At 37.8% G+C, this 72,089-nt stretch overlaps 1 long non-coding RNA gene and 1 pseudogene across 1 annotated transcript; one reads left to right on the top strand and one right to left on the bottom strand.

The window, feature by feature from the left end:
* Positions 1 to 28,958: 28,958 nt before the first annotated feature.
* LOC138849172 (uncharacterized) lies at positions 28,959 to 44,483 on the bottom strand. The gene is made up of 2 exons (XR_011387593.1): positions 43,922 to 44,483; positions 28,959 to 29,093 (listed from the first exon to the last, which is right to left on the bottom strand). It is a non-coding gene; the product is annotated as an uncharacterized lncRNA (long non-coding RNA).
* On the top strand, positions 37,512 to 38,109 carry LOC127491613 (PRELI domain-containing protein 1, mitochondrial pseudogene; annotated as a pseudogene).
* Positions 44,484 to 72,089: the final 27,606 nt, after the last annotated feature.

Below are 72,089 nucleotides of genomic sequence, written 5' to 3'. Positions count from 1 at the left end.
AATTTCTGCTGGGAAGATTGTAGAACAGATTACAAGATCTATGTACCTATCATTATACTAGTTATCTGGTTCTTACAGTTTGTGCAGAAAAGAAATGCAGCATCTAGAATGCAGAATTTTCTGCTACTGGTCATTTACACTTAGGCATGTTTGACTATTTTTACACAATGTTGCTGTGGTTCCTTGCTAGCATTTGATACTATCAGTGATTTTAAAAAAATTCATCAGTCATTGTAACAAGTATGTTGTATGCATTGTGGTTTTAATTTGCATTTTCCTAATGGCTCATAATTCTGAACATATTTTTTGTGTTTCTCATTTGTGTATCCTTTTTGCTAAATGCTTGCCTATCTTGTCAAATTTATGTGTTTTTTTTTTTCTCAGTTAGATTTTAGTGTTACAGCTAAAAATCCTGTGGAGGATATTTGACTTTTAAATATTTTCTCCTGGTCAGCAATTATTATTTCATTAAATTAACAATGTCCTTTATAGGGCAAAGTTTTAATATAGATGGAGACATTTATCAATATCTTCTTTAGTAGATCATGATTTTGGAACCTTGGAACCTTTAGGAACCTTGGAATGAAGCATTGTTATGACTTTGCTTGTGTGCCAACAACATTCTAAGTTCAAGTCTTCCAGCCCCACAGAATGTGTTGTTATTTGGAAATGGGGCCATTTAAATGAGGTCATACTGTAGCAGGGTGAAGCTTTAATAGAATATGAGCAGTGTCTTTATAAATAAGGGGAGTGTGGACATAGACACAGACCACACACACGCAAACATTGAGAGCATGCCATATGAAGTTAAGGGCAGATATTGGAATGATACAGCAGAGGGTAAGGAATGCCATAAAAATTAAACACCTGAAGCTAAGAAAGATGAATTAGCCTTTTTCACAGCCAAGAGAAGAAGCAACACCTGCTAACACCTTGCTCTCAAATGTCTAGCCTCTTAGAACTGTGAACAATAAATTACCATAATAAACTACTTAGTTTGTGACACTTAATAAGGCAATACTAGGAAACTGATACAAATGTTAACATCTCTAAATATGATTGAATATTTTTGTATCTCAAATTTAATAAATTCATATATTTAAAATCTCTTGTTACCTATTAATCTTCCTCTCTCTGGAAATGTTGCTATTTTGAAAATTTCATGAATATGGAAATTCATAGAAATTTCATAGAAATGTGTTTTTTTGTGTGTTGTTTTTAACTTACCTACTCTTTTTAAGACTCTCTCATGTTATAACATAGATCAGTACTTCCATCATTTTTATGACTGAATAATGTTGAATTGTGTGTCATATTCTTCCAATTCAATTTCTATTTCTTTTTTGAAGTATAGATTTTCTGGATATAGAATTCTTTGTTGAAAATCTTTTCTTTTTCGGGTCCTTTAATAGGTTATCCTACTGCCTCTGATCTACATGGTTTGATGAAAAATTAATTAGCTTATTGATTAAATCCACTTTGATCATCTGAGCTTTCAATTTGTTTGCTTAGACCATTTACATTTATTATTGTTGAATTTTATATTCATCACAAGTTCAATATGGAAAACTTAGCATAATGTAAATTTCTTTCCTGTTCCTGTCACCGTGTTTATTTTTTAACCCAAAAACCTTTAATTTAAGGTAGACAAACTTCATCAATTCAATAAATACAGTTTCAGGAACATAGTGATTCTTCCCACCCAACTAACCCATCCACCCATACTCTCACCCTTTTTCCTTCTTCCTTTCCTATTCCCATTCTTATTGTTTATTAACATCTATTTTTAATTAAATTAATACACATAAGATTAATGCTATACTAAGTAAAGTATTCAACAAATAGTATGAAAACAAAAACTGTTCCTCAACAGTTGAGATAAGGGCTGTTCAAAGTCATTGCATCCCAAAGTGTCCATTTTACTTATATAAATTACCTTTTAGGTACCCTATTAGTTACAATAGATCAGGGAGAACATATGGTATTTGTCCTTTTGGGAATGGCTTATTTCACTAAGTATGATGTTTTTTCAGATTCATTCATTTTGTTGCAAACAATTGATTTTTTTAACCACTGTGTAGTATTCCAGGGTGTATATATTCCATAATTTCTTTATCCAGTCTTCAGTTGAAGGATGGTTGGTTAGATTCCATATTTTAGCTATTGTGAATTGAGCTGCAACAAACATTGGGGTACATATAACTCTTTCATATGCTTATTTCATTTCCCTTGGGTAAATTCCCAGGAATGGGATAGCTAGGATATATTGTAGGCCCATATTCAGATTTCTGGGATATTTCCATACTATATCTTCTGTGACCACAATGGAATGAAGCTGGAAAACAACAATTCAAGAATCTCTAGAACATAAGCAAACACTTAGAGACTGAACAACTTGCTCATAAATGAACAGCAGGTCATAGAATAAATCAAAAGAGAAATAAAAACATTTCTGGAAATGGAAGATGACAATACACATATCAAAACTTATAGGATACAGCAAAAGCAATGTTAAGAGGAAAGTTTATAGCAATCAGTGCCCACATCAAGAAACTGGAAAGGTCCCAAATAAAGAGCTATCAAGGCAGCTTAAAGACCTAGAAAAACAACAGCAAACCAAACCCAAACTGAGTAGGAGAAAATCAATATTTAAAATTAGAGAATAAATAAATAAAATTGAAACAAAAATACAAAATTCAGCAAATTTAATAGCTGTAATCAGCGCGGTGCACCAGCCGCAGCACGCCGGCCGCGGCGGCCATTGGAGGGTGAACCAACGACAAAGGAAGACCTTTCTCTCTGTCTCTCTCACTGTCCACTCTGCCTGTCAAAAAATAAAAAAAAAAATTTTTAAAAATTAAAGAAAATTGACACATTGTTGGCCCAACCAACCAAAAAAAAAAAAAAAAAAAAAAAGAGAGAGAGAGAAAGAGAAGACCCAAATCAATAAAATTAGAGATAAAACAGAAAGTATAACAACAGACACCAAAGAAATAAAAAGAATCATCAGAGGGGCCTGTGCTTTGGTGCAGTGAATAAAACCATCACCTGTAGTGCCAGCATCCCACGTGAGGGTCACTTCGAGTCCTGGCTGTTTCACTTCCCCTGCAGTTCTCTGCAATGGTGTTTGCTAGAGAATGTTCCATGCACTGGTAAGAAGAATGTGTATTCTGCAGCTGTATGCTGAAAAGTTCTATAGATACCAGTTAGAACCATTTGGTCTAGAGTGACAATTAACTCTGTTGTTTATATGTGTACACGTTATTAATGTTTATCTATGTATAGTACCCCCACTTACATTGAAATGTCACCAGAAAACCTTATGTTTCGCTTACTTTTGAGAGTAATAATCAAATATTTTATTTAAGAGAATAATAGTGTATTATATTACCCAAAATCCTGTCATTTGCATGGATCCTCTTACTCACTTAGTGTTCCATGTTTCCTTTCAGTACAATTTCATCAAGAATGTCTGTCACTACTGCTTAAGAGTAAGCTCACTGTCAAATATTTCTCTTCATTTTCTTTTACCTAAGAATGTTTTTTACCTTCACTAATATACCATGTTTCTTTCTGGCTATAGTTGATATTTTATTTTCAGCTCCTTAAAATAGTGAAACATTTGTTTTTAGTATTCATGATTTTGGGGGGAGAAACTCACACCTACTTGTATTGTCCTTTCTGTGCAGAGAATAAACAATTTTTCTTTGACTATTTTAAGCATTTTCTCCTTGTCTTTAGTTTTGCAGATGTATTATAGTTTTCTGAATATATAAAAACTACTTCAAAAAGCTCTTGTAAATATGAAATTAAAAGAAAAATTTATTATGGTGTAAAAATATTGAAATCCAACCATAGTTTATCATAATGTGCATTTCTTCATAAACTTTTTAAATCATGCTCATCTTTCCTTGGCCTTACATGTTTTCATATGTTTCTAGTATCTGTATGTTTACTCCTTGCACTAAGTTTTTGACTTTTTTTTAAGATTATTTATTCATTTTTATAGTCAGAGTTAAAAAGAGAGAAGAAGAGAGAGAGGGAGAGAGAGATCTTCCATCTGCTGGCTCAATCTCTGAATGGCTGTAATAGCCAAGACTGGGCCAGGCCAAACCAGGAGCTAGGAGTTCCTTCCACATCTCCCACTTGATGCAAGGGCCCAAACATTTCAGCCATCTTCAATTATTTCCCTCAGGTGATTAGCAGCAGCTAGATCGGAAGTGGAACACTTGGGACATGAACCAGCACCCATGTGTGATGCTTGCATCACAGGAAGCAGCTTTTCCAGCTACAGCACAACACCGGCCCCTTGACTATTTCTTTTTTTTTTTTTTATTATTTGACAGGCAGAGTTAGACAGTGAGAGAGAGATAGAGAGAAAGTTCTTCCTTCTGCTGGTTCACCCCCAAATGGTGCCATGGCTGGTACTGTGCCGATCCAAAGCCAGAAGCCAGGCACCCTGTGCTGGTCTGCCATGCGGGTGCAGGGCCCAAGCACCTGGGCCATCTTCCACTGCCTTTCCGGGCCACAGCAGAAAGCTGGACTGGAAGAGGAGCAACCGGGACCAGAACCTGGCACCCATATGGGATGCCGGCACTGCTGGAGGATTAACTAAGTGAGCCACGTCGCTGGCCCTTTGACTATTTCTTTAAACAAATTTTAACATTACATTTCTTCTCCTCTGGAACACTAACGAGATGAATATTGAATATTTTTAGTCTTTGCTCAAAATTCTTCCAGTTCTCTCAATTATTCACACTGGATAATTTCTATCTATATAACCCCTCTTTTACTGATGGTTATCAGTCCTCCATTCTGATGCTTATTTGCTGCTTAGGTTTACTATTCTTCTATTTACTTCAACATGTTTACTATTTTTTTTTTTTTTTGACAGGCAGAGTGGACAGTGAGAGAGAGAGACAGAGAGAAAGGTCTTCCTTTGCCGTTGGTTCACCCTCCAATGGCCACCGCGGCCAGTGCGCTGCGGCTGGCGCACCACGCTGATCCGATGGCAGGAGCCAGGTATTTATCCTGGTCTCCCATGGGGTGCAGGGCCCAAGCACTTGGGCCATCCTTCACTGCACTCCCGGGCCACAGCAGAGAGCTGGCCTGGAAGAGGGGCAACCGGGACAGAATCCGGCGCCCCGACCAGGACTAGAATCCGGTGTGCCGGCGCCGCAAGATGGAGGATTAGCCTAGTGAGCCGCGGTGCCGGCCTACTATTGTTTTTTAACAGTATTTTTATAGTACCTCTTTTAAAGCATTGGCATATATTGATTGTCTTTTTCCATAATAATTAAAATTGTTCTAATTTCCCACATAAAAAAATGATTTAGAATTCTACCATGGACAGGAGAGAGACAGAGAGAAAGGTCTTCCTTTTCCGTTGGTTCACCCCCCAAACAGCCGCTACGGCCGGCTCACTGCGTCGATTCGAAGCCAGGAGTCAGGTCCTTCCTCCTAGTCCTCCATGTGAGTGCAGGGCCCAAGGACCTGGGCCATCCTCCACTGCCTTCCCGGGCCACAGCAGAGAGCTGGACTGGAAGAGGAGCAACTAGGACAGACAGAATCCATTGCCCCGACCAGGACTAGAACCTGGGGTGCAGGCACTGCAGGCAGAGGATTAGCCTAGTGAGCCGCAACGCTGGCCTACCATGGACATTTAAAATATAATGTTACAAATCTTTGAGTCTTGTGTAAATCCTGCTGAGACACTTTTTAAGAAAAGTGACATGATTAGTTTAAAGCTCTAAGTTCCAATTTGTCTTCCATGGGCAGTAGGTTCAAAGGTCAAGGTGCTTTTTAAAATCTTTTTAGGTTGAATCTGTTCCAAGTATCAACTACTTGTTGGTCAGTATATAATCTGGGCTATTGGTTAACCTCTTACATGTTTTTATATGTCGACATCAGTAAAATAATCTGTGCATAACTTGGAGGTGAGCCCAGGAATTTATCAACAAAATTTTAGAGTTGATTTTCTGAGTTCCTGTCTCATCATGATCTACCTAGCTATCTCTAGGTTTCTAGGATCATTCCCTCCCCCCTTTTTTTTCTGAGTAGTAAGATGGAAATTTGATTTTACTTCTCTGCTGTGTTTTTCTGTGATTACATCCACATCTGGGCCCAAAAGGCAGGAGAAGAGGTAGAGGAAGAGAAAGCTTGAAAGCAGCAGTGGTTTGCCCCACTTCCCTGAGATCACAGCTCTCTTGATCAGAGATAAATATTCCTTCTTTTCTGAGTTGTAGTCCTACTGGCCTTCATTGCTGCTACTGTCAGCCATCGCTGGAGTGCTTGAAGGATAGCATCCAATAGAGGAAAGAAACAGAAAAATGAGAGGGGAAATGTGAATTAAAAAAAGAAGAGACAGAGAAAGAAACACAATAAAAAAAGAGAAATAATAAAATGAAAGAAACAAGGAGCAAGAAATAAATTATTCTGAGGTCAGAGTTCTGTTTAGGGTGTTTGTCATTCTATGAGTCTGCTGTGTGGACTGCTTCCCATGTTAGAACTTTCTCTCCTTTGTAATTCTATCTGTTGTTATTACCAGGCACTTGGTTTTATTTATGTGTCCCCTTTGACTTATGGTCCTTTCTATATGATCAATTCCATACTTAACATGATCAGTTTATAACATAAGATAGGATTAGTGCCACCCAGCTAAATGGGATTTGGAGTCCCATGGCAAATTTTAGCTTCACCCTTAGGGTTAAGTTTATTGGGGAATGTGTGCTGATCTGTACAGCTCCTCCCTCTCTCATTCCCACTCTTGTTTTTAACTGGAATCTATTTGCAATTGACTTAATACATCTATGATTAATTCTATGTTAAGTAAGGAGTTCAGCCAATGGTATAAAGTAGAGAAGAAAAAAAGAATAAAAAAAAAAAAAAACGAAATAATAAACTGACTAAAAACACCATGAGAGCATTTCAGGCGTGGAAAGCCAAGGCATAGTGGCAAAAACGGTTCTGCATGAAGGATCTCTGTGAGTGAGACCCCAGTGGAAAGAAGGGGCCTTCATAGAATGATGTACTTTTCTCTGAAGGGAGGAGAGAACTTCCACTTTGCATCTGGTCCTGTCTAAAAACCAACGGAGTTTGTGAACTCAAAAGGCTTCCATAGCCTTTGCAGCTCATGTCAAGAGCCTTGGGTGATCACTGACATCATAAATAAGAATGTCAGTTGTTAAATCAACAACAGGAGTCACTGTGCACTTGCTAGCCATGTTGGACTTCTGTCTTTAATGACTTGTACTATGGGAATTAATGGTAAAAGTTGTCTTCAAACTATACTTTATACTTTGTGTGTCTGTGTGGGTACAAATAGTTGAAATCTCTATTTAGTATAGAGTTGGTCTTCTGTATATAAGGTCAATTAAAGACGAATCTTAATGGAAAATGGAATGGGAGAAAGAGAAGCAGGTGGGATGGGAGTGGGGATAGGAGAGTGGGAATGGGGAGAAGCACTATATCCCTAAATGCTGTACATATGAAAACTTGTACTCATTAAATAAAAACCTTCAAAAGGAAATAAATGAGAGAAAGAAATAAGAATTAATGAAAAGAAAGAAGAGGGAGGGAAAAAGAACAAAAATAGGGAATACTCACATTGTTCAGAATGTCAGGAATTCCCTTTTCTTCTCTTTGAACCAACACAAAAAAAGCTTCTCTTGAGGTTTACTTTGTCTACAGCATGGTAACTATTTCTGACTTCGGGGTTTCATTGAGATCATATAAGAATATTCTTGGGAAGATAAATTGGTCAACTCACTGACATTCTACTGGTATTTCAATCTCCCCTAATCCCAGTCTCCCTGGTACTAGTTACTTAACAGTATCATCAAGTAGCTGTTCCAAGTAAAGGACCAAAATACTTGGGTCCCTGCCACCCACGTGAGAGATCAAGATGGAGTTCCTGGCTCCTGGCTTTGGCTGGGCCCAGTCACATCCCTTGTGGTCATTTAGAGATTGAAACAGCAGTTGGTAAAATCTCTCTCTCCTCCCTCTCTCTCTCTCTCTCTCTCTCTCTCTCCTCTTTCTTTCTCTTTCTCTCTCTGCCTTTCAAATATATAAGTAACATAATAAATACTTAAGAAATATAGAACTGTTCCTTGTTCTGTGCAAGTATTACAGTTGCATTGCATGTGATAGACAGACCGAGAGTGCTTATATCATTTACCTGGAACATAGACTGCTATAGATTGTTCTTTAATGCAACTCTTTAGCTGTACAATCCTTAAATATTTCCTGAAAGGCAGCAGAGTTGTTTATGTGCATTGGCTCCTGTGCCAAGCTGCCTTGGTCCAAATGTTAACCCCATCACTTTCTAGTTGCAAAGAACATTCAGGTTTTCTGAACTCTAATTTCTCTTTGTACAGAAAACAATCTTCCTTCCAAGAAATTCTTGAATTAATTAACTTATTTTTTTTTATTTTTTTTTAAACTTTTATTTAATGCATATAAATTTCCAAAGTACGACTTATGGATTACAATGGCTTTCCCCCCATACCGTCCCTCCCACCCACAACCCTCCCCTTTCCCACTCCCTCTCCCCTTCCATTCACATCAAGATTCATTTTCGATTATCTTAATATACAGAAGATCAGCTTAGTATACATTAAGTATGGATTTCAACAGTTTGCTCCCACACAGAAACGTAAAGTGAAAAATAATAGATGATTTTTTAAAATGATGATGAAATCAGAGCAGACCTATTGTCATGTTTAATCCCAGTGAGAGTCAAGTTGGGAATTGATAATTTCTTTCTTTTTTTTTTTTTTTTTTACAGAGGATCCGTTTAGTATGCATTAAGTAAGGATTTCAACAGTTTGCACCCCCATAGAAACACAAAGTGAAATATATTGTTTGAGTACTCGTTATAGCATTAAATCTCAATGTACAGCACATTAAGGATAGAGATCCTACATGAGGAGTAAGTGCACAGTGACTCCTGTTGTTGACTTTATTAATTAACTTATTTTAAACACAGAATGATAGAGAAAGGAACACACACACACAAACATACACACACACACAAAGAGAGAGAGAGAGAGAGAGAGAGAGAGAGAGAGAGAGAGAAGCATCTTCCATTTACTATTTCAGGCCCCCAGTGACTGCAACAGTTAGGTATGAGTTAAGGCGGAACCCAGGAACTCCATCTAGGCCTTCCATATAGGTAGTAGGGGTTCAAATACTTGGGCCATTATCTGCTGCATTTACAGCTACATTCTGAGGGAGCTGGATCAGAAGCAGAGTACCTGGGACTAGAACTGGCACTTCCATATGGGATGCCAACATTATAAGTAGGGACTTTACCTGCTGCACCAAAATGGTAGCCCTTCAAGAAGTTACTTAGCCTATATAAGTGCTTCATGTAGTTGGCATACAGCAAGTACCATAAGTTTTGCAGTTATTATAATTTGAAGTAAAGAATAATTACTTACCCTCCAGAGTTTATAATTATGAAAAATACTATCAGTGAAATATGAGGAGATACCTGCAATCACTGTGTTCACATAATACTTGGTAAAAATGCAAGTTCCTAATGTTGGAACTTTTCTTGCTTTTATACTCACATTTTCCTTCTGTATATTATATAAGATTTTCCCATGAAGATGCAGTGCTAATGACCTGGTCTCACCACTGTAGCAATTAAATCATATAACCAGAAAGCTAATTTCATAGCACTTTGAGAAGGTCATTAATTGTTGATGTATATATTTCAGAGGGAGCCAAACACTGGGCAAAGGGCATGTGCTGATAGTCATGCAACAGGCAGGACTCAAAGTGAAAGTTAAAACCAAGCTTCCTCAGGATGAAGATAACAATCAGAAAACTGACCCTCTAATGTGGAGAGAAGAAAAGACCATGTCTCTCTTATCCTCTTCTACTAAGGATAGAGCAGTAACAATCTATGTTGGAGGTTGTAGGGCACCATGACAGCAATTAATTTTCTAATAATATCAAAAAGTTTAGGTAGAAAATGAAACACTCTTTTATCCTTGCAGCCCAGCCAAAAAAAGAACATGCATAGTTCAGTTTGGAAGATAATATTAATCAAATCTACCCTGAGGAAAACTATATAGGAAGCTTAGAAGTTTATTTAAATGTCAGGACCATATGGGAATGTATATGTGTATATACAAGGTTATTTATAAGTGTGTAAGTATATGTTTGCATATGTATATATATGCATGTGTATATACACATATATATGAAGGACAGTCTTAGTTAAATACATTATTTATTTGTTTTGGATAATATTGTTATTTAGTGAAATTGACAAGGTTAAAAATACTTTTTATTCATTATTTTTAGGCTAAAAGGATCTTAAACATTAGTATTTAAGATAATAGTTGAGTAAGACAATCAAAAGGAAAATCCTCAAAATGTGTTCTGTCCTCAGAATGCCATGTTCCCAAAACTCTAAAATGTGAATATAAGTGTTTGATAACCATTTAATGTACAATGTTTTAATAAACTTGACACTTGAAGGTTTTGATTTAAAATAAGAAAAAAGCAAATGCCAATTTGTTGATTCAGGTTTTATAAAACTTAACCCAGCGCCTTAAGCAGAAAGGAAATTTGGGTTTTTATGTGACAGAACAACCAGAGGTAGGCTAGTCTTTGCTATGGGCAGACTCAAATATGTGTGGTATCATCAAAATGAAGTTTTTTCTTAGCCTTTGTGTAGAAGTCTGAGATTCTATGTGGAAGTGTGGAACCAAAAACTGAGGGGTGGAGTAGTGGAGTTGTCTATCCTCTATAACAACAGGAAGATTATTTTATCACTGACTTGTTTTAGAACTGCTGGTGAATTGTGATCATGAAAACCATTCTCTGAGTAGGTTATTTTTAATATTAATGTTTCAAATGTCTCTATTTGCAATGTGTACCTTATTGCCTACACCAAGGTTGGACAAACACTGTTCTCACCATTCCTGCACTGTTTGGAGAGACAATGATGACAAAAGTTTCATCCCTTATGTTTTCATGAGAAATGCACCTGTCTTCCTCCAACATAGTCTAGTTAACTTTCCATAATGCTTTGTCTCCTCATGACTGTGACTAGGGGAAGGCTTTTACCAATTTTCTTTAGCCAATCAGAGTACTCGTTAACTCCACTCATAGCAGAGGAGCTAACAGTGGACAAGGAGTGTCTTGGCAAAGGAAATAAATCGCATTTTTACCAAAACATGACTAGACTGATGCTGAGAAATTTAGCCAATTTGCCTTAAAAATTCTTTGTATATTTTCAAGTGACTATTTTAAAAATGAAAGAATTGCTTATTACATGCAATCTATATTAAGAAATATTTAGAGTGAATATTCTGGGTCCAGGGAGTTATACAGTGGAATTTCGAACTGTCTTTCCTTTTTCCTTTTATTTTTTTAATATTTATTTATTTATTTATATATTTGACAGGCAGAGAAGACAGTGAGAGAGAGAGAGAAAGGTCTTCCTTTACCATTGGTTCACCCTCCAATGGCCGGCCAGGGCCGGCATGCTGTGGCCAGCTCACCACACTGATCTGAAGCCAGGGGCCAGGTGCTTCTCCTGGTCTCCCATGTGGGTGCAGGGCCCAAGCACTTGGGCCATCCTCCACTGCACTCCCTGGCCATAGCAGAGAGCTGGCCTGGAAGAGGGGCAACTGGGACAGAATCAGGTGCCCCGAAAGGGACTAGTATCCAGTGTGCCGGTGCCACCGGCGGAGGATTAGCCTAATGAGCCACGGCGCCGGCCCCTTTTTCCTTTTATACCACTGTATATTAGAGGACCACTTGTTTGAACCATACCACTGTCAACAGAAATGGAGACAAAACAAAATAGTCCTCAGGGAACATGTGCCACTTATTACGTCTATCTACTAACTCTGTGACCAAGAACATGCATGGAATTTTCAAGGAGGTTCATGTTTGCATCTGTATTTGGTTAAATATATAAACTTGTGTTCATTGTTTATTTGTCTTGACAGGTTGAATCAGGCACCATAAGACATCATTAAATGTATCCTGGAGAAGTAATGACGTAACTGATTCCGGCCCTTTAATATGCATCATGTTAAGGCATCTACCTTTTAGAAAAAACAAATGAATTACACAGTGTTCACCATTTCCCATTTGGTTATTATATCAAACCTGATTTAGCAATCACAGACTATAAAAGAAGTCAACAAACTATTTTCTATAGACCATACTACTATTTGTTTTTGTAAATAAGATTTTGCTAAAATTCAGTCCTACTCATTTATTTACACATAGTCGTGACCACTTTCACCCTACAGTGGGTCTGAAATCTAAAATATCTACAATCTGGCTTTCATGGTGAAAATTTTCTAATACCTGAACTAATAGCTTACATATATGGGGCACGTTGAATTTGTCAGATACTGTGGTAAATTCTCTGAATGCATAATATGGTTTTACTCTTACAACAAGCTTAGTATTATCACCCTGCAAATGAAAATTAAAAAGAGAGATAAAATTAGTCCAACATCACCTGATCAAAATGGGTAGAGATCCAATTAGAAATTAGATTTTTTAAAAATTTCAAGGGAAATCACTTTATCAAAACTTTATCACATTCTGTAAGTTTTCTAACTTCTACTAGGCAGTGTAGTAATAGTGATTTTAAATTGAGAAAAGAAGTGAAAGCTCTAGATCTGATTTTGCAGCTAGTAACCTATATAGATAAATCAATCACTTAAAATTTCCTGGTGCCATGTCCTCTTTCTGTGAAAAGTGGCAGGGCTCTGAAATGACCACTGAGAGCATTTCCAGTTCTAAATATTTCAGATGCTAAACTGTGTAATAAAGAAAAATTGTTTTTATTTTTAAAGAATAAAGTGGGTTTAACATAATTTTAATAAAATTATCTATAGCAAATCTTTATGACAGAAGAAGTTATATGGCAAAAAAGAATATTAACTAAAATCAAAGTAGTTCTGATGGGGATGTTGCTTATTTGGCAAGTTGGAATTTTAAAAAACTGGTCTTGGGGTAGGCATGTCGGTGCAGTGGGTTAAGCCACCTCCTGCAATACTGGCATTCCATATTGGAGCACTGGTTCCAGTCCAGGTTTCTCTGTTTACAATCCAGATCCTACAAATGCAGCTGGGAGAGCAGGAGATAGTCCATATATCAGGGTTCCTGCCTCCTGTTTTGGAGACCAAGATGAAGTTCCTGGTTCCGCTTTGTCCCGGCCCAGTCCTAGCCATTGTGGGCATTTGCGGGGTGAATGAGCAAATGTAAGCTCTCTTTTTCTCTCTGTCCATGTCATTCTGCTTTTCAAATAAAAACACTAAATCTTTATTTGAAAAACTGGATTGAAAAATTGATTTGGAAGAAAATCTGGAGTCAATGTTAGGATTATATACTAAAAATTATTTAATAACTAAGATTTATTATCCCCACTCATAATCCTGTAACCTCACTGGAATGTGTATACTCTAAAACAAATTTGCTTAAAATCATGTAACAAGAAAAACACAGTTTTTTGTCCACAGGATTCAATTACAGAAGTATATTCCTCCTGATGGAAACAGCTTGTGCTATTGACATCATTAAAAGTGAAGAACTCTCGGACTTGGCTTCCTCAATTTTGGGAATCCTGTGTACCTACAGAGTAGTGCCATTTTTCTGGTCTTTTCTTTTGAGGAACATCAAGAAGCTTGCCCTCACAATATTCATAACGTGTTTTCTCAGTATTTCTCGCACCCTAGATGCTTTCAATGAAGGTTAATGAGATTCCCATATTAGAGAGCAATTGACTGAGGCTGAGGACTACAAACTGCAACAGATTTACAAATTTATTTGTCTCTATTTGTCAAAGGCTATATACATAGCCAAGAGAAACATGGAAACATGAATCTCTCTGCGGCATAAAGAAATCCATCAGCTAGTCAGGCTGATAGAAACAGTCTATTGCCAATCATGCAGTGCAGAGATATTCCATGACAATTTCAAAGACACTGACAGGATTAGATTAGAAAATCAGCCCTCCTATTGCTCCCATGTCAAATGAGTGCTGTGAAACCACAAAGCACTCCTTCAGTGGAACTTTGGTGGAGATGCATATGTACAAGGAGTTTTCTCAGATAAGCACCTATGTTTGCATGCATGTGTACTTATGAATGTAGATGCGCTGTAATCTATTTTTCTAAAATATAAGAGTTTAGAGATAAAAGTAGCCTAAACCAAAAAAATGGTAAAACTTTAACGTGTTTCCACAATTTAGCTTTTCTCCTGCCCCCTATCTAATTTTACCACACATAAATTATCACAGAAATACTATGCAAAAAAAAAAAAATACCCTGGGGCTAAATTCTTTGCCAAAAGCAGGCTCCTAATCTCTGATTAGTGTGCAAATTATAAATAAACATTTTATTTATTTATTATATGCTATCCTTGTTGTCATTGTGGTTGTGGTGGTGATGGTTGTATGTATTTGAGCAGAGTGTGTTTTCCCAAGGGTCAGATAGAACCATAGAGCAATGAATGAGATCAGATCAATCTATTTGGTAGAGATCTAATGATTTATTTGGGGGTAAGTTAAAGCACCCATAATAATTAATGTGTTAGTCTTCTACTCAAAATGTGTGCATCAACTTTCTTAGTTTATATTATTTTATCAATGTGCTATCAATTCTATTTTAATAATACTATCTCCTCAGAAGAGTTTGTTTTTCTACAACTTCAAATGAGCATTATTCTTAGAAAGGATTTTATTTTAAACTTTTAAAACATTTATACAATAAATCATCAGTGGATGTAAAATTACATCATCTGGCTGTATTTATGTCCGTGACTATAATGTGACTTTTTTCACTTCACGTAGGTCTGTGCTGCTGTCAACCTCAACCTTTCCAGGCGACATTTTCATTAAGAATCTTATCATTTTATAATTATTACTACTCAGAACTCCCAGGGAGCGGGCAAAAGCTTCCTCTTTGTATTTCCATTGTTATGTTTCTTTGAAGAACAAATTAAATTTCAACTGCAGCCAAAATAAACTTTTGAATGGCAAAAATAAATCTGGAATTATGTGAAAAAGAAACCATCTAGGGAAAGATTGACTCTGGATATCATAAGTTCAGGTGTATTTAAGATAATTTACTGCCATGTTTTCTTTTCTTTGTGTGAGGTAGTGGCGCCATATGCTCCCTTTGTAGTAGAGAAGGGAGGAAAGAGCTAAGGTCTGAAAAACATTACTGCAAAATGAGCTGAGGAAGCTAGTTAGTATATCATTCTTTTCTGTACCGAGAACAAAGACATGAAGACGCATTTTCTTCCCCAACTTACCTCCTTTCTATCTCTTCTTTGAACTCTTTTCCTACTAACATCAATGATGTGACCCTGTATAGGAGTCTATAGTCTCAATCTAGATCATTAAATGCATTGGCTCAAAAAATTAACAGTCTCTTGGTGTATGAGACTATTTACCTAATCTTCCCCCACTATCTTGGTCCATTGTGTATATGTGGTGGGGAGGAGTGAGGGAAGAGACACTTCCATTTAGCACACACAGCAAAAATGCCACATGGATTTCAGTGCTCCAAATTTATTAAAGTTTTGATTTGACGTCCATGTAAAATGACTTAATAAGTCAACTTGGACTTGTCCCTGCAAGTTTCCCTCATATAGAATAATTTTCTCCCCTTCATCCATCATATTACTAAAGCAAATAGCCTTGTTTTTTTCCATGTTTTTGCTTTCCTGGTGTTTTCCTTTGATTTTTCTGGTCATTTCCTCTATCCTCATTCTTGCTTCTGGATTTTTACCCTTCATCCTGATGAGTGTAGCCATACCTTAAGGCTATACTGCTGATCAATTCAAGAAAAAATAAAAGCTGAGTTATTTAACTAAAGAAGATTTGCATCTCTAAGAATAATGGAAATGTGGTATCATGAACAAATACTTTCACATTCATGTACAATATGCTGACCAAAGTCAAAAATCACATTGCAAACTGCTTTTTGGAACATTCAACAAATTAACTGGAACTTCACGTCTTCTAAGTCGCTAAGATTTCTCTTTCCCCAACTCTAATACAAAGTTTAACATAGCATTATTTTTGTTTTCAAATTAGAATTGGCTTTTGACTACTAACATTTGTTTTAGATGTTTCATTTTTTCAAGGTTTTGTTTTCACATTTTTATTTATTTGTGTTTTCTTGAAATTTAGAAAGAGAGAGAAACAACGAGAGATCTTCCATCTGCTGGTTCACTCCTCAAGTGCTTGTAACAGACAGGGCTGGGCCAAGCTGAAGCCAGGAACCCGGAACTCAGCCTGGGTTTCCCTCATGAGTGGCAGGGACTCCATGCTTTCTCTCAAGGTATGTGATAGCAGGGAGCTGGAACTGATAGCAGAGCCCAGACTCTAACGCTGGCACTCTGGTACAGCATTTACCCTGTGTTATCTAACTCTTAAATTACTTTACACATTTCTTTCTTTTTTTTTTTTTACCTATTTCCTTTTCATAACTTTTGAGATCCTCAATTTTTAACATGTTAAACAAATATACATATATATATATGTACAAAAAGAATCTCATAAGTTAAAGAAAATATGCAGCTATCCACAAACTGTTATGTTGAGAAAATGTTCTGGGATTCCTTGAGCTGATATCAATAAAAGAAAAGGGATTGTGTTGACATGAATGCTATAACTTAAGGTCTCTTGATAGAAGAGTTATTTTAATGTCCAATATCCCAGGACCTTTTGTGGTCAGTGGTATGGAGCCCAGGATATGCATTCTCATCTTTAAAATAACAAAATTAAATGATGCTATATTTTTCACATATTAATATATATTTTATCTATGTCAGGATTTTTGGCAGCTGTTTTATCTATTTACAGAAAAATAATCTGGAGCTAAATAAGGAAAGTGAGTTTTTAAGGGCATGCAGTTGGTAGCTTTTAAAACTGGACTTAAACTTCAGGAGTCTTGACATCAAATCTCTGACTTTTCCCACCCTTCTCTGTTATCTCTTGGCCTTGTAAGTCACTGAATTGCAAAGCACCAGGTCTCTAAGGTCAGATAGATTTGAATTAATATATTATGTCTCCCTATAACATTGACTATGAAAGTTACCCAATATCTTTCACATCTCATTTTTCTTTTCTGTAAAATGGGGGAAAAATATAGCATAATAGTATGCACTTACGTAAATCATTGTTTTCCAATAAATCACTGGAGATACCTGGTCAACAGTAAGAGCTTATCAAATGTGATCCACAAGTATCTCCATTATTGTCAAATACTTCCAGGATATAATTACATCATTCAAGTATTCCTTTGTTATCATTATGCACGTTGATAGCACAAATTATGATAAAAACGTTCAATGAGCTTCGGTTCTTAGGCTACTATGAACTTTGTATAAAGAACAATGCTGACATTCCACTGAGGCAGCAGCATTCACCTGGTACAAATTATCCAAATCAGGAGTATCGGGATTTTCCAGGTAAAATAATTCTGAGATAAACTCTTTGAAGTTTTTATGATACATATTGTTACATAAAATAACTCTTCCTTTTCTCTGTCTTTATACAGATGTAGGAGAAGCAGATTTACTTGAAGAAATTGGCTAACACGATTGTGTGGCTGGCAAGACCAAAATCCATAGAGCAAGCTGGCCATTTTTTTTTTTTTTTTTTTTTTTTTTTTTTTTTTTTTTTTGACAGGCAGAGTGGACAGTGAGAGAGAGACAGAGAGAGAAAGGTCTTCCTTTTGCCGTTGGTTCACCCTCCAATGGCCGCCGCTGCAGCCGGCGCACCGCGCTGATCCTGGCAGGAGCCAGGAGCCAGGTGCTTTTCCCGGTCTCCCATGGGGTGCAGGGCCCAAGCACCTGGGCCATCCTCCGCTGCACTCCCTGGCCACAGCAGAGAGCTGGCCTGGAAGAGGGGCAACCGGGACAGAATCCGGCGCAAGCTGGCCATTTTGACAGGATGTCTATTATAGCCTCAAGATGGAATTCCTTCTCATCTGGGAAAATTCAGACTTGGCTCAAAAGACTTCCAACTGATAGGATAAGGTCCACACAGCTTATAGAGGGTCATCTCCTTTAAAAAACCAGCTGACTGTAAATGTTAATCATGCCTACAGTTACATCCTAGGCAGTGTGAATCCAAACAAGTGGGGCCCATAGTCTTAGCCAAGTGCATACATATAGTCAGTCATCACATGTTTTTATGTAGATCATAAGCAAATGTGGGAGGGAGGATTTGTTGCACTTTTAAGGAGTGGAAACTGGATATGATTCTCTCTATTCAAGCCCAGGTTGTCTAGATACACTGATGTTAGACTTTGGGAAAGAGCTGTAGAGGATAAAGGCCTCTGCTTTTCAACTGCTCTGCTCAGCAACATAAACCATGTGGGCTTTGCAACTTTCTAATACCTAGCGGGCCCAGATTCCATACCAAAGAGGATGCCAACTATTCCTTGAGTGTGATGAGATTTGCTAGGAGTGAACAATACTTTAAATTCCATAAGACAAAGCCTGGCATATGCTAGTTAGTACTTGATACAAATTAGCTAGTCTTATTATTTCACCTTTCAATTTACATGTGATTGGGTTATGACTAGAATAACAATATAATTTTGTCAAAATTGAGCAATATTTGAGAATGAGAGAATGATTTGTGAATATTTATTCAAGTGTCCAGGACAAATCAGTCCCTAAACTTTTATTTAAGTTTGATGTGAGTTTCCTGTCAGAGTTGTAAGCACTTAATATAATATGTTCCTTAATTCTTTGAAGTTTTCATTTTTCTTCACAAGAAGCTAGTCATCACATACAGTTTTGTTCTGGCACTTAGGATGGACAAGAATGCCTTAGGCAGAATCTATTCATTTCTTGTGGGTAGGTGGTGGTAGATAAAATTTAATTTGTCCTCAGGTTCCTACAGATGCAATTTATCTAGTTTTGTGATATTAAATTCAATTTCTTCCCAGTATTAATCAATGTATAGGTATACTCACATGGAGGCTAAGTTTGTCAACAGGGTAATCAGGTTTAAATCACTAAATAAATGACATAATTATATCTGTTTTCCAACAACCAAGAAAATTCTGTCTCAGAATTTCTGTGTTGGTTGAATGAAACAATGGCCTACATGAGTCATATAACATGATCACAAAGTACAAGAGAAGTAAAACTTATTGTAAGTTTCATGTAATAAAAGGAGTATCCCAAAACTTCATGGGATATGTGTATTATGCAAAGAGTATATACAGGCCGGCGCCGCGGCTCACTAGGCTAATCCTCCGCCTAGCGGCGCCGGCACACCGGGTTCTAGTCCCGGTCAGGGCACCGGATTCTGTCCTGGTTGCCCCTCTTCCAGGCCAGCCCTCTGCTGTGGCCAGGGAGTGCGGTGGAGGATGGCCCAAGTGCTTGGGCCCTGCACCCCATGGGAGACCAGGAAAAGCACCTGGCTCCTGGCTCCTGCCATCGGATCAGCGCGGTGCGCCGGCCGCAGCGCGCCGGCCGTGGCGGCCATTGGAGGGTGAACCAACGGCAAAGGAAGACCTTTCTCTCTCTCTCTCTCTCTCTCTCTCTCACTGTCCACTCTGCCTGTCAAAAAAAAAAAAAAAAAAAAAAAAAAAAAGAGTATATACAAATGTCAAAAAATTTTGGAACCAAATTAAACTTATCTTTTAATTCAACTTTCCCACAAACTTTTTAAAGTACTTTTGTATAATTTACAGAATTGTTCATGTATTGCATGACCTTTCCTCTGGCTGTCCTTTCAGTTACTGGCTCCAATTTTAAGAAAATCATGCACTTTTTTCCTCACTTTAGCCTTTCCTGCCATGCTAAACTATCACTGAGAGCAGTTGTAGCCCCCAAATTCCTAATGTTTGCTAGTAACAATGTATGAGACATCAATGGTGCACTAGTCAAAGCTCAATTAGAGGAGCACAGTACTATGTATTTTGTGCTTGTAGAATAAGAACTGTAGTACAGTGATTAGACTTTATACAACTCTTGTTAAGGGATCTATGTAAGCCTATCATACCTGCACTGTGGGATGATTCTAAACTAAGCAAGAAAAGCAGATAGACCAAAAACAGGGAAGCCAATGAATATGAAATCTCACAAGAAAATGGAACCATGACCATGTATCACTGCCTCCCATTTAAATGTTGGATCTGAGCTTCAGGATGAACAGGCATCTTCTTCACTCATTTCCTGCACAGGACTCTGCAGTGGAAGTGCAAGACCAGTAAGCCAGGAAACTGCCCCAACAAACAAGATGAATGAGAACATCAGAAATTATGTACAGGTTATCTGCTGTGGGGCAAGTTACATAATCTCTCTTTTTTCAGTTTTATCACTCATAAAACTAGGATAATAATCATAATTGCCTCATATGTAGTACTTAGATCACTTGTATGCTCAATAACGTAAGTTACTGGCAGAAGATTCTTCCCCATAGAGATTTGGACCATAAAAATGTTTGCTCTTTCACTTGTGCCTTAGCACTCTTGTACAGTTTTCTCTTGTGACCTACTTTCACTCAGACGACGGTAGGGAAAGGAATTCTGGGAAATGTAGTTCTTGCTACGTTGATAAAATCCAGAGCCATTTCAACTGGCTTAGATAAGTTTTGCCAGAGTAAATGTAAATGAAAAAGTTCTTAACTATGTGCATTTCTGTAAAAGTTCTTTTTCTCCAGGCTGCAGAAGCTGTACTACAAGTCTGTGTTTTGTGGCTAACCTCAGTGACCTACTTATTGTTTGAGACCTACATTCTGCCAACATTTAGAAGTGTCAGGGCACAACTACCATACAATTTAAATACGTCATCTCTCTTTCTCTAAAATTATCAGTGCTGTGTAAACTAAAGTGGTAAAGAAATTATTTGGATTACTTTCATGTTCAGAAAGCAGAGTGTGGTCAATGATTAAGATTGCTGACTCAGAGTAGTCTAGCTTTAAACCATTTCTGTTTTCTACAAGTTATATGCTATGGGGCAAGTTACATAATCTCTCTTTTTCAGCTTTATTACATGTAAAACTAGGATAATAATCATAATTGCCTCATCAGGTATGAGCATTAAGTATTTCAAACATATGTAGTCCTTAGATCACTTGTATGCTTGATAAATCTTGGTTAAAATAATTACATCAGAAATCCTCTTGAAAAATGTTTAGTTTTACAATATTTCATCAAAGTCCTCAAGATTAGTAAAACTAATCTATCTTATCTTTATAAGATAGTCTGATCTTTAAAAGGAAATGCTTTGTTGGATGTAGATCTCTGTTTCTGTATCATTTCCTTATCATTTCTTTCCCTGTGGGAGAATTCTTTCTTGAATCTTATTAAAGAACCTGGCCTTGCTCATTTGCTTTAACTGGCATGCCCATGACCGAAATTAAGATTTTTCAGGATCTTCCTCTATTTCTTTATTGCATCAATTTTGAAAAGTAGGTTTGGCTTTAGGAAACATGGAAGGAGTCAATGCATATATCACCAGCCTTTTAAAGCTTTTAAAGACCACATCTTTCCTTTTTTTTTCTTTTTTGTTATATTGAACACAAATATAACTACACATGGAATATTTCCATTGAGTCTAGGAAATAGCTTCTAAGTGCTGACTTCTTGATTTGTGAGGAGAGCCTGCTTGAAACCCATTCTAGGGAGCAGTATTCTACCCCTGCCATTTATCGATACGTGTTAACAAGACATGGCTAGAAAACTAGGCAGCTGTCTTTTTGAGCTTTCAAAGGAACGGATTGAAAGTTGGAGCCAAGTTTGTCTGTATTTGACCATTTTCACCTTGTGAAGTTGCGATGGAATTTATCACCACGCATTAGGTGGAAAATATGAGTAATTGCATTTGCTTCAGTGAGTGAAATATACATTTTATTATCATTCTTAGAGTTGGGAAAATTATGTTTTCTAGCTTTGTTGTATATAGATCAAAGAAGAGACTTTCATTTAGGCCAGATTTCACTATATATTAAATGAGCTATTTTTGGCGAGATTATGAGGTAACCACAACTCCTTTTAGTTTAATTTTACGTTTAACTGGATTCAGATTGCTTTAACTGAGGAGTCAAAGGGCCTGACCTCTAATTCATTAACATAATCAGAAGCACATGTAAGCTACTGGCTGCCAATCTGTCTGCAGCTCAGTGACTACAGGGTACACAGCATCTTAGGGGTTGTTCTCAGTGACATTCTAGTGTGCATGCTTCAATGTACAAGCAGAGAAAAAAATAGAGAAAAGTACCAAGAGAAGGAAAGGTTATGAAGTTTGCATATGAACCGGAGTCTAACTTTTCCATTGTTTCTGTATCTGAGGATTCACAATAGAAATGATCCTGCTTTGCCTTCACAAATCATCCTGCCTCCTTTGATTTGTTCCTCTGTTCCTGAAAATTGAAGTAGCAGGTGAGTGCAACGGCTCTCATAAGATAAGTTTTCTTGTAGAGTCTTAGTTCTCCAAGCAAATTAACTTTTGTTAAGAACTTAAATGGGAGAGGAGGAGAATACTGGGCCTCAATTATGACTCCTGACACACACAGAGGTTAGGAGAGAAGAAAGAAAATCTTTTGCTGAGATGAAACAAGATCACATTAAAGTGAGAGACTCTTCCTTAGGGCCTCTACCCTGAGAGAATTTTCACAAATGCTTTCCTTTCCAGGCTCACTTTTTGAGTTTGTAAAACAAGTCTCATTCTTGTAAAGAAGAAAAAAAAATATCAACCCAAATCTTGGAGAAATAAATTAGGTACAGTACAATTCAGATTTTCGTTTTCTTTTTCTGCCATCTGGCAAAAGGAAGCAAAGTATATGGGATAGCATTCATGCTGCAAATAAAGAAATGCAGAGACTGAGGAAGTTGGCAGTTAGAGCCCCAGATAGGAGCTGCAAGCACTACCTTCTGGTAACATTCCTTATTCAGCAATTTTGCTTAATATTTAGGAAATGCCATGCTGAACAGTTCACTTTGTTTCTGTTTGGTGTCACAATCCCACCCTCATTTTATGGTGGCATCCTCATTATGGTTTGCTGTGATAACTGTAGTGTCCTATTTCCTTCCTTATATCTGCAAGTAAACAAAGAAAATGTTGTTCCTGGAGATAAATTTCATGCAGCATATTTTGGTCACTCATTTTTAATTTTTAGAAAATATTTAGGGACCAGCGTTCTGGCGTAGCAGATCAGCCCACTGACTGTGATGCCGGCCAGCATTCCACATGGGTGTGGGTTCATGTCCCAGCTGCTCTGCTTCTGATACAGCTCCCTGCTAATGGCCTAGGAAAGCACCAGAAGATGGTCCAAGTGCTTGGGCCCCTGCCACCCATCTGGAGACCTGAATGAAACTCCTGGCTCAGTCCTAGCCACTGTGGCTATTTGGGGAGTGAATCCGTGGATGGATCTCTCTCCCCTTCTCCCTCTCCCTCTTCCTGTCTTTTTGTAACTCTGACTTTCAAATAAATAAATAAATAAATAAATCTTTTAGAAAAAGAAAATGTTTAACACAAATGTCAATATTGTATGTATTTCTGGGGTACTATGTTATGCTTTGGTATATGTATACATTGTATACCCAATAAAGGTTAATATATTTATTTCTTCAAGTATTTAACATTTTTATAGTGAAAACATCCAAAATCCTGTCTTCTATTTTTTTTAAATAGAGGAATATGCAGTACACTTACATTATCTATAGCCACCCTACTTTGCAGTAGACTCCAAAAACTTCTTACTCCTATCTGGCTATATTTACAACGATATCTCTTCACTGTAATTCTCCAAATTATATTGCTCATATTGCACATAAAAGGGAAATTTGCTGAATTTGTGACCAAGAAATGCTATTTGTCCTTAACGTAATCTGAGAATGATCCAATCAATTCACCTTTAAACAATCTTTGTGAAGCTATTTTAACATCATCAAGAGTCTCTTTGCCAACCTTTCATTTTCTCCAGCATCTATTTAGATGAGCAATACAGTTTTTTTTTAATTAGTACCTGATACAGTAACTGACAGATCATAATTGCTCAACTATTTGAATGGACTTGTCTGATATTTTATATGAAGCATCTGAGGTTGAATGGGAGCATACCTAGTGGCCCAAACCTGAAAAGCCAATATTCATCCTTAGTAACCAGTATGTCACAAGCTTTGCAAAACATTGGTCATCCTATGCCCATCTTCCATAGCTCATCATTGACTTTATGCTCACCCTCTCTTTCCTACTACACTTCTCAAGTGGATTTCTACTTTGGCCAAACTCTTGTTTTCTTGATCTCTCACTTATCCTTGGAATACAGTTGCTACCAGTTCCTCCTTTAACTCCTATATTCTTTCATCTGTCTGATGTTTGAGAATCAGAACTATGATTGACAGAGGGAGGACTTTATCATCAGAAAGAACTGGATTCAGAGCTCTGCCAGTTATTACCTGTGGTATCATAAATAAGCTGATTAATAGTCTGTGAGGCCCTGTCTTAATAAAATTGACGTCATTTCTACCACATGAAATTCTCATTTGCAGAATAAATTTTTAGTAAATATCTTTCTTTATACTTTCCCTATTTCTGTTGGTTTCCTAGTTCATAACTTTGTTGTTTGCTTGCTCTCTTCTTTTGTTCATGAAAATTGTATCCTTTCATTTAACCCTATCCTTACTGCTCAGATGTGGAAAGCACTCCCCATTCAGATAGGACTCCCCACCTGTAATCACATGGATGATGATATTGAAAGATGTAAAGTGATTTTGACAGTCATGCCCTATTGGAATTAATACTCCCAACGTCTTTTTGGATGACTTGGCATTAAATGTCCAGAAATGTATATCTGTAATCTTTAGTTCTGTGCTCTACATAGTAGAACTTTGGACTGACTCTTTAAACTTGGTTTTCTGTCACTGCTGTTTCTCATGATCAGAAATGAACAGTTTTCTGTATTCTCAAGTAGCTAGGAAAGAAAACAATTAGGCTTTAGAGGTTTATATTCTTGAGCTCCTTTTGATTCAAGGTGTGATCCTTGCATCCTTAGTATCAGTACTCACAGCGGAGCCTGCTAGTTATACAGAATCTCAGGCCCCAGCCACATCCTGTGAAGCTGCATTTTTACATATTTCTGGGTCATTGTTATGCATACGAGATTTGAGAACCACTTTAGAGCCCACTGATGAAAAAAAGTGTAAGCGATTTTTGAACTGGAATAATTGACACAACATCTAAATATCATTCATAAAACAGCAAATGGTGGGAGGAAGTGGGGGCACAGGAGAAGGTCTTAGCTTTGAAATTTTTCATAATACAGACTAATCGCCAGTAGAAGGGACAATTGACATCTACCACAGCAAAGGAGAGAGTAGAGTAGATTTTTCTGCTTAGTGCTGAACTGAAGCCACAGAGAATGTTGTTAGTAACCACCCTGATGCTATAAAGAAAAAATTACCAAGTGACATATTTCTAGATTAAAAGGAAATATTAAAGCTGGCTTTCAATATTTAAAGCTTACTTAACTAGTAACACTTCGCCTGACACTGACTCCTGTCAGTTTATTTCATTCTTCTTTTGATCCATGCAAATAGTTACATGGTTTAAAATATATTATCGTGTCACCTTTTGGGATAGATTAGATTAAAGACTTTTTTTTACAACTGGGTTTTGAACCCTATGGCTGAGACTACATGAGACAATGTTCACAATAAAGCAATTACTCCAGGCAAGAAGAAAGCCTTATTTTTCTTTTTAAAAATAACAAAAATGAATGATTTATGCCTACTATCTCAATTTGTGCTCACTGATAATTAATGAGAAGTCTTGTGGCCACTTACGTGAGGTATTTCCCTGCATAAAGGAGTTGTCCATCTCAATTTTATTCACGGGATCAAAAAGTGACAAAACATCAGTATCCTTTCACCTTTGATTATAAAGATGCAAAGGGAATCATAAGAAGTATTAACATGAAAAGAAATTTAGCTCTGTTCTGCTTTCTTTTAAATGTTACTCGGGTTATTGTTATTGTTATTTTTATTTTTTGCTCTGCTTCACATTGAAAGCACTAGTTCCTTTCCCATACTTGGTATGTAGTACATCTTTTTTCTCTGAGTTAATTCTCCAAGTCTGGTCTGTCAGCCAGTATAAACAACACTTGATGAATGAGACTCAAGGTGTTTAGTCACCTGAAGCAGCTGTTTGAAGTAACTCTACACACAGCCTGAGGCCTGTGTTTTCACAGCTGTGAGAACTCTTCAAAAGCTTTCCCTCTTGGCCTAGCTCTTTGCTGTGGCTTTAAACTCTTAACGCAAAATCTGGACTATTTCAAAAGAGCAGAATGAAACTAGAGACAGTAATTTTGCATGATTTTGAGCCAAAAATGGCCTAAAATAAATAAATGAAGTACATTTGAAAGTGCTTTACCTAGGTGGGCTATATATCTGAGAATTGTTCTCCTTCTCTACATACCCTTACACTTTCTTAGAAGAGAGATGTGTGGCTAAAACACTATGCTCTGTTTATATGGCAGTATTTTCATTTTTGTTCCGATTCTATGACACCAAGACTAAAGTCTTATGAGCTTGGAAGTATATGTACCTGAATGAAGCTCAGGGAATTGCTAGATGCTTGATAGAGTTCCAGGCTCATAAATTGGCTACAGTGATTGAAAATGGCCTCCTTTGCCAACCTACCTAGGTGATTCAGGTTTTTGAAGTCCTTCTGATGCCTTCTATTGGCCTGGCAGGCTTAATTTATTTAAGCAAACTTAAATGTGAGCACTATGTTGTACAGTTTCAAGCTTGCTTAAGCTTATTTCAGCAACAGCTGTTTTTCTTCTATATAGATGATGAAACAGACATAGTTGCTTCTCATATACTTTCTTATTAGAAATACAAGCATTCTTTAAGAAGCTGGTGGCAAATGGGATTAAAAGATAAGCTTATTTTGGCACAAACATTTTTGAAGTCCATGCATATGAGGGACCATCAAAAAGTTCAGGGAGGGGCCAGCGTTTGTGACACAGCAGGTTTAACCACCACTTGTGATACCAGCATCCTATATGGGCACTGACCTGAGTTCTGCCTGCTCTACTTCTAATCCTGTTCGCTGCTAATTCACCTAGGAAAGCAGTGAAGGATGGCCTTACTACTTGGGCCCCTGCTACCCATGTAATGGACCCAGATGCAGTTCCTGGCCCCTAATTTCAGCCTGGCCCAGCCCTGGCTGTTGCAGCCGTTTTCAAGTGGACCAGTGGATAGAAGACATATTTATCTCTGTCTCCTCCTCTTTCACTGCAACTCTGCCTTTCAAATATATTAAAATAATATTTAGGAAAGACATTCATGGGAAGTTCTCATTATTCAAATGTCATGCATGGATTTCAAAAATTTTTGCACCAACATAAACAGATTTTAATTTCATTTCCCATAAAGTTTTTGACATGCATTCCAACAAAGGAGCCATTTTTTGTTCAGAATAACAATAATTGTTTTTGTTCGTTTTAATTTAGGATTTTTATTTATGAATTTTGAAAATAGCTGTTTTCTTTTTGGAGTTACTTGGCACTATGCCATGTAAAAGTACTGTTGACTTAATATAAAAATTTCATGAGTTTCATAATGATTATTTTTCAACTAGTTTTCTCTATTTAATTAAGCAGAATCGGATTTATAGTTTATCCATTCACTTCACAAATGTGCTTTGAGTGTGTGACAGATGCAAATAACAGGGTTAACTGCTGAAAATATTGATGGAAAATAGACATGGACTATGCCACCACACAGTTTAATACCTAATAGTGAAAACATGAATTAAATAAGCAACAAAATATTGAGTAATATACAATCAAGATAAGTGTTACAAAGGAAGGGTCAGGATATACTGAATGAAACTATTCCTTAACTTCATATGTTACATTTTGTCTGAAACATATGGTTTTAAGATAGAAACAGTTTGAGTCTCCACTGTTCCACTTCCAGTGCAGCTCTCCACCATGTACCAGGAAAGCAGTGGAAGATGGCCCAGGTCCTTGGGCCCCTGCACCTGTGTGGGAGACTCAGAAGAGGCTCCCAGCTCCTGGCTTTGGATCAGCACAGCTCCAGCCTTTGCAGCCATCTGGGGAGTGAACCAGCAGATGGAAGGTGCTTTTCTCTCTCTCTCTCTCTCTGCCTCTCTATAACTCTGCCTTTCAAATAAATAATTTTTTAAACAAAGATTCAGGGATAATGCATATTTTATTTTACATTACCTTTGTGCCTCGTTTTTTATAATATAGTCTAATTTTTAATATTATAGTTTTCATATTGGCTCCTTAGTACTTGGGCCAATTGTGGACTTACTTTTAATAAATAGGTTAGAATTTAAATTCATTTTAATTATCCACAAATACATAAACAAATCAGAATATCTGACAAGGCATTGAGGAATGACGGGATACATGCTATTTTGTTTAGCTATAGCTCCTGCTCTGAATGAGTTCCTAAAACAGCTTAAAGCCATGCATTTATTATTTATTTATACATCATACAATTATTGGTTATATTTGTCCCTGCAATATAAAAATAAATACATTTTATCTCTTGTATTTGAAAGATAACAAGAACTTCTGTAACTAATGAAATCTGAAGATTTAATGTCTTAACAGGTATGGATATATTATTGCTCAAGAACCTCTGTCCAGTTTTGTGTACCCCTTAAACTAAGAATAGTTGTTTCTTTTCAAATGGTTTTAAAAATAAAACCATAAATGCCATTTCACAATACATGAAGTTTATGAAATTCAAATTTCAGTGTCATGAAATGTTGTTGGCACACAGCCACAGCCATTCATGCATGTATTGTCTTTCGCTGCTTTTGCTCGATGAGGGCAGAGTTGAGTAGTTGCAACAGAAACCACAGGGGCCACAAGGCTGAAAATATTCACTATCTGGCCTTGTAGAGAAAATATTTCCTTTCTTCTAGACCAAGATAATAGAAATTTGTTTCTTAGTTAAAAAAAAAAAAATCCTCGATCCACTGAAGTCCTTCCTCAAAGCATTGATTTCAGGACCTGGAGTCCCTCCATTTCTGCTCTCTGGTGGTCATTTTTAATGTATTATTCCATGGTTCCTGTGCTTATTTGCAACAAACTGTAGGGAGAAGAACATGGAAGAAAATGTACAAGCACATTTAAGGAACAAGTTCTAGATATTATATACACTGATTCAGCTCACAGTGTTTTAGCTGAAAATCAATTCTGCAGCCACATTTACCCATGAGACTGGGAAATACAAGCTAGTTCTACAATATGAAATGAGAGGAAAACAAAATTAGTAATAAGCTGCAAGCTTCTGCTATAAACTTTTCTTCCAAAGTCTTCAACCATTTGAGCAAACATGTAAAAATAATTAGATTATCTTATTGATTTTATCAGTGAGTTGTAGGTAGAGTGAAAACAGGGAAAGGCAATTATCTAAAGATTTCTAAGAACGGAGCCAGGATTGTGGCATACAGGGTAATGCCACTACCTGTGATGCAGGCATCCCATATGGGTTAAGGTTCACATTCTGGCTAATGCACTTCCCATCCAACTCCCTGCTAATGGCCTGAGAAAAGTAGCTGAAGATGGCCCTGGTGCTTGGTCCCCTGCCAGCCACCTGAGACTTGTACAAAGCTGGTGGGTCCTATCTCAGGCCTGGCCCAGCCCTGGCTATTGTGGCCATCTAGGGAGAGAAACAGCAGTTGGAGGGTTTCTCTCTGTGTCTGTCTCTCCCCCCTCTCTGTAACTCTGACTTTTAAATAAATAAATCTTTAAAAAATTCAATTTCTTTTCACAATTGATCATGATAGGACTAAGAGCCAAAGGGATCACATAAACAAGAATAGTGTCTGCAAATACTAACTGATAGAATAAAAAAGGGAGAGAACGATCCAACATGGGAAGCGAGATACACAGCAGACTCATAGAATGGCAGATGTCCTAAACAGCACTCTGGCCTCAGAATCAGCCCTTAAGGCATGCGGATCCGGCTGAAAAGCCCATGAGAGTATTTCAGGCATGGAAAGCCAAGACACTCTGGCAAAAAAAAAAAAAAAAAAAAAAAAAAAAAAAAAAAAAAAAAACCTAAATGAAAGATCTCTGTGAGTGAGATCCCAGTGGAAAGAATGGGTCATCAAAGAAGGAGGTACCTTTCTCTGAAGGGAGGAGAGAACTTCCACTTTGACTATGACCTTGTCTAAATATGATCAGAGTCAGTGAATTCAAAAGGCTTCCATAGCCTTGGCAACTCATGACAAGAGCCTAGAGTGATTACTGATGCCATAAACAAGAGTGTCAATTTGTTAAGTCAACAACAGGAGTCACTGTACACTTACTCCTCATGTAGGATCTCTGTCCCTAATGTGCTGTACATTGTGATTTAATGCTATAGCTAGTACTCAAACAGTATTTTTCACTTTGTGTTTCTGTGTGGGAGCAAACTGTTGAAATCTTTACTTAATGTATGCTAAACTGATCTTCTGTATATAAAGAGAATTGAAAATGAATCTTGATGTGAATGGAAGGGGAGGAGGAGAGGGAAAGGGGAGGGTTGCGGGTGGGAGGGAAGTCATGGGGGGGAAGCCATTGTAATCTATAAGCTGTACTTTGGAAATTTATATTCATTAAATAAAAGTTAAAAAAATAAAAATAAATTTAAAAAATTCTTTTTTTAACTTTTATTTAATAAATATAAATTTCCAAAGTACAACTTTTGGATTATAGCAGCTTTTTCCCCCCATAACCTCCCTCCCACACGCAACCATCCCAACTCCCACTCCCTCTCCCATCCCATTCACATCAAGATTCATTTTCAATTATCTTTATATACAGAAGATCAATTTAGTATAAACTAAGTAAAGATTTCAACAGTTAACACCCACACGGAAACACAAAGTATAAAGTACTGTTAAGAATGACAAACTTAAAAATATTACTGCAAAGAAATGATGGTACATGATATATAAAATTTGATATAATATTATAAGATTCATTATAGAAATTTAAATAAAGTGTCAATGCAGCATAGAAATGTTAGAGAGGGTATCTAATTTTGTATGAGTGAATCAGGAAAGTATTTATATATGTTGAGAAATAACCACTGTGACCGCCGCCGTGGCTCAATAGGCTAATCCTCCACCTGTGGCGCCGGCACACCAGGTTCTAGTCCGGTTGGGGTGCCGGATTCTGTCCTGGTTGCCTCTCTTCCAGGACAGCTCTCTGCTGTGGCCCCAGGAGTGCAGTGGAGGATGGCCCAAGTGCTTGGGCCCTGTACCCCATGGGAGACCAGGAGAAGCACCTGACTCCTGGCTTCGGATCAGCGCGGTGCGCCAGCCGCAGCGCACTGGCTGCAACGGCCATTGGAGGGTGAACCAACAGAAAAAGAAGACCTCTCTCTCTCTCTCTCTCTCTCAATGTCCACTCTGCTTGTCAAAAAAAAAAAAAAAAAAGAAAGAACCACTGTTTATTAATCATATATTATGTTTAAGACAAAACAAGATGTTTTATGGATTAAGTATTTTGTTCATGAGTTATCACCAAGTTAAAGTTTTTATTACCCATTTAATATATGAAAATATTTAGGATAAAATCATTTTATTTCTAACATATTTGGAACTTTAAGCCACATCTTTATTGTACCCTTAACTTCTCTGTTATATCATATGAACAGGAAGATACAAAGAAGGCAATAGAACAGGGTCACTCTTGGTAGAAGATGACTTAATTGTAAATAAAAGTGTTTGACAAATCTCACCACAGAGAAAACAGGAGGTAACTCCAGGTGACTGGATTATGTGGGCCACATGGGAGAGTAGATGATGAGGACAGAAAGGCTAGTTGGAGGTCATAGTCTTAGGGACCCAGCAAACATTTTGACATGAGAGAGTGACATACCAAATTTGGGTCTCAGAGAAACTATTTGGCTGTCTAAGCAAAGGACGCATTTGCTTGGAGAGATGAAGTATTTGAAGGGACAGATAAAATAAGCATCTATCCATTCCACAAGTCTGGCAAGAAGAGTGAGGAAAAACGTTGAAGATCCCCCAGAATAAGGCTCCTCTCTGCTTGCACTGAGGAACTCAACATTAGTTGGGTTGCATAGGTGGTCTCAGGAACAAGTTTTAATTAAATTGAGTAATAAAAAAGCACTGCACTTTATGGTGAGAAAGAACTCATAAAATTTTTGTACAAATGCCAGGTAATGTTTGCCTTAGTGTCCATGAGGGGTTTCATTTTTGCTGTTTTCAGCTCTATAAAAATTCTGCCTAAGAAAATAATGAAGATCCTAGTCTTCTTTAAGTGTTTCTTGAATCAAAGCTACTTCACAAGTTTGTCCATGGTGACTTTGGTAATCTAACTAAATCCATCACATACTAATAAAAAAAGCATGAGGTGACTTACAAACCTCACACTACCTCATTATTTCTTCCTTGAAATTACATACATTAAAGCTTTTTTGGTTGGGGAGACTCTGATCAACTTTCTGTTTCTAGAATGATGTTGTTCTAAGAAAATCCCTTTCCCAAATGATAGATGCTTATTTCATCTGTCCCTTCAAATCCTTCATCATCTCTCCAGGCAAATGTGTCCTTTACTTGGTCAGCCAAGTAATTTCTCTGAGACCTAAATTTGATACGCCACTCTATTATGTCAAAACGTTTGCTGTGTCCCTACAACTCTAAGATGATCTCCAACCAGCCTTCCCATCCTCATTATCTACCTCCCCCATGTGGCCCACATAGTCCAGTCACCTGGAGTTACCTCCTGTTCTCCACGTGTTAAGTCCTGTCAAACTCTTTTATTCATGAAAATATTCTGTCTTTACATCCAAATACGTTAACCTGCTCAACTACATTTTTGCAGCCCTATGAGGAGTAAAGCAGTGGGTGGAAGAACTCTTTATCTGTCTGTCCTCCTCTGTAATGCTGCATTTCAAGTAAATAGAAAAATAATTTTTTTTTAAAAAGTGACTTTATCCAGGGCTTGAATTTTGTTATACTTTTCAAGGATAAACATATTTTGGGTATTGAATCAACAATATCAAATTTGAATATTTTTACTCCAAAGCCATTCTATGGCAACAAGACCCTAGAGAGTGTGTTTTCCAAGTTCTATATAGTTAGATATCCTAGGTTTCCGTGCTGCTGTCAGAAACATGTTTTTTCTCAAAAGGGCCACTTACGAGGAAGAAATTGCATAAGTTATAGACTCCTTTACTGTCATTGCCACTCATCAATGTAATGTATTAGATATAGTAGTCAGTAATTAAATATTGCTAATATTTCAAAGTAATAACAATGTTATGCTTTTTAAAATAAGAATTATTTTGAGTGTTTATGATGTGTATCATGATGGTTTGGATGGAGATCATGATTTGAGGGAACTGACAAATGTCCCCATTCATTTTCTAGTAGCACAATAGAAATCATTGTCAATATTAACAAAGCTATATGCTTATATATGTATGTGAATATATAAAAACACATCTTTATGTATAGATATAGTGGCACTTTCTAATAAGCATCACTGTTAATATCTATATCAAGAATTGATTGCAGATCATCACTCTAGTAGGTCAGCTTTTCAAGAAAATAAACTTTGAGTCACAAATTTGCATGCAAGAAGACTGAAGTTTTCTTTCTAGATAAACACTGAAGAAGAAGCAAGGAAAGGATGATTGGGTAGGAAGAAATGTTGATTTTTGCTGTCATCAAAACAGAGGCCTCAGATTGCACCACAGGTGACAATAAAAAGGTTAATGAGGTGAAAGAGTTTTCCTCAATGCAGCTCTCCTCTACTACCTGTTCCAGATGTCACTTTCCTTGGCCAGCACCTATGCTGGTCATATTGGTTTACCTAGTGGATTTCTCAGACTCTCAGAGGTATTAACATTTGATAATCATACCTATTAGACTAAGGTTACTACACTGGCCTATTACTTGTCAAAATAAATTATTCAGTAGACTCTTAAACACTAAGTATAGACCACCTGACTACATGGAGCAATATCAGCTCTGCACTCTGATAATCAAAATCAATTATGCCTGCTTTCCCTACCTCATGGTCTGTTGGCAGGAGGGGACAAAAGTAGCTGGATGGCAGTCACAGGTGAAGGTTTGGAGGGATTCTGGTTGTGTTCCCTAGTTGAAGCATTCTTATTGTGAAAAATAGGATCTCCAAACCCACAAATCCTAGGGATACAAGAAACATATGCACAGATTGCCCAAGTAGGTTACGGATGCAGTGACTAGAAATATTACTCCAACTTCTATTTGGTTCCAGGACATATACATTCAGTTGATATAGCACCATATAATGATGATTGGTTAAGGATACATGAGTGTCGCTCCCCCTCTTTGTGGAGGAACGACACAGGACCCTGCGTTGTTCTTTCGTCTGCTCGGCCCTTCCCGGGTTTGCTGCTGGTTCTTCCCGGGTTGGCTGCCGTCCCTCCACCTCCGTGGAGGGGCGGATCCCCCTGCCACTTTCCCCACTTCCGCGGGGGAGCGGCACACCGCCGGCCGGCTCTCTCGGGGGCTGCTCAGATGTTATCCGGATGTTCCTGGTGCATGTTGCCTCTCTCCTCCTTTATAGTCCTCTTCCACCAATCCCAACTCTGCTACCCACACACCGAGTACGCTGCTCTCCTCCAATCAGAAGCAGGATCAGCTCCTGCAGGTTATTGGTTGAACTGGAGGCAGCTGCGTAGAAGTTGTTTACTCCCTTCTCAGCGCCATATTGTGGGAGAGCAGATGCATAGAATAAGTCTTAATTCCAGTAACTTAGTCTAGTCCGAGTTGCTCCCCACACATGAGTATAGTATACAATGGAATATGATACCTCACTCTTCCAGATTTTAATCTCTAACCTGGTCTTCATTAGTATCTTCAGAAGTTTTTTTTTTTTTAATTATTATTCTTACAGGCAGATGCTTTCTCAGTTGTACAGTATGTGATTGGACTTACTAACTCCGTAATTTTGTCCTTATGTGAAGTTACATGGCATCCTGTGCCTATGGATCTCACATCCTCAAAGCTCTCAGTAGATTCTCACCATACTTCTCCAGGATGGAAAAGCAAATCATGCCCAGAATAAATACTGTTTGTTAAAAGGAATTTCTCCCACTACTAAAGAAACAAAGGAAAGGTCCTATGAACTACCTAATGTGTCCACTCCAATTAGATTTATAGAGATTGGAAATATGATCACCAGCTGCATTTAGGTATTCAAAGTACCCCACAGTGAGCTGGGTCTAGACTAGGACTCCATTTATTGCCTGCCTTCCATATAACCCTAACTTAAGCATGCCTCTGATTTTCTACAATAACTTAGACCACTTATTAAGTCACTCTTGAAAGTTTGGGTAGTTAGTCCCTATCAAAACTGCACATAAAAGAAGGTGTGATACTTCCTGAGTGTCCATATGTTGTTTTGCAAGACAGAAGCATCTATACTATCTCTTAGCAAAGGAGATTAACACTAGTGTATAGTACGGAAGGAGGATCAACTTCTGCTCACCTAGGGATGTTTATACACGTGGATGTGCATCTATCCACGTGTATAAACATCCAGTCTCAGGATTCCCGTTTCCCATTCACAGCTCTGGCTTTCATGTGTTAGACTTGTCAGCACTGAGAATCGAACCTTAAGTCCTGCATATGATCTTAAACTTTTGCTCAAATTTGGCTGAGGGAGGTCAGAATCTCCTTCAACATAGGTAAGAAGGCCATTTGGCTTTACAGTTAGCCTTAAATTAGTAACTTTTCTCCTCAGCATATTATTGTCTTTCTATCATGCATTGGTACCTCTCAGTAATACATTTCTGTTTCTAAATCTTCATAATAATCACATCTTCTGATGTTCAAAATCAGCTAAAATACTGAAACTACCAATGCATTTCCTTTGAGTAATATCTCATCTCAGCGTAGCAGTGGTAAAATGTTGACAATTTAGATAAACCACATGCCAGAAGCTATCAGTATTCCATCAAGGGCCACTACTGGGGTTCCTAATGTCATTCTAATGGCTGGTGTTTTAGAGTTCAATTCCTTGGGTAATCTGTACCATATTCCTTAGGTTATACTCACAGGAAACACCCTCTGAGGTAGAACTTCTCATGCAGGAAAAGTTTTGGTGAAGGTCCTCAAAATCAACACAGTAAGAGAGAGAAGAAAGGACTACCGAACAGAAGAAGATAACTTTAGTCCATTTGCCATAAAAGTCTCAGATAACCCTATGAGAAACCATGGAACTAGGGGTTCTAAATAGTAAATAAAAGACATCCCAAACTAAAGAACATATATGTATTTTTTGTTTGTGTTTCCCCTCCTCCTGCCCATTGCCAAGCCCCTGGCTATAACCCACTCTTGGACATATCATGCCATTGGATAGGACAGCCTCTTCACCCAAAGGAAATTCCTGAGGAAGGGCTCAGCTTCGAGTCTACATCAGCTAACACCCCTGGCAGCTTACACAGTGTGTGCTGTCTTGAAGCGAGGAGGGGAATGTGGGTGTGGGACCATAAAATTCAATAACCTAAAGCACTTTATTAGCTAAATATATCCGAAACAAGATAACCTAAAGGTATATTAAGTAAAACTTTAGTATAAATTGGGTAAGTATTCTTACCTTCAGAAATGTTTTTTTTTTTTTTTTTTGTGAGATTGATGGAAGAATTATGGAAATAATTCTTTGGTCCAACAAAATGCCTTTGGTCCAACAAAGGCATTTAAGTAAATATATACCCATACATAGAATGAAATAAATATGACATAGAAGACAAGTACTCTGGGCCATGCCAGAAGTAGCACAGGACTGAGCAGGTCTTCATGGTGGTGGCTGCAGCTTAGGTGGTAAGTGTCGCTCCCCTTCTTCATGGAGGAACAACACTAAACCCTGCCTAGGCTTCATATCCGAGTCACGGCACCATTATGTCGCTCCCCGTCTTCGTGGAGGAACGACACAGGACCCTGCGCTGTTCTTTCGTCTGCTCGGCCCTCCCCGGGTTTGCTGCTGGTTCTTCCCGGGTTGGCTACCGTCCCTTCCACCTCCGTGGAAGGGCGGTTCCCCCGGCCACATTCCCCACTTCCGCGGGGGAGCGGCACACCGCCGGCCGGCTCTCTCGGGGGCTGCACAGGTGTTCCCCTTAGATGTTCCTGGTGCATGTTGTCTCTCTCCTCCTTTATAGTCCTCCTCCGCCAATCCCAACTCGGCTGCCCACACGCCGAGTACGCTGCTCTCCTCCAATCAGGAGCAGGATCAGCTCCTGGAGGTCATCACTCAAGTTGGCAAGAGGCAGCTGCGTAGAAGCTGTTTTCTCCTCGCCCAGCGCCATATTGTGGGAGAGCAGATGCACAGAATAAGTCTTAATTCCAGTAACTCAGTCCAGTCCGGGTTGCTCCCCACAGTAAGGAGGTGACTGAACTGAGCTGTGAGCCTGGCCAATGTGTGCTGTGCCCTGGCAAACACATGTGCACAGGCTTCACAAACCTGGGGCTCTGCAGGTGCTAAGTCTGCTCTGGCCAGGATGATGGTAAAGTATTTCCTGGGCCAGAGCATGCTCTTACATTCTTGGGACCAAATATCCCTGGGACTGAATCTCTATAACAAACATATCGTGATAGAAGAAACTGCAAAGCAGGTGACCCCCAATCAGAAGCTCCTGTCTCATCAACACCTTACCAAGACCAACAGGATGCCCCACTAGGCAGGGCAATGGTTCCTTGCCAATGTGTACATCCTGGAGGACTCCATGGTAGACCCAAAAAACTAGATCATGACTGCATTCACTTGAAATGTCAATCACCCCTGGCTGATGGTTGTGGAGGAATTTCTTGGGTAAACTCAGACAATAACAGCTGAACTGAGCCTAGGTCTCATCCACTTTACTTAAGTTCTCCAGAGCTCTCCAAGAATTTAGTTCTTAGCCCATTCCAAAGCCTTGGTCACCTTTGAATTTGAGTACATCTTGGCCAAGTTGCAAGGTGAGGCCCCTTACAGAATACTTGTTGGAACAGACAAGGAAGTCTCAAGGACAAAGGAGAAGGCTCTGGCACCTACAGAGAGGGCCAAGACCCTTGCTAACAAAGCAGGAACAGCAACACCAACAGCAACAACAGTTCATGTAGCCAGTTTGGTCCTGGTATGGCTAGGCCCTCCCCATCATTGCTTCTGCAGCCCAGAGAGAGCAATCAGCCACCTCTTCCCACTGCCCATTGTGCTTTATTATTAAAAATAAGCTTCCAGGCTGGCTCTGAGGCTCAATAGGCTAATCCTCTGCCTGCCGCGCTGGCACACCGGGTTCTAGTCCTGGTCAGGGTGCCGGATTCTATCCCGGTTGCCCCTCTTCCAGGCCAGCTCTCTGCTGTGGCCAGGGAGTGCAGTGGAGGATGGCCCAAGTGCTTGGGCCCTGCACCCCACAGGAGACCAGGATAAGCACCTGGCTCCTGCCATCGGATCAGCGCGGTGTGCCGGCTGCAGCGGCCACTGGGGGATAAACCAACAGCAAAGGAAAACCTTTCTCTCTGTCTCTCTCTCTCTCACTGTCCACTCTGCCTGTCAAAAAATAAAAATAAAAAATAAAATAAAATAAGCTTCCAAAAAGGTGCCATCAAAGAAGGATGCAATTTTCTCTGAAGGGAGGAGAGAACTTCCACTTTGCATATGGCCCCATCTAAAAACCAACAGAGTTTGTGAACTCAAAAGGCTTCCATAGCTTTGGCAGCTCATGTCGAAGAGCCTCGGGTGATCACTGATGTCTTAAATAAGAGTGTCAGTTGTTAAATCAACAATAGGAGTCATTGTGCACTTGTTGCCCATGTTGGACCTCTATCCTTAATGAGTTGTACTGTGAGAATTAACAGTAAAACTTGTCTTCAAACTGTATTTTGTGTGTCTGTGTGGGTGCAAATAGTTGAAATCTCTACTTAATATAGAGTTGGTTTTCTCTATATAAAGTCAATTAAAAAGGAATCTTAATGGAAAATGGAATGGGAGAAGGAGTGGGAGTTGGGATGGGAGTTGGGGTGGGAGGGCAAGATTGGGAAGAAGAAACACTATATCCCTAAAAGCTGTACATATGAAAATTTGGATTCATTAAATGAAAACCTTAAAAAAATAAGCTTCCAGCCCTCTCTAATGTTTGGGTGGTAGACTGGAGCATACATATACACTAGGCATGTTATCTACATCAGTCTGGAGCCTGCTTATTGCAGCTGACATAAGAGGTACACACAGTGTGCAGGTAAAGGGGTAACAAACCACAGACTGAAAGCTCTCTGAGGGTCGAATTCAAGTTTGATTTTGAGGTGTCCTAGTTAATTGGAACAATATCTAGTGCATAACTGACACTTAATAAATATTTGCTAAATTTAGTCATTGGGTACCCTCCCAAAGAAGAAAGAAAGAATTATTCCCAATGTATTCAATAATATGGACACATATTTAGGAATCTGCATGTGAGTGCAAGATCATATATTGAAAATTCCTGAGGGACTTGTGATCCTCTTCTATTGATCATTTTTCAAAATAGTATTAAAATAATAGTGTCCACTCCTATTTAGGGCAAAATATGTTATAACACGCCTCAGTCTTTTCTATTCAAATTCTCTAGGCCATTGTAAACCACATAACTGTAACAAGAAAGAAGTTATAGCAAATGAAAAGAAGCAGTCAATAAGACAAAGTGGCCTGCAACATGACTATTTGATGATAAGCTCCACAATAAGAAAAGCTTAAAATATTGTATAGTTGGTATGATGAAATTTTAGATAAGTGAAGGTGGTTACCCAGTGAGTATGCCATTTCTGTATAGACCTGAAGGAAGTGTGAAAGGAGTTGATGCAGATAGCCAAAGGAAGAGTATTTCTGAACGAAAACATAGCAACTTGAAAAGACCTCTGAGGGGTGCCTCTTTGTTCAAAAAATAAGAAAGTGTTGCAATGTGGACAAGAAGGAGACAAGGTGCAAGAGGTTCTAGGGACCATATCCTTTAAATCTTCAGTGTTTTTATCTGTTACAAAGACTTTGGCATCATGTTTAGTGAGAAAGGAAGCCATATGATCTGACTTTGTTTTCAAAGGACCACCCTTACTGCTGTGCTAAGAACAGACTTAGGAAGGCAAGGACAAACATTGGGAAAGGAGTTCAAAGGCTAGTCCAGAAACCGAGGGAAGACAATGTGGGGAGAATATGACAGTAGCTGTGGAATTTCCAAAAAGTCATCGGATTCTGAATGTCTGAGTATTCTGTGGTTGGAGCTGCCAGGCTGTTCTGCAATGTTTCAGTTGAAGGGTGGTAGGAATGACTTTTTAGTTTTCTGTGTTGAGTAACTCAAAGTATGATGAGCCTGTTTCCTGAGTTTGGGAAGGGTGTGGAAGGGTAAAGTGTCTTGTGGAGAGAATATAAGGAGCTCAGTCGCAACCTAAGTCTGAGATTGCTCTTAGACAGCCAAGTGGACTTGACACATTAGCAGCTGCATCCATTGCATCCATGAGTCTGCAGTCCAAGGGTAAGGTCTAAGCTGAAAATGTACTTTTGGTGGCATTACTCTATTAAGAGTTCTGGGGGTGCAGATAAACAAGAAACAAAACTAACAAACAGCCTGAGAGATAGAAGAACTAGGAAAGTAATATTTTGGAAACCAGGGAAGAATATTTTTTTGGGAAAAGTTTTTTCACCATAACATACAGAATATCATTTAACCATAATTTTAGAAATAACCCCTGAAGAAGTGTTTGGCTACAAGTCAGTAATCCAGTAAGCCAATGAATATTTTCTCAATATACTAACCACAGGTACACAGAGATAAAGCAGTTTCTAGTTGCTAATTAGAGACAGGTGTAGGTATTCAGGCGTCTTGAAAATTCAGGTTCCTAGAAGAATGTGGGTATATCATTTTATCAATAATATTCATTTGGAAAGAGGTTGTGTTCCTCCTTCATTTTGTGTTTACAATTTTCTTACCGATATTGCTGTTAATACTGAAGCAATGGTGCCAGGATATATACAAGTCATGGAGTCTCCATCATACAAAAATTTTAGAAATACTTTAATTTTTAACATCTGATAGAATAAGTAATGATCTCTAAGTCTTAACCTTGTTCTAGGTAAGCAAATACTAATGTAAAGCTTATTTTGAATTAAGCAATTTCATGTCTATGAAACACCCTCTTAGAGATCTCAGTTATTCCATCTTTCGCTTTCATGTTGCTGAACTATAATGCTGTTAACATCTATTTCAAGTAATCTCCCTTCCCTGGTGATTGATGGTAGATACAACAATTATGATGCCAATGCTGGGGATAATTCTTCACAGATGTTGTAAAATTACAGGTTAAATGGGGAAAAGCGTTCCTTTCTTCCGGCCACCCACTCTTCATTCCCTTGAAATAGGTGCGTGGTGCTGTGTATCCTGTGCTGTAGGTATGCCAATTCCCCAGCCTGTCGCTCATCTGGTTTAAATGACTTCCATTTGCTATTTTAAAGCATGACAGAATGTTCATTTCAGACTGCTTTGCAGGTACTCTAAATGCAGTAATTCAGCCTTAAATTTTAACTGGCAATGGGAAGTCCATTGGGTCTGGCACAGCCATGCTAATTTTCCCCTTATTATAAATAACATTTGCCATTGCTAATAAAAAAATGAAATGATATGATGATTGTGATTTTCTTCAAAATAATATTACAGAAGGAAAGTGGCCTTGAACTAATAATCGGTAAAATTGGATGATAGATACATTGTGTCTACATCTTTCTCTGTTTAACTTTCCAATTTAAAAAAACATTAAAAATAAAAACAGAGTTTATGTTATTTTAACCCTTCATAAACCTATATGTTCTCACAGGGAGGAAATATAAAAATTCCACAGGTAATTCTGCTCTCAGTTATTTAAAATAGTGAAGTCATGTTTCCTCGGTCATTCAATTTGGACCAATAGATTATGGTACAGCATTTCTTTAGTTTTGCTTTGTTTTTCTAAGTGAGTTCATTGCAATTCTCGTCAGAGAAAGAGGAAAGGATTTGGGATGAGGGACAGAGGAAAGAAAAGGAAACTTGAATTGTCAAGTAAACAAGGAAGATTAGGATGAAGGGTTTGGGGATTTAAGTTTTAGCCTAACCCAGCAGCTGACAAGTTTTAAGCCAAGGAAATCTGATCTATGATTTAGCTGAAATTTCTCCACCTGGATAAACTGGGGATGATTATATGAATTATTCCCATAGATGTGTCAGGAAGCTCTACAAGTAAATGTGAATGCAGAATATAACATTAAAGATGCACCACATCTCTCAATGCAGAAGAATAGTGACAGGTGTTTTTTGTTGTATGACATAATTTATTTTAAATGCCATCTTCCTACTCCATATAGAAATAATGTAAGTGACAAGTTTCTTTCATTTTTTGGAACCACTGATAGTCACATGCTCATCTGATGTAACCAAATCCACCTTGGAAACATTTCATTAGACATTCAGCCAATAAGTTGATCTAATTTTTTTTTTTTTTGTTAATCTCCAGAGGTAGAGAGCATTTCTTTTCTTTAAATTCATTGCCAATATCTCCCGGTGTAATAACTGGGAAGTATTTCCAAGTGCCTAATTGAAATACTTACCACCACAATTTATTATAATTAACCTTGGAATTTTGAGGTATATTCATCAATCTTATTTAATCATTCTTATTATTTCTTAATGACCTGTATATAATTTTGCTTGTAATAAACTGAATGAGTTCAACTGCAAAGCTTTCCAGGCAAGAAACTGAAAGGGAAATAGAGGAAAATGGAAGTGGAAAAACAAAGAAATAAACTTATTCAGTGGTTTTACTATTGAGTATTGGATAACAAATAAACTACGTTTCATTACCCCCAAAAGAATGGAATTTGGAATCAGATATGTGTCAAAGCTGCTAAGTCACCACGGGAGAGTCTGCATCTTGCATCAGAATACCTAGGTTCCAGTCCCTGCTCAAATTCTGAGCCAAATTTCTGCTAATGGACAGCCAGGATGGGGTTAACAGGTGATGGCTCCAATACTTGGGTCCCTTTCACCAAGCCTAGCTCTTGAATTCAGCTTGTCCTAGTTCAAACAGTTATAGGTAACTGAGGAGTGAACCAGCATATGGAAGATAACTGTCTCTTTCTCTGTTTTTTGAATACAAATTAAGGTTAGAGTTTGTGAACTCAAGAGGCTTCCATAGCTTTGGCAGCTCATGATAAGAGCCTCGGGTGATCACTGACATCATAAATAAGAATGTCAATTGTTAACAACAGGAGTCACTGTGCACTTACTCCCCATGTAGGATCTTTGTCCTTAATGTGTTGTACTATGTGAATTAATGGTATAACTAGTACTCAAACAGTACTTTGTGTGTCTGTGTGGGTGCAAACTATTGAAATCTTTACTTAGTATACACTAAATCGATCTTCTGTATATAAAGATAATTAAAAATGAATCTTAAGGAAGAATGAGATGGAAGAGGAAGTAGGAGATGGGATGGTTTGTGGGTGGGAGGGTGGTTATGGGGGGAAATACTGCTATAATCCAAAAGTTGTACTTTTGAAATTTATATTTATTAAATAAAAATTTAAAAAGAAATAAATAGAAATATTAATTTTCTCAATGTGTATACTCAAGGCAATATAATCTTAAGGTATGGAAAAGGGAAGGCTCCAAGCAACCGTTAAACTGAATAATATTTCCACCCAATTTGAATTAGTGACTAGAATTATGAAGAAAGGAGGACATCTTTGTATCTCATTATGAGGTTCTGAAAGCTAAATGAAATCATGATGACCTGTTATAAACATGTTTCCAAATGTTCACCTTGCCCTATATCCATATCCTTTAAAATATGGCTTTCTTTTTCCCATCAAACAAGTAGTCTATTGTTTCCACCACTGGACATGGTTGGCTTTGGACTTGCTTTTTCTGATACTCACGGAGTGACCACTTCCATGTTTTCTTTGGGACCTCTATCCATGTTATGTGAGCAAGTGCTGACCAGTCTGCTAGACACATGAGACCTAAATAGAAGAACCACTGGTCTAACATAACCAAGGAGTCAGAAGACCAGAAAAACTGACCAGTTAAGCTCAGTCAAAACTACAGACCTGTGGGATCATAAGTTAAATAGAATTGTTTAATGCATTGTATTTAGGAATGGTTTATAACATAACAGATAACATATACAAAGATGCTAGGGAAACTGACAGGAAAAGCTTGTGTTCAATATGAAACTCCCTTTCTATAATGCAAATCAGGAACATACACAGTCACATACATTAGAAAACTATAGATAAGGCCAGCGCCATGGTTCACTTGGCTAATTCTCCTCCAGCGCAGCCGGCACACCAGGTTCTAGTCCCTGTTGGGGCACTGGATTCTGTCCTGGTTGCCCCTCTTCCAGTCCAGCTCTCTGCTGTGGCCTGGGAGGGCAGTGGTGGATGGCCCAAGTGCTTGGGCCCTGCATCCGCATGGGAGACCAGGAGGAAGCACCTCGCTCCTGGCTTCAGATGGGCGCAGCGCGCCTACCGCAGCAGTCATTTGTGGGTGAACCAATGGAAAAAGGAAGACCTTTCTCTCTCTCTCTCTCTCTCTCTCTCTCACTGTCTAACTCTGCCTGTCAAAAAAAAAAAAAAAAAAAAAAAAAAAAAAAGGTGTGATTGTAATTCCATGACCTGAAATCAGCCCCAATTTTTAGCCACATTGCTTCATTCAGTGTTATTGTCATTAGAAAAATTTCTTCTAGTCTTTCTGAAAGACAATGGGCTGTTTGTTTGTTGTATTTGCCAGTTCCTTGTCAATAGAACTGAAGATTACGATTTCTAGCAGTCTAAGCATTAAATGACATTGGTACTTTTCTAGCACTGAGATAACCTAAATCATCTCAATATGTTTACCAAGTTTCTTAGGATAATGCAGTACTCCAATGAAGAAAATCAGTGCTAATGAATTATTCTTAGAGACAATTGTTTGCTTGGTTACCTATTTTGACCTTAAAAATAAATAGATACTATACTGTTTGTAGACATAGTAAACCAAAAGGCAGGAACTGTGTATTATGGTTTTCTTGAAGATTTATTTTATTCACTTAAATAGGAGAGAGAGAGAGAGAGAGAGAGAGAAAGAGAGAGAGACTTGCCATCCTCTGATTTACTCCCCACATGGTTGCAATAGCCAGGACTGGGACAGGCCAAAGCTTCTGGGTCTTCCACATAAATGCCAGGGGTCCAGGGGTCCAAGTGCTTGGACCATCTTCCACTGCTTTTCCAGGCCATGAGAATGGAGATGGATTGGAAATGGAGAAGCTGGGACTTGAATTAGTGCTGGCATTGCAGGCAGCAGCTTTACCTGCCATGCCACAAAACTGGCCCCTCTGTTTTTCACTCTGAAATCCTAGCAACCTATTAGAGTACCTGACACATACCAGGCATTGGATACATAAGTTGAAATTGGATGGAATTAAGGAAATTTAACTGTTCATGTACTGAAGTATTCAAATCTATCCATGTGCTAATTTTAAGGTATACAGATGCCAAGGTCATATTTAACAAATCAATAGGTATATAAATAGAGTGAGTGCCACACAGACAACAGCGGGGAGGCTTGGGAAGTCCAGGGCTCTGAGTCCACACATCGGCAGTGGAAGGGGAGCGGACCTGCGTGGAGAGCGTGGGAGCCCACAGTTCGGGACACCAGCGGCAGACTCAACACACCAGCGCTGGAACGCGAGGTGAGCCGAACCTCAATAGCCCGAGACACCGGCAGGCAAGCGGAGAGAGGAGACTAGAGGGAACGACCCCCGGGGGGGGGGGGAGGGAAGTTCACCAGGCTAGCTGGAAGAGAGAGAGAGAAAAAAAAAAAAAGGTGACTGGTACAGACACGGGTTTCTCTCTCTCGGCTCACCTCTCAAGGGCGAGCAAGACAAAGAGCAGGCGCCATCTTGGACATACGTCATAAGCAGAGCGACCTCAGGTCTGCACGGCCCTGAGCCTAGCAGAAAAACCTGACTCTGGGTGGGGCGAATTAACAGGAGATTAGGACCTAGTAAATTTGTGGTGCTACTGAACTGAGACTGTGAAAAAAGAGACGGTGGGGGAGAGAACTCACGGAATTCACGTGAGCACTCTCCAGAGACGCTACAATTCCGTAACTTTGGCAACCCAGTGGGAGACTGAAGGAGAATTTGAGCCCACTCTGAGGGCCGAACAGATTCCCTGTGTGGTCCTTGGGAAAGAGCTTCCAATCTCTGGCTCCTGTGGGTATATCATTTGCCTGCTAACTACCTCCAACTTCGTTCAGCGGTGCAGAATAACTTCCCTTTTGAATCAAAAAAAAAGAAAGAGAGAGAGAGAGAGAGAGAGGTTTACCACACATAACCTGGGAGTGTCACCTTTGGCACACCAAACAAAGCTCTCAGGCCACACCCATCTCAAGCCCTAAGGCTCCATCAAAAACAGATAGTCCACTTAATCTAGAGTCATAGTATAACAAGAAAAAGCACCACAGTGAAGAAACCAAATATCTCCAATATGCCAAATAACAAACGCAAAAACCAAGGTAATAAAAACAAGGAAGTCACCATGAAGCCCTCAAATGAAAAAGACACCCCAATTCAAGATTATGAAGATGATGACATAGAAGAAATGCAAGAAGCAGATCTCAAAAAATTGATAAGAACATTAAGAAGTTCTCAAAAACAAATTCTTGAACTACACAAATCCTTAATGGACAAGATAGAAAATCTCTCGTGTGAAAATGAAATATTAAGGAGGAATCAAAATGAAACGAAACAACTAGTACAACAGGAAACTGTGATAGTGACTGAAGTGAAGAATTCAATAGATCAAATGAAAAACACAATAGAGAGCCTTACAAACAGAATGGGTGAAGCAGAAGAGAGAATATCGGACTTAGAAGACAGAGAACAGGAAAGGACACAGTCAGACCAAAGAAAAGAAGAGGAAATTAGAAATCTAAAACATATTGTCGGGAATCTTCAGGATACTAGGAGTTCCTGAAGGCATGGAGAGGGAGAAAGGATTAGAAGGCCTTTTTAGTGAGATATTAGCAGAAAATTTCCCAGGTTTGGAGAAGGACAGAGAAATCCTAGTACAGGAAGCTCACAGAACCCCTAATAAACACGACCAAAAGAGATCCTCACCACGACATGTTGTAATTAAACTCTCCACAGTGAAACATAAAGAAAAGATCCTAAAATGTGCAAGAGAGAAACGTCAGATTACTCTCAGAGGATCTCCAATCAGACTCACAGCTGACTTCTTATCAGAAACTCTACAAGCTAGGAGGGAATGGCAAGATATAGCCCAGGTACTAAGAGAGAACAACTGCCAGCCCAGAATATTATATCCTGCAAAGCTATCATTTGTGAATGAAGGTGAAATAAAGACTTTTCATAACAAACAGAAATTGAAAGAATTTGTTGCCACTCGTCCAGCCCTGCAAAAGATGCTTAAAGATGTGTTACACACAGAAACACAGAAACACGGTCATCAATATGAAAGAAGGTAAAGGAAGGAAACCAAGGAAGGAAACCTCACAGCAAAAGATTACAGGGAATTCAAAGCGTATATTAGAACTTATCTTTGGCAAATGGCAGGGCAAAGTTACCACTTATCATTAGTCACATTGAACGTGAATGGCCTGAACTGTCCAGTTAAAAGACACCGATTGGCTGATTGGGTTAAGGAACAAAACCCATCTATTTGCTGCTTACAAGAAACACATCTTTCCAACAAAGATCCATACAGACTGAAAGTGAAAGGCTGGAAAAAGATATACCATGCCAACAGAAATGAAAAAAGAGCGGGCATAGCCATCTTAATATCAGACAACATAAACTTTACCACAAAAACCATTAAGAGAGACAAAGAGGGACACTACATAATGATTAAGGGATCAATTCAACAGGAAGATATAACAATTATCAATGTATATGCACCTAACTACAGGGCACCGGTTTATCTAAAAGATTTGTTAACGGACTTAAAGGGAGACTTAGACCCCAATACAATAGTACTGGGGGACTTCAATACTCCACTCTCAGAAATAGACAGATCAATAGGACAGAAGATCAACAAGGATACAGTAGATTTAAACGACACTATAGCCCAAATGGATCTAACAGATATATACAGAACTTTCAATCCTACAGCTAAAGATTTTACATTCTTCTCAGCAGTACATGGAACCTTCTCTAGAATTGACCACATACTAGGCCATAAAGCAAGTCTCAGGAAATTCAAAAGAATTAGAATCATACCATGCAGCTTCTCAGACCATAAAGGAATGAAGTTGGAAATTAGCAACTCAGGAATCCCTAGAGCATATGCAAACACATGGAGATTGAACAACATGCTCCTGAATGAACAATGGGTCATAGAAGAAATCAAAAGAGAAATCAAAATTTTTCTGGAAGTAAATGAGGATAACAGCACAACATACCAAAACTTATGGGGTACAGCAAAAGCAGTGTTAAGAGGAAAGTTTATATCAATAGGTGCCTACATCAAGAAATTGGAAAGGCACCAAATAGATGAGCTTTCAATTCACCTCAAGGATCTAGAAAACCTACAGCAAACCAGACCCAAATCTAGTAGGAGAAGAGAAATAATTAAAATCAGAGAAGAAATCAACAGGATCGAATCAAGAAAAACATTCCAAAAAATCAGCCAAACGAGGAGCTGGTTTTTTGAAAAAATAAACAAAATTGACACCCCATTGGCCCAACTAACTAAAAAAAGAAGAGAAAAGACCCAAATCAATAAAATCAGAGATGAAAAAGGAAATGTAACAACAGACACCACAGAAATAAAAAGAATCATCAGAAATTACTACAAGGACTTGTATGCCAGCAAATAGGGAAACCTATCAGAAATGGATAGATTCCTGGACACATGCAACCTACCTAAATTGAACCAGGAAGACATAGAAAACCTAAACAGACCCATAACTGAGACAGAAATTGAAACAGTAATAAAGGCCCTCCCAACAAAGAAAAGCCCAGGACCAGATGGATTCACTGCTGAATTCTACCAGACATTTAAAGAAGAACTGACTCCAATTCTTCTCAAACTATTCAGAACAATCGAAGAAGAGGGAATCCTCCCAAATTCTTTCTATGAAGCCAGCATCACCTTAATTCCTAAGCCGGAAAAAGATGCAGCACTGAAAGAGAATTACAGACCAATATCCCTGATGAACATAGATGCAAAAATCCTCAATAAAATTCTCGCCAATAGAATGCAACAACACATCAGAAAGATCATCCACCCAGACCAAGTGGGATTTATCCCTGGTATGCAGGGATGGTTTAATGTGCGCAAGACAATCAATGTGATACACCACATTAACAGACTGCAGAAGAAAAACCATATGATTATCTCGATAGATGCCGAGAAAGCATTTGATAAAATACAACACCCTTTCATGATGAAAACTCTAAGCAAACTGGGTATGGAAGGAACATTCCTCAATACAATCAAAGCAATCTATGAAAAACCCACGGCCAACATCCTATTGAATGGGGAAAAGTTGGAAGCATTTCCACTGAGATCTGGTACCAGACAGGGATGTCCACTCTCACCACTGCTATTCAATATAGTTCTGGAGGTTCTAGCCAGAGCTATTAGGCAAGAAAAAGAAATTAAAGGGATACAAATTGGGAAGGAAGAACTCAAACTATCCCTCTTTGCAGATGACATGATTCTTTATTTAGGGGACCCAAAGAACTCTACTAAGAGACTATTGGAACTCATAGAAGATTTTGGCAAAGTAGCAGGGTATAAAATCAATGCACAAAAATCAACAGCCTTTGTATACACAGGCAATGCCATGGCTGAGGAAGAACTTCTAAGATCAATCCCATTCACAATAGCTACAAAAACAATCAAATACCTTGGAATAAACTTAACCAAAGATGTTAAAGATCTCTACGATGAAAATTACAAAACCTTAAAGAAAGAAATAGAAGGGGATACCAAGAAATGGAAAAATCTTCCATGCTCATGGATTGGAAGAATCAATATCATCAAAATGTCCATTCTCCCAAAAGCAATTTATAAATTCAATGCAATACCAATCAAGATACCGAATACCTTCTTCTCAGATCTGGAAAAAATGGTGCTGAAATTTATATGGAGGCACAAGAGACCTCGAATAGCTAAAGCAATCTTGTACAACAAAAATAAAGCCGGAGGCATCACAATACCAGATTTCAGGACATACTACAGGGCAGTTGTAATCAAAACAGCATGGTACTGGTACAGAAACAGATGGATAGACCAATGGAACAAAATTGAAACACCAGAAATCAACCCAAACATCTACAGCCAACTTATATTTGATCAAGGATCTAAAACTAATTCCTGGAGCAAGGACAGTCTATTCAATAAATGGTGCTGGGAAAATTGGATCTCCACGTGCAGAATCATGAAGCAAGACCCCTACCTTACACCTTACACAAAAATCCACTCAACGTGGATTAAAGACCTAAATCTACGACCTGACACCATAAAGTTAGTAGAGAACATTGGAGAAACCCTTCAAGATATTGGCACAGGAAAAGAATTTCTGGAAAAGACCCGGGAGGCACAGGCAGTCAAAGCCAAAATTAACCATTGGATTGCATCAAATTGAGAAGTTTCTGTACTGCAAAAGAAACAGTCAGGAGAGTGAAGAGACAACCGACAGAATGGGAAAAAATATTTGCAAACTATGCAACAGATAAAGGGTTAATAACCAGAATCTACAAAGAGATCAAGAAACTCCACAAAAACAAAACCAACAACCCAATTAAGAGATGGGCCAAGGACCTCAATAGACATTTTACAAAAGAGGAAATCCAAATGGCCAACAGGCACATGAAAAAATGTTCAAGGTCATTAGCAATCAGGGAAATGCAAATCAAAACCACAATGAGGCTTCACCTCACCCCAGTGAGAATGGCTCACATTCAGAAATCTACCAACAACAGATGCTGGTGAGGATGTGGGGAAAAAGGGACACTAACCCACTGTTGGTGGGAATGCAAACTGGTCAAGCCACTTTGGAAGTCAGTCTGGAGATTCCTCAGAAACCTGAAGATAACCCTACCCTTCGACCCAGCCATCCCACTCCTTGGAATTTACCCAAAGGAATTTAAATTGGCAAACAAAAAAGAGGTCTGCACCCTAATGTTTATTGCAGCTCAATTCACAATAGCTAAGACCTGGAACCAACCTAAATGCCCATCAACGGTAGACTGGATAAAGAAATTATGGGATATGTACTCTTTAGAATACTATACCGCAGTAAGAAACAATGAAATCCAGTCATTTGCAACAAAATGGAGGAATCTGGAACACATCATGCTGAGTGAAATAAGCCAATCCCAAAGGGACAAATACCATATGTTCTCCCTGATCGGTGACAACTGACTGAACACCAAAAAGGAAACCTCCTGAAGTGAAATGGACACTACGGGAAATGGTGACTTGAGCATAGCCCTGACTGTTAATGAACAACTTAATACATTATCCCTCTTGGTGGTTTTTTTGTCTGTTCTACTTAATATGACTGGTTTAATTCTGTAATTAATACACAGTTGTTCTTAAGTGTTGAAAATTGACTGAAATGTGATCCCTGTTGAACATAAGAGTGGGAATAAGAGAGGGAAGAGATGTATAATTTGGGACATGCTCAAGCTGACTTGCCCCAAATGGTAGAGTTAGAAACATACCAGGGGATTCCAATTCAATCCCATCAAGGTGGCATGTACCAATGCCATCTCACTATTCCAAGTGATCAATTTCAGTTCACAATTGATCATAATGAAAGGACTAAGAGTCAAATGGAGCACATAAACAAGTCTAGTACCTGCTAACACTAACCGATAGAATACATAAAGGGGAGAGTGATCCAACATGGGAAGTGAGACACTCAGCAGACTCATAGAATGGCAGATGTCCTAAACAGCACTCTGGCCTCAGAATCAGCCCTAAAGGCATTCGGATCTGGCTGAAAAGCCCATGAGAGTATTTCAGGCATGGAAAGCCAAGACACTCTGGCAAAAGATCTCTGTGAGTGAGATCCCAGTGGAAAGAACAGGTCTTCAAAGAAGGAGGTACCTTTCTCTGAAGGGAAGAGAGAACCTCCACTTTGACTATGACCTTGTCTAAACAAGATAAGAGTCAGAGAACTCAGAGGGCTTCCATAGCCTTGGAAACTCATGACTGGAGCATAGGGAGATTACTGATGCCGTAGACAGGAGTGTCAATTGGTAAAGTCAACAACAGGAGTCACTGTGCACTTACTCCTCATGTAGGATCTCTGTCCTTAATGTGCTGTGCATTGAGATTTAATGCTATAACGAGTACTCAAACAATATATTTCATTTTGTGTTTCTATGTGGGTGCAAACTGTTGAAATCTTTACTTAATGTATACTAAACTGATCCTCTGTAAAAAAAAAAAAAAAAGAAAAAAAAAAAAAGAAATTATCAACTCCCAACTTGACTCTCACTGGGATTAAACATGACAATAGGTCTGATCTGATTTCATCATCATTTAAAAAAAAATCATCTATTATTTTTCACTTTATGTTTCTGTGTGGGAGCAAACTGTCGAAATCCTTGCTTAATGTATACTAAGCTGATCTTCTGTATATTAAGATAATCGAAAATGGATCTTGATGTGAATGGAGGGGGAGAGGGAGTGGGAAAGGAGAGGGTTGTGGGTGGGAGGGACGGTATGGGGGGGAAGCCATTGTAATCCATAAATCGTACTTTGGAAATTTATATTCATTAAATAAATGTTAAAAAATAGGTATATAAATAATGTAAATTTTGGTAGAAAATATGATCCAAATATGAAGTGTTACTGGGAGGACTTGAGAACTTTTTCAGGTAAGATTTTTAGGAAATATGCTTCTGATGTCATTTTAGCAGGAATTTCAATTATGTAAAAGAGTCACTGGCAATGGGGTAGAGATAAATAAAGCAATAAAAACTTTTGTAAAGAGAACTGCTCAATGCTATGAATTTAATATATACTCCACTTTTTTGGTGTTTTTTTTTTTTCAAAGATTTATGTTATTTATTTGAAAGGCAGAATTACAGAGAGAGAAGGGAAGAGAGAGAGATGTTGTCCATCGGCTGTCTCACTCCTCTAATGGCCACAAGGGCCAGAGCTGGGCCAGGCTGAAGCCAGGAGCATCTTCCCAGACAATTAGCTTTCCCAGACAATTAGCATGGAGCTGGATTGGAAATAAAGCATCTATATGGGAAGCTGGAATTGCAGGAGGAAGCTTAACCTGCCATACCACAATGCTGGCCACTATACTTCACTTTTGCACAGAATGAATTAACTATCCATTGTTTTTTTGATTATAGTGTCAAATATATTAATTATGGTGAGCATTTGGCATAGCAATTAAGACATCAGGAAGCGGTGTCCCATGCATGAATGGCTCTCTCTGTCTCTTTTGTGCTCTTTCTCTCTGCCTGCTAAATAAATAAATAAATATCAAAATATAAATATTTTCAAATGATGTTGATAAAAGATAGATTTTATCACTGAGTGACAATTTTTCATTGATAAATTGAATGTTCTCCAATGTTTTTCAGGTTGAGAATTCAAATATTTATGTTTAGTGTAGAAACTCAAATATATGGAGAACATATGATATTTGTCCCTTTGGGACTGGCTTAATTCACTCAGCATGATGTTTTCCAGATTCCTCCATCTTGTTGCAAATGACCGGGTTTCGTTGTTTTTGACTGATCGGCGACAACTAACGGAGCACCAAAGGGGAAACTTGGTGAAGTGAAATGGACACTATGAGAAACAGTGACTTGATCAGCTCTTGTCCTGAAGGTTGATGTACAATGTAATACTTTATCCATTTTAGTATTTTTTTTGTTCTAGTACCATTGGTTGAACTCTGTAATTAACACACAATTATTCTTAGGTGTTTAAATTTTAACTGAAAAGTGATCCCTGTTAGGAATTTGGAAAACATTATGCTGAGTGAAATAAGCCAATCCCAAAGGGGCAAATACCACTTGTTCTCCCTGATAGGTGACAACTGAGCACCAAAAAAGAAACCTGTTAAAGTGAAATGAACACTATGAGAAATGGTGACTTGATCAGCCCTCACCCTGACTGTTGATGAGCAACTTAATATGTTATCCCTCTTAGTATTTTTGTTTGTTTGTTCTACTTAATACTTTTGGTTGAATACTGTAATCAATACACAATTCTTCTTAAGTGCTGAAACTTAACTGAAAAGTGATCACTGTTAAATATAGGAGTGGGAATAAGAGAGGGAAGAGATGTGCAATTCGGGACATGCTCAAGCTGACTTGCCCCAAATGGTAGAGTTAGAAACATACCAGGGGATTCCAATTCAATCCCATCAAGGTGGCATGTACCAATGCCATCTCACTAGTCCCAGTGATCAATTTCTGTTCACAATTGATCATAATGATAGGACTAAGAGTCAAAGGGATCACATAAACAAGAATAGTGTCTACAAATACTAGCTGATAGAATAAAAAAGGGAGAGAACGATCCAACATGGGAAGTGAGATACACAGCAGACCCATAGAATGGCAGATGTTCTAAACAGCACTCTGGCCTCATAATCAGCCCTTAAGGCATGCGGAACTGGCTGAAAAGCTCATGAGAGTAATTCAGGCATGGAAAGCCAAGAACTCTGACAAAACAAAACAAAACAAAACAAAACAAACAAAACCTAAATGAAAGATCTCCGCGAGTGAGATCCCAGTGGAAAGAACGGGTCATCAAAGAAGGAGGTACCTTTCTCTGAAGGGAGGAGAGAACTTCCACTCTGACTACGACCTTGTCTAAATATGATCAGAGTCAGTGAATTCAGAAGGCTTCCATAGCCTTGGCAGCTCATGACAAGAGCCTAGGCTGATTACTGATGCCATAAACAAGAGTGTCAATTTGTTAAGTCAACAACAGGAGTCACTGTGCACTTACTCCTCATGTAGGATCTTTGTCCTTAGTGTGCTGTACATTGAGATTTAATGCTCTAACTAGTACTCAAACAGTATTTTTCACTTTATGTTTCTGTGTGGGAGCAAACTGTTGAAATCTTTACTTAATGTATGCTAAACTGATCTTCTATATAAAGAGAATCGAAAATGAATCTTGATGTGAATGGAAGGGGAGAGGGAGTGGGAAAGGGGAGGGTTGCGGGTGGGAGGGACGTTATGGGGGGAAAGCCATTGTAATCTATAAGCTGTATTTTGGAAATTTATATTCATTAAATAGAAGTTAAAAAAATAAAAATAAATAAAAAAAGAAACTCAAATATATGAATTGTTAAAAGACAAAGATAAGGGACATAAGAACCAAATTTTCTGTTTGGTTGGGGTTGGATGAGACATACAAGTAAACCAACAATCTTTTTTCTTAGTATACAACTTGGAAAAACTCCCTGCAAAATTGCTAAAGATGTTTTAGGGAAAGGCTGCATTATTTCTGCTTAATAAAGTAACCAGAATTATTTCTACGTGAGCATATAACTGATAAGCTAAATACAGTGGTGATTATTCTTTGTTATAATTCTATGCTTATTAAAAAATTTCAGGTTTTCAAGTTTATTTTTTACATCGATACAGGCAGGTGATATAATAGAGCCCAGAGAAATATTGAAGGAAAAAGCTGTGCCTTCAAGTTAAGTGTGGGAACCTGGGTTAGCAGGGTTTCTCACCTTTGGTACCAATGACATTTTAGAACCAATAATTCTTTGTTTTGGGAGAACCAAATGGCAATACATTGTACAGTATTTAGAAATACCTGGTCTCAACCTACTTGAAGCTCCTTCAAGTTGTGACTTTCAAAATTCTTTTGGCCAGTGCCAAGTATCCCATGGGGAGTAAATACATTCTGAGTTGAAGACTTGTTCTGATCAACCACATATAGTTAAAAATTTTTCAATTTGATACACAATTACAATCAATTAATTTGAAATATTTGTTTTCCTTATTTTTAAGCTGATTAAATGTTCCAAATTCACCAGTTGATACTGTTACAATAGTTAATTTAAATCATGACAATAATTTAAGTCATGAACGAAATAGTCATTCATCAAATCATTCAACAAGATGTATTATTGGTCTCCTCTACCGACATTGCATTGAAATGAGCTTTTAAGAGAATACAAAATAAATTTCAGTTTTAAAAATAGCTAATAATGGCCTTGAATTGGGCCAGAGTTTGTAGTACGAATTCACTTGAAGAGTGATTTTGTTGGTAGATGGAAACTGGGAATTTACTAGAAAGTTCCTGATTATGGTAAGCTGACTATTTCTGTTTGCTTTCTTCTATGAGATTTTATAATTACCTATAGAGGCTTGTGAGAAAATTTGATGGTATCTATGGTGGTAGGGAACACTAAGTTCTTGCCTATTTTTTAACTCTTTTTTGCTCTCTACTGGAATTAGGTATAATGTAGATGGCACACCAAAACATAATTCCAAAAAAAAAAAAATAAAAACAAAAATGAAAATGAAAATCAATGGCTTTAGAGAACATCTCTTGGAAATATTGAGTCTGGAAAATAGTATGACTATCAGAGGAAACCATTTGGCAAAAGTCATGATAAAAGACAGTATATGGTTGAAAATCTCAGGGGTTTTCAGTAAAATAGTTTAAGGGGGTTAGGACAAGTTGATGGATTGAATGTTTTTGGCGTGGTGAAGTTATGATTTGAATCCTGAACCTTGGAGCTTATATTTGAATTTCCACATAAAAATATATTTTACATTCACTTAAGTCCTTTCTCATTATACTTTTGATAATAATTCTTTATTGAAAATAATTCAGTGTACTTAAGGTAAAGATTAGGTTCTTTTCATTTTGATGCTTCTGTACATTAGATCTTATGCAGAATAGTTTCACAAAATAAATAAAATTTACACTCTTTCAACCCAGGGGAAGAGATAGAAGAATAAACCAATAATCCTAGGTAAAGGATAAGTGCTAAAAATAGAAGAACTTTTAGGTTATATATAAGGAGAAAAACCTCAAATACTGCTGGAGAGGTCAAAAAGATTTTTGTCAAGTTTGAATCTTAAAGGAGAGTAAAATTTCTTTTCTTTTTAAGATTTATTTTATTTATTTGAAAGAGAGAGTTACAAGTTACAGAGAGAGGTAGAGACAGAGAGAGAGGTCTTCATCCCCTGGTTCACTCCCCAGATGGCCATCATAGTCGGAGTTGTGCCAATCCGAAGCCAGGAGCCAAAAGTTTCTTCCAGGTCTCCCATCTGGGTGTAGGGGCCCAGGGATTTGGGCCATTCTCTACTGCTTTCCCAGACCACAGCAGAGAGCTGGATTGGAAGAGGAGTAGCAGCCAGGACTAGAACCGGTGCCCATATGGGATACCAGGGTTTCAGGCCAGGGCTTTAACCCCCTCTGCCATAGTGCCAGCCCCCATAGAATTTCTTTATGTGGAAATAGAAGAACAAAGCTTTAGATACAATAAATAAATACATACATATCTGGGAGTAGATGAATACATGGCATGTTTTAAGAAGTTTAAATAGTTTGGTTAATAAAAATCAGGGACTAGCAGAAGCTGCATATGGGAAAGAATAAAAGCAAAGCCATGATGAGCATCCAATAACAAAGTAATGATTCACTGCCTTGTGGACAATGGAGAGCCATTGAAATAGGGAATAATTTCATAGTTCTGTTTTAAAATGTTAGTTGACAAGTGAAAAATAAATTAGAAATGGGGGAAGATAACATAATATTTAATTAGTAAACCATGTGTTGTAAAAGCTTGGATGAGATATGCAGAGGGATACACAAAGCAATGACATTGGGATAGAGATTTGCTCATGGATGGGTCAGATGAATAAAGCGATCATCTGGAAAAGACTGTGAGGAAGTTAAATGTGTTACACAATCATATTCAGGACGCAAAGTAGGGCTGTAGCAAATACTTGCTATTTGGTCACCAAAACTGTTCCTTCCTGGGCACAGAAGCAAACTAAATTTAAGAGCTTCCTTTCCAATTTGTGGAGGCCATTTGTGTTTTTTAGTGACTACAGGATGAGGTAAGTATTACTAACTACTTTCAGAGCAGGTCTATATTGTCTCCTCTTCCATGGAGCAGGTACTGTCATGGTGATGCTGGGAGCTGCCTATTGAAGAGAGATGTGGCTTCAAGAGGCTCAGAGACTATGTTCCTGAGTACTGCTTGGAAAAAGACTGCTGCAAACCAAGAACATTTAATTTTAACTTTTAATCAATGAAATATAAACTCTTCACTTTGGCTGGCTAACAATACCTCAACCAATGTGAGGAAACTTCCAAAGTACATGGAAAATGTGTGTTATTGAAAAAAACTGCACAGATTTCAAAAGCTTTTGCACTAAGATAAACTTATCTTTGAAATGAACTTTTCCAAAAAAATTTTACTTATTTTTATTTTTTAAATTTTGTTTAAGGTATATAGATTTCATGTATTTCATATATACACTTCCCACCCTATTCTCCCTCTTGATATGTCAGATCTTATCTGAAGTAAGTCTACTATGGCAGTAGAAATGTTTTTCTTTTGTAGCTGTTATAGTAAATCTACAAGCACATGCACCTATAACTAGAGTACATATTTATACACAACATATACTACATACATTTATATTCTAGGTAACACAGACTTTTGCTAAAAAGCAGCATCCAATACTGACCGTTTATGGCAGTCATTTAGAAAACATGTGGAAAATATTCAAGTTAACTTGTATAAAAAATATCCAAAAAGGCCATGTCTCTATAACAGCAGAGCAGTGCTCCAAATCTCTGTTTAGATAAGGTCATTTAGTTATTTGAATTTATGGCAGGATTTATATTGCTATCTACAAATAGATATCAATAGTTAAAGAGATTTTATAGCTTTTTGACATTCAATATATTATGCAGGTTTAAAAGGCTCTGGAAAATGGATGAACTATCTGAGCTGAATAACTTTTCACTTGTAAAAACGTTTCTTGAAGTACAGAGCCCTCAGATTTAATACTTAGACTTGCTTGTTTAAGCACAGGATAGAATGTGGGCAGGTTTTTTCCTTTGATAGAACAATCCCAAGGAACAATGCAATCTCCACAGGGTTAAAGCCAACATAAAAAAAAAAAAAAAAAAAAAAAGGCAGACATATCTTATCAAGGGAGATAATTTAAGTAATGCTTAGTTTGAGTGTTTCTCTTGAGCAATACAATTTTATTTCTCTTTTGACATGAAGTGTTCTTCCTTACCCATGGTGAGTTTAATTTTTTCATAGTCTAGGAATATTTTTATTCCTGAAATTAAGAAGTTTTTAGCCAGTCCAAGTGTCTGAGGTTCTGCAGAAGCTGTCTTACATTGCTTTGCATTTATGAATAGCTTGTTATATTCTGCACTAAGGTCTTACAAGAGTAATTTCAATTTATCAGTTAATAGTTTAGACAAAAGCCTGACATCCTGTGACCAACTAAGCCTCCAGGGCAGGCATTATCCATTGACAAAGCCATTGAAGAGAGAGAAGTTGTACATCTTTGACTAACACAAATGATAGAAATTTTCCTAAGTAATGCTTGGTCCTGAGTAATTCATGAATGTGACTTTTTTTTTTCATTGTAGAGGTTATAAAATTTGTTTGTTGGAGGTAGGGAAGGAAATGTAATTAAAGGCTAAATTCAGACTCACATTTCATTTTAACCAAAAGAATATGTGTGATTTGGACACCAGTCACCTAAGCACTTCCTAGTTTGAGGCAGTGCACATAGTCAGCAAATCAAATTATCCAATAGCAAAACTACATCTGGCAGAGCTAACTATGCCAGGTAACCTTAAATGGAAGCTTGAGGATAATTAACTGTGTTGCAACAGTGGACTTTGCTGGTAAAAGTTATCTGAAGTTCCTCTTCATAGAATTATTATTAAAAGAATAAAATAGGAAGAGGTGAAATGAAAACATTAAACTTGTGGTATATGTATGTGTTTTAATGTCCCCTCTGTGTTTGAAAGTGCTAAGAACAGCATATTTAATAAAGAGCAACTCTGGGGTGGTTCATTTTGTACTCTTTCAGTTTTTAATTTTTGGTGTTTGCATCTGGTCCTTATAAAAGGAAGTTTTAGATCAAATATGTTGCAAGAAAAGCCTTTGATACATCATTTACATTTAGAATATCAAGGGGCTTTGAAAGTAGATTGATTCAGGTACCACTCTAACCTGAAAATGCCAAATGACTTTATTTTTGTTTTTGCCATTAATAATCTGAAGGGAAGATTTAATTTTTAACCTATCAAAGAAGACTGTGGATGCCTAGTTGTAATCATTTTTACATAATTTATTACATTTTTGGATGGCTATTTCAAATTCATATTTGTGGAGTGCACAACACACACAACCATGTGAATTCACACATACATTCCTAAAGTCTGATAACTTCAGACCTGGTAACACTTTTTTTCCTCTTACAGTCTAAGATACAACTTCTATATGAAATCCAAAGTGGGCCTGGAATCTCTATTAAGGTTACACATTTAGTGTTATTTCTGAGGTTTGTTTTATTGTAAATATTAAATGAAATCCCCAATCTTTCTGATATGCCACATTTCAAGCAAATTTGTTTACAGGTATGACAAATGGTCTCACTGGCTCTGAATCAGTGGTGATGTTTTAGGAGACAGTATGATTCTTTTAAAAGTAAAAGAAACAAAAAACCAAATCTTGTGACTGAATCTTTGGGGATATATGAGTTCAAAACTCTACATTTTCCTAGGCTGTCTAAAAAAGGCAGGGACAAATCTAGACTCTTCTAGTAAGTTGAGTTAACATTACCCAACAATGAGTTCATGTGAGGGATTTGATGGCTTTAAGCCTTATTGCAAGTATTTGAAGAACAATTTTAACGTTTTCAAGGCTAATTGTTCCCTGAAATACAATAGTTTCAGTTTTAGCTAAACACTGGGAAAGAGTATGGAAACAGGGACATTTAGAGCAAGGGATTAAGAATTTCATAAAGCTGTGAATCAACTTACAAATAACCTGCATATGAAACCCAAACACACTAGTTTTTTCACCCTAAGATTGTCCATCCTGTAACTCAAAACCCTTTGTCAGGTCTGAGAAATGGTTTGTTTTCATAACCTGATGTTGTTTTAAAGGGCAATACCCAGATGTTCTGAGTTTGTGATAAAGACAGAATTAATGAGTCTGTCTGTCCAACTGGAGCCTACTTATGAATTTGTATGGATGCCAATTGTAGGGTAAAGTGCGATGTTCTCTGTGCACAGAGGACTCACAAACATTTCAGAGCAAATAAAAGGTTGCAATTAATCTTTGCTTTGAATGCTATTTTTTATAGTCTACCAACAAATAGTTTCAGTCATGTTCTGGGATCATTTTAAAATCCTGACTGTTATTTTTCCTCTTCTCTTCTCCATTTGTGAAACCTTAGAACAATTGCTTCTGTTGATGCAAGTTGGATTTTACTATGTTTTGTTTCTTTAACCTTAAGCTTTACAGTAAGATGTACAAATGAAAGTTATAGATTTCTCTTCATTTTCCAAGTTGCTTCCCTCGAAGAAATCCCTTCTGCCTTTTTCCTAAAAGACGAAAAATGTGTTTGAATAGAAACTGTAGCAGTAATGACCTTGGCTGAAGTTTTGGCCAAGCAGATCCCATGTGAACTAAGAGGAAAATTCTACCTAAGGAAAGCTGAAGGTCACTAGGGCCTTCTCAAAGTATTTTTGACAAAGCTGTTCCATTTCATTTCTTTCTTTAGTTTTTCAAAGCATTGAACATAAGAAATTATGGTGCAAATAGGTTCTATATCCAGTGTCTCTTGACACATGAAGTATTGACATTTTCTACCTCATAGTAGTTTGATTGCTGATTTCTGTCTAAAAACTGAAAATGATCCTGTTGAGTTAAGGTTCTCCTTTAGCTATGTAAGGGAATTTGTATGTAAATCTCATTATACTACATGGCTGGCTGGGTGTGTGTCAATTGCTAGGACTGTGCCCCATGAAACTTGTGTGTTGGTTTAGAAATTATGATGTGTAAATTTAATAATAATTTTATAGTGCAGTTAGTTAATCTCAATTTAGTGCCTACAATCAAATGAAGGTGTAAACTTTTATTCTAATCCAATCATTTAATTTAGGATATCATCAACGTCTATTTAGTTAACTATTTGAGGACTTAGCCATCTGTGGCCTGTTTTCCTAAAACACTTAACCATTAATGCATGTACCAAAAATCATAATGAATTTCTGGGTTTGTAACACAAGATTGTAAAAATGAGTCTCAAAACTATTCTGTCAAAGAGAGGGAAACTAATAGTCCAAATTCTTTTAAAGATTTTATGTTAAGATAATATACAAGTATAAAATCATTTTCTTTTCTAAAATACAGCACATTTTAATTATTTATAAATAAGCACTTTTATTCTAAGTGTTTTAGTGATCTCTGGAACTTGACTTCATTTATTTCCTTTTGTGGGACTTAACAGCGCTTATCTTTTGTCATTTCAAGATATAGTGAAGAGGGGCTCAATGTTCATTTTTTAAGAAGAATATTTACTACAAGTTCTAAATTTATATTGTTTAATCATAAAACCTTTTGTATATTATGGGAGAAATAATTATATTTTTGTTTTTTATCATGAGCTCAAAGTTAATTTAATTGAAATTTGTAGCTTAGTAATAGGGCATAATTGTAAATCACCTAAGTGTATATAGAAATAATGTTTCTCATTATAGCTTAAATTAACTAACTAAGCTAAATCATATTTTAAGCTAAACTTGCAGGTAAATGAGATTTGACATCCTACTTTGGATGATGCAGCTAACCTAACTTCCAGTTTCCAACTTTAATCCACATAATTTTTATTCACATAATTTTTAATGCACATACTTTATATTTATTATATATAATAAATATTATATATTTATTATATATATATTATATATATATTATATATATATATAACACCACCTACTTGCAAAAGAAATTTGATGCAAATCCCATAGTCTTGTGCTTTTTTGTATTATGACTGTCCTTTCAGAATTTCTTATCCATATATTTAAATTTCTTGCTTTGGACACCTTTCCCCTCCAAAAAAAGGGAAAATACTTTAAATATTTCCAATCCAAATTCCTCTGTCCAGAAGGTTGAGACATCCAGAAATGCCTGAAAATCTAAGATAAACATCAAATTTCTAACAGATAGAAAGAGAAAATAAAAGATAGAGGCTAAACAAAAATAATGGAAAATTATATCATTTGAAGATTCTACCATAAAAAAAAATCAACAGATCTTCCTCTCAGGCAGCAATTACTTAGAACAATTCCTGAATTCTTCATTTCACACCATTTAGCCTGTCATGGATTATACTTAAGCCCTACGGGCTTTCTTTGACTTTCCTCAACCATGGAAAGCTCTTTCCCATCTCATAACCTCTATGTTGGACATTTCCTCTGCTTGGAAAGCTCTCCTCTGGCTGGCTCCTTCTCATCTTTAATAAAGTTAAATGTCATGTCATCACTGGTCTTTTCTGACAATTCAATTTAAAATGCATAATTAGTTTTTTTAAAAAAAGATTTATTTATTTATTTCAAAGGCAGAATTACACAGAGAAGCAAAGGCAGAGAGACAGGTCTTCCATCCACTGGTCCACTCCCCAGTTGGCCACAACAGCTGGAGCTGTGCTGATCTGAAGACAGGAGCCAGGAGCTTCTTCTGGGTCTCCCACACAGGTGCAGGGGGCCCAAGGACTTGGGCCATCTTTCTACTGCCTTCCCAGGCCATAGCAGAGAGCTGGATGGGAAGTGGAACAGCCAGGACTTGAACTGGCCCCCATATTGGATGCTGGCACTGCAAGTGGCGGCTTTACCCGATATGCCACAGTGCTGGCACCCATGCATAATTAGTTTTAAAACTTCATGGAAAATGGAATTATAATTAAGTTAATTTTGGTGAAAAGAAATTTTGAGGTTCTGGTGCTGTGGTTCAGTGGGTTAAGCTACCATTTGTAGCTCCATCATCCCACATGGGCACCAGTTCTAGTCCCGGCTGCTCCACCTCTGATCCAGCTCCCTGCTAACGCATCAATGGAAGCAACAGAGGATATCCCAAGTTCTTTGGCCCTGCCACCCATGTGGGAAGCCTGGGTGAAACTCCTGGCTCCTGGATTTGGCCTAGCCTAGCCCAAGCTACTGCAACAATTTAGAGACTGAATCAGTGGATGAAAGATTTCTAACGTATGCAGGGATTTCAGGGATTTTGTTTTGTATCCAAATAAACTTTTAATGTCATTTTCATGAATTTTTTGAGGTACCCTTATAGTTACTATCTCTGATATCATCCCCTTCCTTTTCCTTTCAGAACAATGACCAAAATGCATATTCTTTATATGTTCACCTGCTGGTTTATTTATTTTTTAATCATTAGCCTGCAATTTTTTATGAGGATGCTATTTTTTTCCTGTCCATTATGTACCCAGAAGTTAGTGCAGCCTCTGTTACATAGTAGATAACTAATAAATGTTTAAAATTAAAGTATTATTGAAGGCTGTGGCATAACCAGAGAAGTAAAATTCTATCTCAAGAACTCTAGCTCTTACTGAGACATGTGAGAATCAAAGACAGTAATATAAGGTAGCCTATCATTTACTGATACAATTAAAGTTAGAGTGAATGAGAAATCAGTTCAGTGTTGTCTTAATACAACTGACATGACTTAAGGTTTGATGAAAATCACAGCTTAAATAACACTGTGTCAACATAGACTAAACTAATCTAATAATGGGGAATGGGACACCTTTTATTTTGTCATCCAAGTAATGCTTTTGAGTATATTCAATATTGAAAACCCAAAGATAAAGCAATAAACAAAACAGACAAGTCTGCACTCATGGAGCAACGTGACTTCTTGACTAATTCTTGAAGTTGTGTTTTAAATTTCAATTTCCTCGTTTGTCACACTGGGATAAAAATACTCATTTGTAGTTAGTGCTATGAGTGTCACACCAGACCTTGATTTTCCATTATGAACTCTGTATGACCCTCCCCCTCCAATTTCTACATATTTTGCTACAAATTGGACATGTTATTGGTGCTTGTTGCCTTCCTGGAACATCAGACTGAAAAATACTATGCAGCCACTTTCTGGATACATGGCAGACAGTTGTAATTAATTCGTGATGTGTTACTTGGGCACAGAAAGAATCGCTTCTGGTATGAAGTTAGGTATCTTCACTTATGCCAACTAGAAGCAAGGAAACTGCTATGAGACTTTTATAATGATGCAATTCAAATGTGAGTTCTGGACTGAGTGGATGGCAGTTTTCATGGAGAAAGAAGAATAGATGCTAATCATATTGTAAAAAAAAGATTTTGCATGCTTTGTTAGCTAATTCAATCAAGGTGGTTGGTGAATGTAGGACAAGGAGTAACAAGACAAAGAAATCAAGCAAATTTGATGTCTTTTGGTCAGGAAAAATAGTACTACTGATAGAAACATGCAGGTGATATAGTCTTCCCTTATCAATGGGAGATATATTCTAAGTTCCCCAGTGGATTCTGAAACTAAATATTACCAAACTTTATATATACAATGTTTATTCCTATATAAAAAAAGATAAAGTTCAATTCATTAATTAGAATCAGTGAGGTATTAAACTAAGTGTGGGCACCGGGTCCTGGTTCCAGTTGCTCCTCTTGCGGTCTGGCTCTCTGTGGCCCGGGAGGGCAGTGGAGGATGGCCTGGGTGCTTGGGCCCCTACACCCGCATGGGAGACCCGGAGGAGGCTTCTGGCTCTTGGCTTCTGATTGGCGCAGCGCTGGCCATGGCAGCTGTTTGGGAGGTGAACCAGTGGAGGGGGACCTTTCTCTCTGTCTCTCTCTCTCACTGTCTAACTCTACCTGTCAAATTAAAAAAAAGAATAATATAATAGAAAGATCATAACAATTTCACAGATAAAAGATCCATTCTTAGCCCTAGATTTTAGCTGGAGCAGTAAACAATTGTTTTTCTTTCGTAATCAGGTTGAGAATTTTTACCTTTCCACTTAAAGGAATAAATTTATGGCTTCTCTTTCATATTTCTAGTATTACTATTTTTGTGTTTGGGTTCCTTATTAAGTAAAATAAGGGTTACTTGAAGACACAAGTACTGTGATATGGACAGTTACCTGATAAGTGAGAAAGATAGTGACTAACAGAGAGAGTGAATACAGCCTGCATATGCTGCACAAAAGGATGATGCACATCTACGTGAGGTGAGATGGGGTGGGATAGCATGGGATTGCATCATATTATTCAAAACAGCAAGTGGTTTAAACTTTAAGAATTGCTTGTTTCTGGAATAGTTCATTTAATTTTTCATATCTCAGTTGAAATGTGTAACAAATCACAGAAAGCAAAAGTAGATAAAAGGGGCCAGTGTAACCACATTAAGCTCTGAAGTTGGTTTGAGGAAAAGAGATGACACATTGAGTGTAAGTAGGTCTGATGAGATGAGCTGGAAAACCTAACTCGCAATTGAAGTTGTAGTTCAGAGTTGGGGAAAGGATATAAATAATATTAGAAATGATGGTGGGAATAGAGTATTCAAATGATAGGCCAGAGATTAAATTATATACATGTTCACTCCTTTTCCTAGAAGCTCTCCAAGGTATTGAGTCCAATTGATATTCAGGAAGTTAATGAAAAATGCATATCCCTGCAAAACTATGCATGGACTTCAAGTTTTTGCACTAAAACAAACTTATTTTTTAAATTCCATTTCCACATGAGCATTCTGATATCCCTTGAATATGAATATCACTAGTAAAGAAGGTAAAATGGCAGCTAATTTTAAGGAATTGGAGAGTCAAATACTGAGTTAAAGCTGGGTAGGAACCCATAGCAGACATCTTTACTTAAATTAAACTTTACTTAATCTTTATTTATGCTAAGCTAATCATTACTCTTTTGTTGTTGTTGTTGCTGTTGCATAAATATTTTATTGTTTTGCATTTCCTATTTAAACTTAAAAATTTTATTTAAGGTATACATATAATTCTCATGCATTTCATATACACAGATTTAGAAACAAAGTGATGTTTCTCACCAAACCTTCTTCCCACACACACTCCCATCCTTCTTCCTCCTATTTCCACTCTTAATTTTTACAAAGATCTATTTTAAATTTATTTGATACTCATAAGATTAACCTTACAGTAAAAGTTCGACAAATAGTATCAATGGGAAAAAACAAGCGAATAAAAAATGCTGTTCCTCAACAGCAGAGACAAGAGCTGTAAACAGTTATTGAAACTCAAAATATCAATTTCACTCCTATACATTACATTTTATATACTCTATTAGTTACCACAGATCAGGGAAAACATATGGTATTTGTCTATTTGGGACTGGCTAATATCACTGTTTCCAGTTTCATCTATTTTGTTGCAAAAGACAGGATTTCATTTTTTAAAAGATTTTATCTATTTATTTGAGAGGTAGAGTTACAGACAGAGATAGTGAGAGACAGAGAGAAAGGTCCTCCATCCACTGGTTCACTCCCCAGATGGCACAACCGGCCATAGCTGGAATGATCCAAAGCCAGGAGCCAAGAGCAATAGGCATGCCTGTGCCACTTAACCTACTAACCTAGAGTCCTAGCCCCCGTTTTGTTTTTTTTTTTTTGGCTAAGTAGTACTCCATAGTGTTTATATGCCATAATTTCTTTATCCAGTCTTCAGTTGATGGACATCTGGGTCGATTCCATATCTTAGCTATTGTGAATTGAGCTGCAATGAATATGGGGGTGCAGATAACTGGTGTTTCATATGCTGATTTCATTTCCCATAGATAAACTCCCTCTTTCTTATTTCTTCTAATTCTTTACAATTACAAAAAATATATCCGTTCATATTCTAACAAAGGTAATTGGACTCAAGGAGTTTAATCTATCTACTTACCAGACTTACAAGTTGAGTTATAACACCTTGTTACTATATCAAGGAAATCTGCCCCAGTAATACAGGAAGAGTATGTGAAAAGCAGTGTAGCCGTAATGCCAAAGGCAGAGCTAACCTAAGCATCCAACACTGGAGGAGAGTAGAGGTCTCAACCAAGCCAACCCTACAGTCTTAACATTTCAAGAGCTTTGAAGAGAAGAGTGACTGTATATTCTTCTCACTCTGATCTCTTGAAAATTCTACTCCTAGAAAAGAGAGACTAATACTTGTCTTCAGATGTTAACCTCAATCCCTTTAAATTTGAAATAGAGAGGGAAAGTAGGAGCATTGAGCTCCCTAAAGGCAACTCTCAGAGAGCAAGCCCTGGGGAGACAATAGAAATTTGAGTCTTTCAGATATTTGCAGGAAAGCATTTAAAGAGAGATGAGGGATATCCTGACAGCTTAGTCTTAATTTATTCTCAAGTCAACAAAGGAAACAATGATTGTGGAAAGAAATGGGGAGCTGATCAGAGGTAAGCTAAGGATACCATGCCAAGAGGTAGCATACGCCATGCAAAGAATGAGAAAGGGGTCTATTAAGTAAGTAATCTTCAGTCCTTTGCATTTGATGATTCCGAGATTATGGCTGCTTTTTCAAAAAAATTGTGTAATATTTTCTTTTCTAATTCGAAAGGCACAGAAATGAAAGGAGATATATTTCATTTGTAGTTCACTTTCCATATGGCCACAATACCCAAGGCTGGGCCAGGTGGAAGTCAGTGGCCAGGAACTCTATCCAGATATCCCATAAATGTGGCAGGAAGCCAAGAACTTGTGTTGTCACCTGCTGTCTGCCAGCATACATTTTAGCTGGAAGTTGGATTGAAAGCCGAGATAGGACTCAATCTCAGGCACTGTAATATGGGAGTGGGAGCATCAGCACTGGTTTAACACACTACACCAGAATGGCAGCCCCTCATGGCAACTTTGGCAGGCAGTTTTTCTAGAAGGACATGTCACAAAATGTATTGACTGCGAGTATAGCCGAATAATGTATATAAAATGAAATTATGTGATGCATACCAAAGACAGATATCACTATCAAATTGATTCCCCTTTAAATGTATAAAACAGTAGCAGTGTTAGGGACTCACCGATCCACTATTTTTGAGAAATTGCATGAAAGTTCCCTTTTGAACACCTTCTCAGAGGTTTCACTGTGCTAGCATGGATTCTGGAGCTTACTGTACAGAGGATATGGTGGCTGATATTACATCTTTCCTTACCTTATATCGAATGCCTTGTAGATTCAGAATTTTGAGGACCACATTGTTGGAGATGTGGAGCAATTATACTTAAAGCAGAAACCTGATCATGAAAAGTTAGAAGTTGGGGAGAAATGATGAAGAGGTGGAGGGGAGGTAATTATCTTAACTCTGTCCAAGAAACTTAATATACTAACAGATGATGTGCAACCCATACATAAAAATAGAATCTTGATCCACAACCTTCAGCAAACAGCCAAGGAAACTAAACCCCTTATGTATGCCAAATCCAAAAAGGCAACCTGTTATAGGTTAGACTTGAAAATCAGAATGATCTCTCTAGTGACAATGCAGAAAGCTAAGTAATAATTTCTGTAACAAGTGACCAGTTCTTGATTAATAACTGGCAGCTTTAATTTTTTTCCTCCTATTTTTTCATCTTAGGGTCAACTAGAGAAAGTCAAATGTGCACCCCTAACACATCACCTAGTATGCTTCACCTCTAGTTAACAACAGCTTCCTTACTCCAGCCAATTGCCTCCAATCAGGGCACATCTAAAGTCTGCTTTTTCTCAGTATAAAACTTTTCTACTGTTGGGCTTATATTCAAATTTCTTCCAAACCCCAAGTGGTGGAGGATGATTCCCTTGCTATAGGAAACTTTCAATAAACATTACTTCTCTCATTTGGTGGGTGCCGGGTTATTTCCTCATCTGAATTTGACTGAATAAGATAAATTAATTAGGGAAGAATCTTGAGCAAAGAACATATTTGAATAAGGGGTTAAACTTCAGAACTTTCCATGTTTCAAAGCAAAACTGTAGGAGTCAGCAGAAAGAAGATTGAAGGTACCGTTGATGGGTAGAGAGGCAGAGAGAACACATGACAGAACTAGGTCAGCAAGGAAGTAGGAGTGAAAGTAGGGGTGAGATTTCCAAAACAACATAGATGAAGGGATAACTTTTTATCCCTTCACCCTCCATCCTTGTTCTCAAGGTCCAGGCTGAAGTGCCCTGAAGCTAAGTCTTGGCATTCTATCCAGCACAGAACACGAAATAGACTATTATTAAGGTCTGGCATTTTAATTTTGTTGGAGTTGCTTTGAATTGTCAAGTAATTACTTGACCACACAATAATTTTTGTTTCCTCAATAATGAAAATAACAATAATGACTTGGAATTCAGAAAAAATGATTCACATGGACAGTTAGCTTCTCAATTTGATTACGTTAAGGTCAGCATGAATCAGACAAACCTGTTCTTAATGTAATGGTAATCAGGATTCTCCACCCTGTTGCTCTGTTGTTTTGTACTCCTCCCAGGTCTTCTTTGCCAAGAAATTCTCCACATCTCCACCTCTGCTGTTGATAAGTTTATTTCAGTCTCACAGCAACTTCCAAGCGTCAGTATTCATTTAGATTTCTTGGATTTGCAGTTATTCTTGTTATTTCCAACAAGGGACTTAACTTAAAGAGCTCTTACATGGGTCAAATTAGATGAATGTTTGAAATCAATCATATCTTGCCTGATGTTTAAAGTTAACTAAGTTATCTTGGAGTTTGTTAAACATGTTAAACACCAGGACTTATCCAGGGCCCAGTATCAGAAACATTTCCATTGAGACTCCCCAGTTCATATTCTAGCATCCCCTTCAGGTGAATTCAAATTTTTGAAGACAACTGTTATTGGACAGAGATAGGAAACTATACTTGGTGAATTAATTCTAGCCAGCTGTTCATTTTGGTACAAGCCTGTGAGCTAAGAACATTTTTTTTAAACATCTTTAAATGACTTTTAAAATTCAAAACTCAAAAAATAATTCCAGAAGTCTCCAAGACTCAAATGTCAATTGTCTTTTTTCTATATCTACTCCCTTTTTTAAGGTGACTCTTCTAATTTTTTTAAGATTTATTTATTTATTTGAAAGTCAGAGTTACACAGAGAGACAAGGAGAGGCAGAAAGAGAGAGAGGGACAGAGGTCTTCCATCTGCTGGTTCACTCCCCAGTTGGCCACAACAGCTGGAGCTGTGCCAATCGGAAGCCAGGAGCCAAGAGCTTCTTCCAGGTTTCCCATCAGGCTGCAGGGGCCCAAGGATTTGGGACATCTTCTACTGTTTTCCCAGGTCCTAGCAGAGAGCTGGATCAAAAGTGGAGCAGCCAGGACTGGAACCGGCACCCATATGGGATGCTGGCACTGCAGGCGGTAGCTTCACCTGTTACACCACAGCACCAGACCCCATGAGTGCTTTCACAAATTGAGTAAGTGTGAGCATGATTGAATGGTCCATTAGATCTGAAACGTTTTACTGTCTGGACCTTTGCAGAAGATGTTGGCTCCTTTGTTGTAGATCATGAGCTCCCTAGAATCAATAATATGTGTTAGAGAGAAGTAGCAAAAATTACTCTACCTTCTGCATTTTTCTCCTAGAACTGTCTTAGTCTTTAGGTCTAGGAATTCAGTAGCATTTCCTCCCTGTCAGGCTCCTTTCATTCCCCCAAAGGCAGCCTAATCAGAGTCGCTTCACAGCAGAGACAATGCCATAATAAAGGGGACTCTCTGCCTTGGAAATGTTCATTATAGTTACTTTTCTCAGAATGGCAAAAATTGGAGATATTCTCTGGAAATATCATGCTGCTGCCTTAGCTGAGGTTCTCAGTTTTGGCTGTGCATGAAATCACCTACAAAACATGATGAAAATATAGATTCTCGAAGCAAATGCCAGAGGATCTGAATCAGAAATTCCATACTGGACACAAGGAATCTGGATTTTTTCAAACACCTTAGCTGGATCTGAATCTGAAGAATTTGCTTTTCGTAAATATTAACTTACAGATATACTACAAGAAAATTATTGTTGCTATTAGAGAATAAGCTGAT

The sequence above is a fragment of the Oryctolagus cuniculus genome, chromosome 3 (genome assembly GCF_964237555.1).
Source record: "Oryctolagus cuniculus chromosome 3, mOryCun1.1, whole genome shotgun sequence".
Classification (NCBI taxonomy): domain Eukaryota; kingdom Metazoa; phylum Chordata; class Mammalia; order Lagomorpha; family Leporidae; genus Oryctolagus; species Oryctolagus cuniculus.
Note: the sequence above shows the minus strand (reverse complement) of the source record. Positions and strands in the feature narration are given on the sequence as shown.